This window comes from Humulus lupulus, chromosome 3, assembly GCF_963169125.1.
Source record: "Humulus lupulus chromosome 3, drHumLupu1.1, whole genome shotgun sequence".
NCBI lineage: Eukaryota > Viridiplantae > Streptophyta > Magnoliopsida > Rosales > Cannabaceae > Humulus > Humulus lupulus.
Window position 1 is genome coordinate 113,320,847 of NC_084795.1, and position 72,089 is coordinate 113,392,935.

Below are 72,089 nucleotides of genomic sequence, written 5' to 3' on the forward strand. Positions count from 1 at the left end.
GCGCCACCATCTTGCCTCGGCCATGCAAGGCCACGCCTCGCCCATGCCCAGGTGCAAGGCCCCATTTAGCTAGCTGCGCCTCACCATCTTGGAGGCACCCGTGTAACCCGTGAGGCCGTGTCTCGGCCATGCCTAGGCCCCACGCACCGTCTCGCAAGACACACCTCTATGGAATAAGCATGTGCCCCGCTGATGAGGCCCTTCTCTATTTTCTAAGGAAGGTGTCACCAGCAAGGCTCGACTCCCACACACTTATCTCGCTCATGGCTACACGAGAGCGACCTTTAGATACAAGGCACCCTTTTTCCTATATGTACGGAGTCCACTGACGAAATAAAAGGGAGTTAGAGTACAGACATCTTACCCACATCAGATAAGTAGTGGTGGTACGAGCGAAGTACCTTCCGTTTTCCTCACCCACCACTCCTCTGACACCCGTACCAGGCAGGTAGTGGAAGCACGATCAAGTACTAAAGTGGAGGTGCACCCACCAACCCTGACCATGTACTGGAGCAAACACCACTACCCCTGAGACCACTCACCTGACAGTGTACTGGCGTACTACCTGGTCCCCTAGACCACATTGTATCAGGGGCCATTAGAGCCCACTATAAAATAAACTCCACTACCATTTGGAAAAGGGTTGGAAAATTTACTGTAGCAAGTGCACCATAGTGAATGAAAACTGATTTCACCATTGTTCTTCTGCAATTGTTCTTGGAGTTGATACTTAAATTTCTAAGGCTTTTCTATTGATAATATTTATTTTGCAATTTTTTCCAACTTAACTTAGTTGACGAGTTCTCACCGTCAACAGTTCTGACCTCAAGAAAATTAAGGCCCTACTTCCACGCCCATGCAATAGAGGTACTCACTAATAACTCCTTGAGACAGGTCTTGCCCAAACCTGAAACCTCAGATAGAATGATGAAATAGTCAATTGAGTAAAGTCAATTCGACATCACATATACCCCAAGGGCCTCCATCAACGGGCAAGTGCTCGCGGACTTCATAGTCGAGTTCACATATTGGCCATATGAAGAATGAAATATAGGAGAGAGTGAATCAGTTTGTAAGGAAGAGGACAGAAAGTTTGAGGAATTGAGGCTCTACATGGATTGAGCATCCAACAAAGATAGAGCTAGAGCAGGTATGGTGATGAATGGACCCAAAGGGCACAAGATGTATTGTACGATAAGGTTTGGATTTGAAGTTTTGAACAACGAGGCGGAGTATGAAGCACTTCCAGTCAGATTTTTGTTGGCCAAGGAGATAAAGGTAACACATTTACACATTTTTAGCGACTCATAGTTGGTGGTATTCCAGGTGAAAGGCGAGTTTCAGGCAAGAGGTCCAAAGATGGCTGCATACCTAACAAGGGTAAAAGGCTATTTGGGGCAATTGGAGGGGTATAGCATAGAAAAAATCCCAAGAGAGAAGAATACCCATGCCGATGCCCTCGCAAAGCTAGCCTCAACAAAGGATGCAGATACACTCGAGTCAGTACATGTGGAGTACATATCCAAGCCAAGTATCACCGAAACAGAGGTTCACATGATCAACACCTCGAAAGAATCATTGGTCGACCCAATTATTAAATATCTGAAGGATAGAACTCTACCGACAGACAAGAGAGAAGCTTAGAGGCTGGCATATAAAGGTGCCTGGTACACCCTGGTAGACGGAGTCTTGTACAAGAGAGGATTTTCTATACTGCTCTTGCGATGTGTTGATGAAGAGGAAGCAATGAAAGTTTTGTATGAAATACACGAGGGCGAATGTGGGAACCATGCGAGCGGGCCATCTATGCCTAGGAAAGCCATGAGACATGGGTACTACTAGCCCTCTATGGAGAAGGATTGTAGTGACTTCGCAAGAAAGTGTGACAAATGTTAGAGACACGCAAACTACTCCCGAAAGCCCTCAAATGAGTTAACCAGCTTTACTAGCTCTTGGCCTTTAGCTATTTGGGGAATAGACCTAATTGGTGCCCTTCTCGTAGGTAGAGGAGGAGCCAAGTACGCAGTTGTAGAGGTAGATTACTTCGCCAAGTGGGTTGAAGCATAACCTTTAGTAAAAATAACGGTCAAGCAGATCACCACCTTTGTCAACATGTCCAATGTCTGCAGGTATGGAGTGCCTTACAAAATCGTTTCTGACAATGACACCCAGTTTAAGGGGGAAATGTTTGAGTACTGTAAGGAGAAGCTTCTCAGCTGTTGTACATTCGTAGGCAAATGGGCAAGTGCAGGCCAATAACAAAATCCTGAAGAAGAACCTAAAAACAAAGCTAGAAAAAATGAAGGGAGCCTGGGTCGATGAGCTACCCAGTGTACTTTGGGCCTATAGGACCACACCACAATCAACTACTGGGGAAACCCATTTTACCTTAGCATATGGATGCGAGGTTGTCCTCCCGATTGAGATGAAGGTTAAAGCTTTCATGATATAGGCATATGAGGACCAAGTCAACCATGCGGCAATGATGGAAAGGGTGCAACTAAGAATGGTGATATACCAGCAACGGGCAGAGAAGTACTAAAACTCCAGGGTATGAGAAAGAATGTTTAGAGTAGGAGACTTGGTGCTGAGAAAAGTAATCCCCAACATGCGAGACCTAGGGGCGGGGGTACTAGGGGCGAACTGGGAAGGATCTTACCAAGTCGCCCAGTGTATACCGCCGAACACTTACAAACTAGCGTGCATGGATGATACCGTAATACCTCGAGCATGGAATGCGGAACACCTCAAGAAATACTACCAGTAAGACTTTCATATCCAATTTAAAGAATATATGCATTTAGTTTGTTTATGTTATGCTAACTTCAGCAGATAAGAATCAAAGAGGTTACCCTGATAACCACACAGTAGATGTAATCATTTTATATATGTCTTTGTAATCTGCCTACTGTAAATCAAAGTATTTCCTACTTCGCATGCTACATCTCTTCTCTATGCAAACATTCACCAAAGTGCTCAATGGAATAAATTTCACCAAGCACTTGGGGGGCAAGATAGGAGGCACACATGTATATAAAAAAAATACAAACTCGGAAAGTTGTCTCATAGATTCAAAAGGATTAGCTACCCTTATGAATATCAAGAAAATTAAAAAAACTTCACAAAGATGACCTCCTACCAAAGGCTGACACCCCCATAGAAGGTGAGGCTTCAAGGAATGCATCCCCCAATAAGTCTAGAACGACCACCAAGCTGGCTAGCGAAAAAGGGTACATAATGTCGAGAAGGATGCTTCTCACACAAAATTAAAAGCACGCTCAAAGATTAGGGAACCCCATGGACACGTACAATCTCCCTCATGTATAACTCCGCGTACTAATCCATGGTATAGGTCATCCTCACTAGTAGAAAGTGAGCTGACTTGGTGTATTTATCTACTATCACCCACCCCGAGTCATGTAGCCCCACTGTCCTGGGTAAACCTCCCACAAAATCCATAGTAATGTTTTACCACTTCCACTCGGGAATACCCAAAGGTTGTAGCAACCCCGCTGGTCGCTGATGCTCAGCTTTCACCTGCTAACAGGTTAAACACTTGGCCACGTACTCCACTATGTCCTTCTTCATCCTAGGCCACCAATTTAAGGTGTGTAGATCCTGATACATCTTCGTGGTGCCTGGATGGAGCGAGTATGGTGTAGAATGGGATTCATCAAGTATCTCTCATCTAATACCCACATCTACCGGAACACAAATCTGACCCTTATATCGTAGTAATCATGCCTCTGAAATAGAATAATCCTTAGCTACCCCTGCTAGGACATTCCCTCTAACCTTCTGCAATTTTGCATCATCCATATGATCCTCTCATATCCTTTCTAGAAGGGTCGACTATAAAGTAATATTGGCTAGCTAGCCCATAACCAACTCTATCCCTGCTTTGGACATCTCTTCTGCCAACTTCTTTGACATCTGTTTAGAGTTAAATAACTGTCCTGGGCCCCTCCGGCTCAACGCATCTACAACCACATTGGCTTTCCTTGGGTGGTAAATAACTCCAGCCAATATCTCTATCTCATGTTCAAGTCCTTCTGGCTGTAGAAATACTTCAAACTCTTATGATCGGTGTATATCTCGCAATTCTCTCCATACAAGTAATGTCGCCAAACTTTTAGTGTGAATACCACTGCTGCCAACTCCAGATCATGGGTAGGGTATCGCTGCTCATAATCCTTCAGTTTTCGTGACGCATAAGCAATAACATTTACATTTTGCATTAACACGCATCCCAATCCCAACCTCAATGCCTCATAGTACACTACAAACTTCCCTCCCTCCGAAGGAAAACTCAACACACGAGCAGTACTCAGTCATCGCTTCAGTTCTTAGAAGCTATTCTCCCACTTATCTAACCAGATGAACTTTAGATTCTTCCATGTCAATTCTATCATTGGAGCAACAATCTTTGAAAACCCTTCCACAAACTATTTGTAATAGCGCACTAACCCAAGGAAGCTCCTAACCTCCGAGGCGTTCCTTGGCCTCGACCAATCTCTCACTGCCTCAACCATGGATGGATCTACCTTAATCCCATCTCCACCAACAATATGTCCAAGGTAACTTTTGGTAACCATAACTCACACTTCATAAATTTAGCATACAACCGATACTCTCTTAATCTCTGTAATACTTTTCGGAGATGTTGCTCATGCTCCGCCTCTAAACTCGAGTAAACCAAGAATTCGTCGACAAAGACAATCACAAAGTGATCCAAGAAGTCCTTGAACACCCTATTCATCAAATCCATAAATGCTGCTGGGGCATTGGTAAAACCAAATGACATGACCAAGAACTCGTAATGCCCATACCTTGTTCAGAAGGTCATCTTCAAAATATCCTCGTCCTTGATCCTCAACTCGTGATAACCAGATCGAAGATCAATCTTTGAGAATACCGTCTTTCCATGCAGTTGATCGAACAGGCCATCGATCCTTGGTAAGGGGTATTTGTTCTTGATGGTCAACTTGTTTAACTCTCTATAGTCTATACACATTCTCAGAGTCCCATCCTTCTTCTTCACAAATAGTATCAGAGCACCCCATGGCAAGAAGCTAGGTCTAATAAACCCCAAGCCTAGAAGCTCCTCCAACTATATGTTCAATTCCTTTAGCTCTATCGGATCCATTCAATATGGTGCCCTCGAAACTGGCTTTATACCAAGCGCTAACTCGATGACAAACAGAATCTCCTTGTGTGGCGGAAGTCCTAGTAAATCTTCAAGAAACACATCCAAGAACTCACATACCAATTTGGTCTCTCCCGGCCCCATTGGCATAACTCTGGTGATATCCACCACACTAGCTATAAAACCTATACAACCTCCCTGTAATAGATCCCTAGCCTTCAATGTCAATATCATGGGTATGCGAGGTCCATGCATGACACCAACAAAAACAAATGGGTCCTCACCCTCAGGCTCAAAGGTCACCATCTTCTTCCTGCAATCTATAGTAGCCTTATATCTGACAAGCACATCCATCACCAAAATCATATCAAAATCATCCATTCTCAACTCAATCAAATCTACTGATTGTTCCCTACTATCTACCATCATTGACAATGCTCTAATCCATCTCCTAGAAATTACCAGTTCCCATGTAGGCAGTATAGTCCCAAACCCCGCAGTATAATACTACCAAGGTCTACACAATCTATCAATTACCTTACTAGAAACAAACGAATGTGTAGCACCAGAGTCATCAATACAATATATGGAGAGCCAGCGCTAGAAAGCTGACCTGATACTACCGAGGGACTAATCAATAGATTTGATTAGTGTTCAGCTTGTCTATAAAATCGGGCAGTGTTTAACTGCTCAAATTTTTTCCATATATTCCCATATGTTTCATGAGTAATTAACCCTTGATCACTTAGGGGGAACATAGGGTGTATTGGTATATAAATTATATCGCTACAATTCCAGGGTTAAAGATCGAAAGTTCAAGGTCGATGATTTGATCCTGAGAAAGGTGTTGGTTAGAAACCCAACAGTTGGAGTGCTAGGACAAAATTTGGAGGGACCTTGACCAAATGAAGCAAGTTTTTCCTCGCACCACTTACAAACTTTCTCAGTTGAACGGAGAATTGATTAGGAACTACTAGAATGATGAGCATATGAAGATATATTATCAACATTCAGACTGGTAGCTTAGTTTCAAGTGTTCACCTTGTTATTTAAGTTTGTTAAGGTGTTGTTCATTAGCCGATCGGTCTCCTATTTTTTTACTTAAGACTCATTTTTAGACACGTTTTGTCACTTTTACATTATGAGTAATAAAAGAGACTACACGCAACATGGTCGATTCTTGCTACAAATATGCTTGTGTGTTAATTATTCAAACAGTGTTCAACTGATCGATAAAAGAGGACAATTTTCAACTGGTCGGGACGTTCAAGTAGTGTTCAACTACTTGGCTATTTTCCATATATTCTATGTGTTTCACGAGTAATTAACCACTTGAACAGATTTGGTCAAGTGGCAAGTGACTGAGGATCTTTCAACCCTAGATCACTTGGGGGAGACATGGGGTATATTGGAATATAATTTAACACAGCCAATAAAAGCACGAGTTAAGGTGTTTTTTTAGGCTCACTTGTATATTTTTTAAGTAAAAAAAATGGCCATTAAGCTAACTTGTATGACAAAGCTTACGTAGGTTGACTTGTAAATTTTTGAAGTAAAAAATGGCCATTAAGCTAACTCATATAACAAAACTTAAGTAACTTTGAATTTTTCTATGTTTTAGAAAACTTGAAGTTAGGAAAAAATATTCGTGTGAATAAAAGTATTCTGCTCACAAATATTTAGAGCAATAAGAGTGTGAGGAAGTATACTTTGTAAAATCTTGTGAAATGTATATAATTTCTAGATTAAAGAAAACTAAGTACTCATGCGAAAATATATAAGGCATAAATAAGAGTGACTTTACTATTAAAAAAAACTTATAATGTTTAAAGTCTAAAATGACTTAAATTCTTTTAAGTTAAAAAATAAAAGTAAATTATAAATTCCAACAGCTCAGTCGTACAAGCAAAATATAGAAGCTGCTGAGTAGCAATTTTCTTTACAAAATTCCCCGAAGAGCTAGATATAAACGTCACTGGTCAGGTATGTTAGTGGTTGGCTGGTCAACTTCGTCTTCAGCACTTGGATTCTTTTCTGGATGAAATGACAAGCCAGGAATAGAAAGATAGTTACTGGTCAGATATGTTAGCTAGCTAGCCAACTTCGTCTTCAGCACCTGGAACCTATTATGGACAGAATGACAGGGCAGGAGAAGATAGTACAACACCAGCAGAAAGAGTTGCCTCATCAGCGACCTTAGCATCGCACTTGGCGAGCTCCTCAATCTTTCCCTCCTCAGAAAGAAAGTCAAGATTGAGAGGCTTGTTCAATTTCCATATTTGATAGAAGGAGTTGAAGCAGATTTCTTCATAACGTGCCATATCAACATCTTTGTCTTGTTTCAACTCTTCAATCTCTTGATTCTTCTTCTCTAGTCGATCTGTTAAGGTCTTGATGACTTAGGTCTTTTTGCTATTCTCATTAGCCAAGTCCTTCAAAGATTTATCTAGGTCGACAACTGTCTTCTCTACCTGCTCAGCTTTTTCTCGAAGATCTCTTTCATACTTGACCAAGCCTTTATTCTCTGCCCAAGTCTACAACAACAAATCATTTAGCACTCTGACTAGCTCCTTATAATCCACTGCATGGTGTTTAGCATGATTGATTGTTATATGATCCCTGAAAATAAAAAATAAAAGGGGGTAGTTCGTATAAGGCCAATCCATAGGAAAATACACATGGTTATGGTAAAATACTTACGCTCTTCACTTTAGGAAGGCCTCTTTTGAGGACAACTTCAACACTCTACTGAGGAGTCATCCTCTCATGGTTAAGTATCTGGTCGAGAAGCTCCTTACCATACTCACCAGCAAGTTAAAGAGGTTCACTTAGGCCCCTGATGCCTGTTATTGGTCGAACAGTTTTCTTTGGAGCAGGAGGTAGAAAAGTTTGAGGAGTTGAGAAAGCTAATTTTCCATCCTGTTCGGATAATCTTTATTAGTTAGTTGGGACAATCTTAGCGAATTTTCTCGGTGGATTTACACTACTTTCCTCCCCAGCATTCCATTTTTGGGCATTAAGAGTATTAAATTGCCTGAACATATCTAAATTTGCAACAAAGTAAAACGACTTACTAATCAGAAAAATAGAGAAAAATAAGAAATAGGTTCAACACAAAAATTATGAACAAGCAAAGAAGATGATGAACTATGCTAATTATTTGTAAGGGAACCTGAATTGAGAATTTTGTCGAGGAAATTATCATCATCTTTCGAGGAAGAGCTGACTTCCCTGAGGAGTGCAATGATTTTTCCTTTTCCATGTCGAGTAGGAAGGATTGGACGATGGGTCTCCTTGGGAAGAGGTTCTCTAATAACGAGATCACCTAATCGGCGTAGTTGGGAAGATGGCTCAGGGAAGAACTGGTCAGTAATTACATAGGTATCTAGATTTTACTTGTCAGTCATATTAACCTCGTCAGTTGTAAATCCAACACCGACCTCCTGGCCTTCTTTCAACAACCCCGCTAGCCTAAGGTTGTCTAAGTTAAGCAACAATTCGAAATCTTTTTCATAAATTGGCATATTGACAAGAAACTCTGCTCGAGCATGCATTTCTCTAGTCGGGAGAGGTCGGTAGAAAGGTCCTGCATGAGTAAAGGCAAAGTAATTAGCTTCAATATCTGAAGTAAGAAAGTACTATGTGTAATACTTCCTATTGTTTGATTTAAAGGTGATACCATGAATGTAATTAATCCCCTTTTGCCTATGAAAAAAGTGGAAAGAACTTGTGTTCTTATGGCTGAGGTTTGTACTGAAATCAAACAAATAGTGCACCTCGGGAAGAGTAGGTGGACTCCATTTATAAATATGGTCAATTATGTACAGGGCAGACAAAGTGTTGGATTAGCTTATACAGGATCTTTATTTATTTTCATGTATATCTAATATTAAACAAATTAATACGAGATAGCCTAAAACATGTTTCTAAAATTGAATTCAAATAGAAACAAAGAATAGAATACTTACAGTATACGCAGCGGAATTAAAGAGTCATTCCTTCAGTTTCTCTAACACTTGTATCCTCTCTGCCGCAGAGTATTATCAAGAAACTGAACTGATCTTCTATTTTCTTCACAATCTTCCAGTGTATCCTTAGAACCACCTAGACTAGTGTGGGCGATTCTCAACACATGAGATAGATATAGAGAGAAGAAGAGAAAATAACAAAGAGGCTTAGAAAAGGACTTGTGTTTAGAGAGAATCTAAAACTATCAGAAAATCTGACTTGTGACTTATCAAACTTATGCTTTGACTTCTCTCTAAGCACTCCTTTTATAGACTCAATTAGGCCATTTAATTTAATTAAAAAATCAATAAAATAATAGCCATTTTGAAGCTCTAGGTCGAAATTATCATGGGCTATAGGCCCGTGAAATTTCCCATTTGATTATAAGCCCATTGGACTTAAAATCAATGCCTGTATTATTTTCCATTGATTTAATTAATTAAATAATTATTTAAATCCTTTATCAAATTAATTATTTATAATTTGAACCTTGATTTAAATTTATTTATTAATTTAGATACCAATTTATCTTAATTAATAAATCAGCCATAACTTTTCTTTTCTTCTAAAAATTACACAACTCTGTGAAACTATCCAAAATTGACCTCGTCAACTTTGATAACTCTAATTGATAATTAAATCAATTAATTGAGACTATCTAGATGATTTTATCCAAGGTACAATGGGGACCATGGGCCTATGAAATCAATCTCCAATAAGTTATCATAAATCTAACAAATAAATTTACTAACTTATTAATTCCTCGTGAGTCCACTATAGACTCGGAATTGCACTCTTGAATTCATAGAATACTCTATAAAAAATATAGATACACTATTAATTATCCATTGTTACAACCATAATTGTCACTCAATCCTCTATAGACGGTCTACAATGAGATAGGACTAAAATACCGTTTTACCCCTCATTGTATTTTATCCTTAAAACACTTAGTTCCTTGTAAATGATATTTCAGTAAACTAATTTAAATACTGAAATGAGATCTCTATCATTTAACACCTTGAATCAAACTAAAAAGAAACCATTGTTTTACTTCTTCATCAGAAGCTATAGATGTTCATATCTATGATTAACACTCCCACTCAATTATACTACCGAGTTCCCAAGATGTAAGTATGGGCTAGTCCGTAGGGTAAGCTGGTAACGAACAAGTCAAAGCACTCAAATAATACAATCAGTTAGAATACTAATCACTCAGAATTGAGATTGAATTGACCTATGGTCAACTATATGATATGACTAGAATAGATAATAACGGTATGTTTACTAATCTTATCAACTGTCAATATCGGTCCAGTCAGATGTAACAAATACATTGGATCTTATCTACTTTGCTAATGTTCTGGAAAGAACATAACATTGTAATGTGTAAGTTGATCATATCGTAGATTGGCAAGTCAGTGTAAATCCTGGGCACTGACTAATCTTAGGACTAACTTATTTTTAACATATAATCATATTTATATTCCACTGTGATTACGTCACTATAAATAAGATTAGCTATATGCTCGGGATTTAATAGATGTTTATATTAAAAAAATAATCATGAAAATAAAACATGTGAGCAAAGTGATTGACCAAGTCAAAAAATGATTTCTATTCTTTTATTGATAATGAAATAAGATTACAAAGAATTTGGGTTTTAATTAGGGAATAAAACCCCAACACAAAGCTCGTATCCTGTTTGGAGCAATCTGGAACGAAGAAATGTTGAAATAATAAGCCACCGATCGAAGGAAAGGATGCAGATGGATTGTAACTCCAACATGGATGTGATACCTTGACCAAGAACAATAAACTCCTCTGAGGTTGTTGGCTCTTTGGTCATGGCGTGGACATATTAAGTTCACTCCTTCAAGGCCCAAAGTCTGAGAGTATCTCTCAACAACTTTAGAGTTCAATTTGGAGGCTTTGGCTACAAACCAAGAGGGCACTTGGTCTTCTTCTTTTCTAAGTATGGGCACAACATACTAGGTGGGAATCTCTGCCACGAAATACTGGCCAATCTTTTTCATTGGTCTCTTAACTTTTCATACTGGGCGGGAAGTTCTTGAAGAAGCTTTAGTCTCAACCTCTTCTACTTGTTGTTCTTCCACGAATTGATCTTCGTAGAAGAAGTATAAGGTTGATCGGGGTAGAATCACTACTTGGACAAGTATCACTTGGCTCAGGGTGCGAGGAGTCAGAGTTTGTTTTGTTGTCAATCCCTAAACTCGTAATGATTCATATACAAAAAAAATGGAGGTGAGTTAACCAAATAGAGAGTGTGTGCAAATTGAAAAAAAAATTGTTGCCAGGAGAAAATTTTTAAGTTTTTCCTGGGCAATGTGTCTCTTTTCTTTCAAAAGAGAAAAGGGCATTTTCAAAGGTTTTGCAAAGCTTCTCAAAGAAGCTTCAGTGTTCTCCAAAGGCTCAAGAACCCAAAAAAACTTAAAATTGGGATTTCAGATAAATTTTTCACAAAATTACAACAAATCAAAGGCAAAATTGGCTAACCCAAAGCTTAGGCTACATCAAATCAACAACAAAATCATATTTTTACACAATTTTGTCAATGACTATTTTTAAATTTTTTGAAAAGGGGGTTTCGAATTTTAGAGGTATCTAGAAACTTTTCTCTAAAATTTTAAATTAAAAATGCTTGAAAATAAGTACAAAGTTTGAGAAACATACCCAAAAGGATGATGGAAGCCTCGATTTCGTGAGAGATGCATCGAAGAAGCTTGAAAAAATTATGGGCACCTTCGAATTTGGGAAGCTTCGGCAAAATGGAGAGGTTACTTTTTGGTTCTTGAAGAGAGAATGGAGTATAGATAGCAGTGGGAGGCCCTATTTATAAGATTAAAAATCATTACCCAAGCCTTTTCATCTTCTCTCTCACATTTTCCCATGATTAGGGAAACATGAAGCCACCATTTCCATGACCTAAAAATGCAACCATGGGTTTTTAAAAAAAGTCGGAGAATACTAAAATCCTTATTTTTTGGAATTTGGAACTCAAAAGGTACCAAAATTAATGGAGAATTACGACGTGGGTTTTTCATGGAGACTGTTGCTCGGATATCCAATGAAGAAATATAATGGCTGGTCGGACATTCACCCCTTTTGAAAGCTGCTGGTCGGAAATAGTGTTCTTGGACTACTCAGATATTTATTGCCCAAGGAAAAGTATATCACATATTCAATTCATATGATATACTTGGGGGCAAATGTTATACCCAAAAACTCAATGTAATGACGTGAAAATTTGAGGTGAAAAATGGCAATGCATTTATACTGGGTGGCACATTGATGATGAAAAAATATGTCGAGTAGAGGGAGTGTAAAGGATTTGGAAATGACCTACTAGGCAGAGCTTATATTGCATCACTGGTCAAAAAATCACTGACTAGTGATGGAAAGTATGGTTGTCTCTGGTGGGGAAAATCACTGACCAATGATGGCAAGTATGGTTGCCTCTGGTCGGAATATTCACTAACCAATGATTGCAAGTATGGTTGCCTTTGGTTGAGAAAATACCGACAAGAGACTTCGAAAGAGCATCTTAGAGAACAGGCCGACCAGAGACTTCAGAATCTCAGGGGCTTATTCACCAGTAGCCTCTTTAGCAAATGTAAAACACCCTAATCTAATACTTTGTAAAATATTTGCATGCTCATAAGTTTATAGAAGAAAAGTCGCTATTATAAAAATCCCAGTGGGGCCTTCATAAAACATACAAGTTGGGCCAATAGTTTAAAAAGAAAATAATGGTTTTTATGCAACGTTTTTAAAAATAATTAAAGTTCAAGTCCCACTAATAAGTTCTAAAAAGTTACATAAGCAAAACATTATTCTTTAGAAATTGGCGTTAAGCTGATCGTTTTCTCACCCATAGGGTACCCCATGCCATACACACCCTGATGTTGGAACTTCCCACATCACCACGCGTGCCAAGAGAAATCCTATTTGTCACCTGGAAGGGAAAGTAAGGGGGTGAGCTAAAAGCCGAGTAAGGAAGTACAAACAACACACAAGTAAACACAACAAAACACATTCACATTCATACATCGTTACACATCATACTTAACTTCATCGTCATACGTCATCATCATAAACATCAATATCATAAACATTATCATCATAAACATCATCACCATAAACATCATCATCATAAACATCATCATCATAAACATTATCATCCTAAACATTATCATCATAAACATTATCATCATAAGCATCATCATCATATCTTTGTGAACATGGCTCGCTATCTTGTCCATGTCATATCTTGAGGTAAATAGGATCTCTGGTCCTTGAATATCCTCAGCGCGTCTGCCCTATGAGTTACCTCTTTATATCCTTAGTAACTCGGGTTACTTCTTCACATCCATTGTAACCCCTTTGTTGTGTTGCGTTCATCACGCTAACAACCATTACATATCATACAACATTCAAATCACATACAATCCAGTCACATCATTACAAATGAAATTTCATGATTCATCAACATCAAAATGTATTACATACATAGCATTCTATTCATACAAGCCAATCTTACCGTTCACAACATAAATAAACAAAATTTTATCGAACTTCCTTACCTTAGGTCCAAGCAAAACAAAAATTGACAAACTTCAGAACGAGCCTATAACAATAATCAAATATCATTCTTTAGCATCACATAAGACTATCTTGTGCCGAACTCATAAATCCCATGTGTGCATGGGCCATGCACACATGGTGAAAACTAAACATATTTTCAAAACATGCATATTTATATATAAAATCACCAAAAGAATAATGCAACTTATACCTATTTTACATGCATGATTTTTAAGTAAAAATCGCATGGTTGAATATTAGACATATTTTTTAACGTAAAAGTGCATTTTCAGGCGACATGCATACGTGGGAACGTTGTTAAAAAGTGACGTTAAAAATGATAATTCCTATGCGCTTATTTCTATCATTTTCAAAATAAGGATTTAGTAACATACTTTCTTACCATTATTTATCTCTTTGAAATCACTAAGTTGATTAAACCTCTTAAAATATTATTTTTATTTCATAAAAATAATTCATTTAACATTTTTTCTTAGTTTCTCAAAAAATAATAATTCCATTTATTATTTTAAATAGCATAGAAAATAAAAAAACTTGTAGTCATTTAGAAATACTTAATAAATTTCTTCTTTCAATTAGAAATTAATTTTTTTGAAAATTAATAAAAATTATATGATTAAATGTGAGAATTTATAATTTAAAGTGTGGAAAATGTATTTTCACTTATAATATTTAAGACTTGAATTATTTAGCAGTCAGACTCTTAAATTTTAAACAAAACAATTATTTTAGCTTATTAACACAAACTTTCAGCAACTATTTATTTTGTCTAAAATTATAAGTGATTTTAAAACCAAAATATTTTCTCATTTAAATAAAAAATCTGCACCTAAATAAAATGTAAAACTTCATATTTACAATTTAGAAAATATCACTTTTACATATACATAACATAGGGTATAATTTATTTAATGCACTCATATAATTTATCTCATTTAAAAGACCATTCTTATTTTTAATCAAAAATTTGAGCAACTATTAATTCATTCAAAAATCACAACTTGGATTAAAAACCATATTTTCTTCATAAAATATACTAAAAAAAAATCTGCATGTATTAATTGAGTAAAAACGACATTTAAATGTGAAATAGAATGCTTTTTTATTTACTTAAAAATCAAATATCACTTGAGGCATCACATGTGCATTTTAAAACATTGTTTCACTAATATGCTCACAAATTTAAAAAAACAAGCATTATTTCACCAAATCATGTTTAAACAATGTTCATAAAATGCTCTTATCTATTTAACAATCCTACATTCACCTACACTTGAACACGACATTATTACATCTAGCATGAAATTTAATCAATCAAACACCAAATAAGACCTTATGCAAAAACCTTCATGATCAACATTTCATGTTTCTTTTGCCTTTTTTTACAAGAATATTTATAAGACAACATTATCATAACAACAAGCGAAATGTATGCCCTAGCATGTGTCTAATAGCATTCTTGAATATTTCCCAATAGATCATAAAAATCAAAATACCATGGTAACATAACATAGGATCCCTACAAAGTTCATGCGTCTAATATCAAGATGAATCCAAAAGAATCAACAATTAAAATCAACTATGCACACAACCCTTTTTAATCACCCTAGGCTGAACCCCTCATGCATCAAACAAAAATAACCCTTCAACCCAAAATCAAAAATAACAATCAACCAACAAATCAAAGGAAAACAAAACAAAAATCATTGCCAATCACCAAACCATAACCTTGCAAAGAAATCAAAACAAAACATAGGTTGAGGGAGGAATCTAATACCTCTCTTGAAAGTATTAAAGAACCCAAATATGGCCACCACCTAGGGATTTCGAATACACCACACAAAAGCAAAGATAAAAAAAAAACGATCTTAGATTCAAGAAGAGGTAAAAAAACTAACAACATGACTATGAACCCAAATACTTACCCTAGGGATTTTGAACCCTAGCCTCCAATCCTCTTGCAACAAAATCCAAACCTATCATCACCTTCATTTTGCCTTACTTATAATCAAGATGTAGAGAAAAAAATGAAATTCTTAACCCATACCTTAGGATCCCTAGCCTTGGCTTTTTCTTTCTCTTCTCCTTCTCTTCCTCTTTCTCTCCTCTCCCACGAGCTCATGCCCTTTCTCTCTCTATAGTTGGCAGCCAAGAGACCCAAATGAGCCTTGAAGCTCTTTCTTATTTTCTATTTAAATGCCGCATTCACTAAAACCTAGCTAAGGAAAAGATAATTATCATTTCCCTTTATTTTCCATAAATAAAAAATAAAATCAATTAATAATTATACTCAGCTAATCAATCCCTTTGATAATTGGAAGCACACTAATTCCTCTATTTCCTTCCTTGGCGGTCCATGTCTAATAAAGGAAATTATGTTATTCTCGTAACTCTAGGGTCTTGCACTTAGGGATGGGTTTTGACCCGTTTTCTTTGCGTTTTAGGAAAAATGCAATTTTCCAAAAAATGTAGATAATTTCATTAGCATTCTAACGGTACAATTGTGTCTAAATCGGATATCCACATCCCAAGTTATGCATTTCACTGAGGCTGGGTCCAGGATTATGGGAAATCAAAAAAAGGCAGCTCCTTTTTTCTACACTTGTTTCCCAATTCTGATTTGTGCGAACACAAGTCTTCTAGAGTCTTCTCTCTTTATTTCCCTTTCTTTTTATTTTCTTTTTAAATCCCTTAATTAAATAACAAAAATAAACCAATAAAAGAAATTAATGTGTAGAAAACTATTACATGCACACCATGCAACCATGCACATGCACACACTCAACTGCTAAGGTGCATCTCTACCTACCACGTACCTTGGTGCATTCAATCAAAACTCATTTTATTCACCAATTAAATTAATAAATAAATAAAACGATTAACAATTAAATTCACACAATTCTGACAATTAATTTAAACAAATAAATAAAATATTTCACAACACTTAATAATTAAATAAAAATAAAGCACAAAATTTGAATAAAAAAATTGGTGCACTACAGCAGAATCTCAGTAAAGTCTTCAGCAAAAAATGTTTGTAACTGTCGTGAGATCTTTAGGAGATATCTTAAAATAATAACCCATTTTGTTGTATTTGGAATTTGATTAATATCATGAATTATTTTATTAATTAAAGGTAGTTGGAACGACTGATGACTGAGTCAAGACTCAGGACCTTTTGTATACGGTCTATGAGCTTATAAATAGAGGACTCGTGACTTCATTTGGAGACTTATGGATTTTTAAAGGAGGTGTAATTTAATTCTCTAGTGACATTATGTCAAAATATGTCCTCTTTGCACTTGAGAAACTTAGTTGGCCAAGGTTCATTTGATCATAAGTGTAGGTTGGCATATATAAAAACATGAAGTGGATTAGGCTATTACTAATTCTCTAGGGCTGAACCACTATAAAACTTTTGTGTCGTTTATTTTCTACTTAGTGCAATTTTAGTTTCTGTCGTTTTTTGTGTCTACTCGTCATTGGCCAAAACGATGGTCAACAATCATCTATTTCATATTTTTACACTTAATTCAAAGACAAGAACCTACTTCACTTTGACACACAAGGTTGGAACCTTTCATTATCATCACAGCACAAAAATCGCATAACATGTGAATATTTGAGATATTCAAACTCTACTAAATTTATATGTTTTTTACTATAATTTTAAGAAACTAAATGAAGAAAATTGAATATAATAGACCTCTTGCAATTATCAAACTATGCAATTCTCCAATACCAATCAAAATTAAGATTAACATAATAAACCTAAATAATTAAAAAGGTGGATATTAGGCACCTAAATCAAATTAAGGAAATTTTTTTAATAGAATAATAATCTAAATTAGATTAATTATACATATCAATAGAAAATAATTAATATAAATTATTCTTAAAAAAATAATCTAAATAAACAAAATATTATTATATTCATAATATACAATTTAATTAAGAAAATTAAAATTAACCTGGCAATTAAAATTAAAAAAATACAAAGTATTATTTACATATTACTGATTTTTATAATACAATAAAAAAATATTTTCTTATTACTAGTTTTATGGAATAAAAAAAATTACAATTTCTTTTTATTTAACAAAAACAACTTAGCCATAATGTAACTTAAAGTGTACACCAAAAAATGCTTCAATGTGAAATATGAGGATTGAAAATTCTCAAAACCCTCTCAAATCTGGATCTTACTCAAAATCTTAAAAAATAACTAGCTTAAACTTCATAATATTCAATGCAGAACATTAACTTATTACTAAGAAATCAATTTTAGAGGTTAGATTTTACCTTGAATCCACCACAAATGATGAAGGAGTGATGTCGATGGTGCTCTCCTTCATGGAAAAGAAGGGGAAAAATGAGGGTTTCGGCCCTTTTTCGCCCAATTATATAAAGGTTATTATGTTGCTCCTCATGCAACATAAAGGTTAGTCGAGCTTAAGGGAAACATGTTTCACTAAAGTCCCGACATAGTAGTTATGTAATAAACCCTCAATCTTATACTAGGATGGGCGTCTGGTTGCACGTTATAATAGAGCGAGGTAAAAGCCTATAACTGTAGTAGTGGGTCCTTGTTGTACAAATTGCGAGCAAGGACTTAAGAGAAACTATTGTCCATCACTTTAACATGCACAAAATGACCCTTTGCATGGACCAAACTTTGAGGATAAGAAGGACAAGAAAAGCCCAACAACCAAAATATAAATATCAATCTACTCAAGGAAAGCTGTGACGAGGAAATAGGATTACTTTGGACAAGCACATATGTGGAGGAGATTCTAGGATAAAAGGCAGTACTTAAATAGGAAATGTTTGCAAGGATATGGATAAAAGTGATTTAATTGTATAATTTAAGGATATTTTCCTCATTTCCTCAATCATTTAAACTTGATCGGTCAAATCCTTTTGTTATTCCCTTTTTGGCACAATGGCGTAGCGAAGAACATGACAAAGCATATGGTGCGAGTAAGAATATTGGAAGCACCCTCCCCAACAGATACGGTCACCAACCTCAAAGGCAGGCACCCTCACCAACTTACGCACCCTATATCAAGTCAATATTAATGAAGCATCTCACCATTTAAGGAGCACATCGTCATTTTTGAAGCACATTTCCATTTATGGAGCACATTGTCATTCATAGAACAACTCGCTAATTCTAAAGACGCATACAGATGAGGTCACCATTTAACCGATGGGAGGTTTCTAATGACGGTTTCGCCTATTAAAGTCACCAATATCCAACTCGCCTACAATTGACATCACCATTCAACCAAGGCAAGTGTCCAAGCCAGTTTACTTTGCAAATGTAACCAGACTCCTCATTATAAATAAGAGGAAGAGAGGTTCGGGAAGAAGGATGGTAGAATAGCCAAATGTTAGAGGCATCTTTTAGTGCCAAACACTATAAGCTCCATACTCTAGAGTTTTTAACATTAAATGTAACCAAAGCTTGTAATCTCAGACATCGGTAAAAATGACTAAGTGACCATAGGTCTTATCAATGGCCAAATAATTATAAATCCTCTCTCTCAAAAAATTCATACTTAATCATTCTTTGGGTGTTTGATGAGTTTGTCCAAAAAAACGACCCAACATTTTGGTTCATTCATTAAGAGCCAAACTAAAGAAGAAGATATCCAATTCACAAGATTCGTCGTTTTGACAACCCCCATCAATGAAACAAGCCACCAGGATTATGGTGAGATCTTGTCTAGGAGATTCCAGTCAAACTAAGAGGATACCCTAAAGTAATTGGCGATGGCAAGGAGATGAATATATGGGGAAGGTGGCCGCAACGTTGAAGTGCCTCAGGCTCCAAGCTTTCCACCCTTCTAGAGGGTGATCAAATTACTCATTTGGACAAGAAAGTTTGAGCTTCGGCTGGTCATAAATGTTCTGGTGCTTAATCATGCACCACATGATGAGATCCATCATGTCCAAGGTGGGGATTTCAAAAGTGCCTTCCACCAAAGTAGAGGTAGGGTTGCTAATCACCTTGCATACCTTATTAAGATATGTACTGGCAGAAGAGCCAATGTCTTCTTTCTCCTCAAACACATAATCTTTATCCTTCTTCTTCCTCTGACTGGGAGTCTCGCAAAGACAACGAGGGGCCATCACAACTGGCAGGGGTTCTCCATCCTTGTTGTTCGATCGAGTAGTCAAGACGTCGAGAGTAGGAAGTTCACCCTCCCTAATTATCATCTCCACAAAAAGACGCCTTATAGGATAAAAAATGGGAGGTCAAAATCATGATTTCAATCTCAAAGGAAAGTGGAGACTATTGAGATTTGTTATAAAGGTTAAGTAGTATTACACAAGGTGGTGTAAGACACTCACCGATTTTCACTGAAGTTGGAGTGAAATATGACCTTTTGTTGTAAGCATTAATAAAAATAGTTTATGGGTCAAAAGTGATACAAGGAAGTATTTAAGCTTAACCTAAAGTTTGGAATCATTTGGAGGTTATTAAGGGTGATTTTGGGCACTCTACGCAAGGGGGAGGCGACATGTTGCAACCCAGGTGGTGACATGTAACCATAAGGGGTGAAACCTAATCCAAGACAGAGGAAAGGAAACATGTTGCCATTCTCAGGATTTGAATTATGTTTTTTGGCTCAAAAATGACGTGTTTAAACGCTCTAATTCTATTGGTTAGACTTAATGACAGTGCATACACTATAAAAAAAGTCTTTTAGACAATTATTGGAGAGGCTATAGGAAGACAATTATTCACAAGAATGAAAAAATCTCTTTGGAAGAGATTCTCATACACCTAATAATTTAGGAGGAACCTATTCTAGGGATAAATATGTAAGGATTGGTTAAAATACAAAGTCCAAGTGGTCTTACACAAGCTAGGTGTAAAACAATAAATGATTTCAAATAGTGAATATGTGAAATTTGACATTTTGTTGTAGGCATTTAAAAATTGTGTTCTTGGTTCCAAAGTGATACACTGACATATCTAAGGATTCTGATAAGCGAGTTTTTGACTCGCTTTATTGTGTTTGTTTTAGGGAAAACTTGGGGTAATTAAGTTTGTTTTGTACAAAATTACGCTAGTTTCTTGTTTTTTTTAGGTTTTATTAGTCTAACATATGAGATTTAGTGAAACAAGAAGAAAATTGTTCAAAAAAATGTTGAATTTGGTCATTTTGAGGTGATCGTGGCCTCGAGGCTTGTTGATGGGTTTTGTTGGACTTTTTTGGAGCTGTTTTTGGAAGTTTATTGACGATTAAAGTTAGTTGTTGAAGCGCACCAACACTATGTTGTAGCGCCTCTGCGCTACGAAATTACAGAAACGAGATTCATCCCAGGAAGAAGTGCAACAACACTGCTTCCCAAGTGCCCCTGCACTATGCCAAATTTTTCCAAGCATTCCTGCACCACAGTGAAGCTCCCCTATGCTGTAGAGTTCTAGAGAGCTTGTTTTTGCAATTTTCCAAGCGCCTCAGCTCCATCAAAGAAGCGCCCCTACGCTATTGTGCGTACAAACACCAAAAAAAGTATTTTTAGTGGGGTAAGAAGGTCTTTTCATAAAAAGTCATTAGGGTTGTTAATAGATGGGAGGCTGGGTGCGATTTTTGGCCTATTTTTGGATGAGGAGGAGTGAAGGAGAACATTTTGGGAGCAATTTCAGAGATTGAATCTACAATTCTTTTTCTTCTTCTTTAATTTTCTTTATGTTCAACTTTCGTATTATGGATTTCTTTGCTATGTTAATAAACTAATTTCAGTATTGGGGTTATCAATTCAATCACTAGAACCTCTACTATGAACTAATGCAAAGTTTGATTTTCTTCTTATTTTATTAATATCTTTTCAATTTATGCTTATTGTATGAGAATTGATTGGCCATCGGTTTTCATAATATTCACGAGTTTGAATCAAAATTTCAAAAGTGAAGTTTGGGCATGCTCTAATTGAATTGACATAAAGTCAATCTTGAAGAAGAGTATCACGATTATTTTGTTGATGAAAATGATCCTAAATGTTGAGTTTATCTTAGAAATATAGAAATTCTCACTTAGGTTCGATTTTATAATTTGTAAACTTGATTATAAAATATTTTTAACAACTTGCTATCTTAATATGGAGAAGAATTATCAATCTTGCATTAGCAAATGGTACAGTGGAAATATATGAGATTGAAATCCCTAATTGTCTTTATTCTAGATTTAATTCATGTGTTGTTTATATTTGTTTACTCTTGCATGTGTTTCTACTTTTAGATTTGACAAAGCAAAATTTTCATTAGCCAAATAGAAACTATTGATTAATTGTTTGGTGATTGATCATTCAGTCTTCGTGGGACGATATTAAGATTGACCAAAAATTTATTACATGTGTGATTATGTATACTTGCATACCTTAAAAATTGGCAAAAAGTTTTTGGCATCGTTTCCGAAGACTGAAATTTTATCAATATCAAAATAGTTAATTTTATTTCCAATTTGGTTTGTTATTTAATTATTTTACTAATTTGGTTGGTGTGCGCTTTGTGATTTCAATTTCAAGAACTATTGTTATATGCACAATAGAAGGGGAGCAAATAGTTTAGTTCCTATAAATCTTGAGATAGAGAAAACTTGCAAGCAGAATGAAGAAAGAAAAGGGAAAAAAATCAGTATGGGTGATGTTAGGGATGATGAGCCTAAGGTTAATGTAGGTGCTAATGCTGCTTAGGGCCAAAATGCACGAACACTTAGATACTATGTAGTCCCTGCAGTTATGAGAGTACATTTGTGTATTAGACTGCTGGTGGTTGCAGCAAACAACTTTGAGATCAAGCCAGAAATCTTACAAATTGTCCAATCCACAGTTCAGTTTGGTGGACTCTCCAAAGAAGATCCTCACATGGACATAGAAAATTTTCTTGAGCTGTGTGCAACGTTCAAATATAATGGGGTGAGCGATGATGCAATCAGATTGAGGCTATTCCCATTCTCGCAATGGGATCGAGCTAAAAGTTTGTTGAACTTCCTTCAATCCAATTCTATAACTACTTGGGATGAGTTGGCTCAGAAGTTCCTTGCCAAGCCTTTTTCTCCTTCAAAGGCCGCTAAATTGATGGGAGAGCTTAATAACTTCTATCAGTTAGATGGGGAATCTTTATATGTCTCTTGGGAATGTTTTAAGGAGTTGTCGAGAAAATGTCCTTATCACGGTATTGAAAAGTGGATGTTCGTCCACAACTTTTATAATGGATGGTGCGGTACTACTCGCATCATAATTGATCCTGCAGCTAGAAGGGCATTCATGAGCAACAGTGCCAATGAGGCCTATGATTTGTTGGAAGATATGGCAACATGTAATCCTCAATGGTCTGATGAGCGGGTTACTAATCATCCTGGGGTTGAGGAGGTAGATGCAATTACTGCTTTAACAGCTCAAGTTGCAACATTGACTAAGCAATTGCAGCAGAGTACTGTGACAACTAATGTCGTTCAGACACAGACGGGTTGTGAAATTTGTGGGGGTCCTAATTCTTTTAATCAGTGTCTAGCAGCTGACCCTCATAGTAATATTCCCATGGATCAAGCTCAGGTCCAAGTTTTTGGGAATTTTTAGAGGCCTTACAACAATCTTTTCTCTAACTCATATGATCTGGGTTGGAGAAATCATCCTAATTTCTCCTGGAGAAACAATCAAGGCCAGCAACCATAGTTTCAAGCTCAATATCAGCAGAATTTGCCACATCAGCCCATGCCTCAAGCTTCATCTTCTCAACGCCCTAGGTCACCAGCCCCTCAAGAGAAACCAAATGAATTACAAGTTGCTCTATTGAGTCTCACCAACACTCAGACTCAGTTTATGTATGAGACTAGATCCTCCTTTAGAAATTTGGAAACATAAGTGGGTCACTTGGCTAGTATAGGCCTTAAGGGAATTTGCCTAGTAATACTGTGGTGAATCCCAAGGAGCAACGTCACGCTATAACTCTGAAGAGTGGGAAACAAATTTATCAACTTGCATCACAATCATCCGCTAACAAGAATGAAGATGTGGGAGAGAAATCTAGTTCATTTTAGAAGGGGGTTATTGAAGACCAACTTGTTTTATAAAAGGCTTCACCAGCGGTTGTTCATTCTCAACTCAAAATTCCTTATCCTCAAAGACTTCGAAAAAGTGCTCTTGATAAATAATTTTTGAAGTTTTTGGAGGTCTTTAAATAGCTGCACATAAATATTCCCTTCGTTGAAGCTCTAGAACATATGCTCAGTTATGTAAAATTCATGAAGTAGATTTTGTTAAAGAAAATAAATATGGAAGACTATGAAAGTGTGGCTTTGACAGAACAGTGTAGTGCAATTTTTCAAAGGAAGCTGCCCCAGAAGCTGAGAGATCTGGGGAGCTTTACTATCCTACGCATTATAGGGAATTATGAGTGCAAACATGCATAATGGGATTTGGAGGCAAGTATTAATTTGATGCCTTTATCTGTTTTTCATCGGCTATGTTTGGATGAATATAGGCCAACAACAGTTACTTTACAGTTGGTAGATCGATCAGTGAAGCATCCCCGGGGTATTATTGAAGATGTCCTAGTGAAAGTGGACACGTTTATTTTTCATGCCGACTTCATTATTTTGGATATAGAGTAGGATGCTAATGTACTTATCATACTTGGAAGACCATTCTTAGCAAAGGGGAAAGTGCTCATCAATGTTAAAAAATGTGAGTTGAGGCTCTAGGTTCAAGGTGATGAAGTGGTTTTTAATGTGGTTAAAGCAATGTCTCATCCCAGAGCAAGTGATAGTTGTTTGTCTATTAATGTTATCGAGGGGGTTGTTTCTAAAAGAAAAATGTGAGCTCTGATGATCTTGAGGTGGCTTTGACACAGTTTGAAGAAGATGATAGTGATGACACTGAGGTCATGGATTATGCAAAGTGGGTAAATTCTTATGGGTCGTATTACCGTAAGAAATACGAAGAGTTGTCAAAAGGGGCTGGAAGACAATTACCTTCTATAGAAAAGCCACTAGTGCTAATTTGAAAACTTTACCAGACCATCTTCGCTATGTCTATTTTGGTGAGAAGGAGACTTTACCTATGATTGTGTCTTCTTTACTTTCTAATGTGGAGGTGGAGAAATTGTTGAGAGTGTTACGGGCTGATAGGTTGGCTATTGGGTGGGCAATGGCAGATGTTAAAGGGATAAGTCCTTCGATAGTGATGCATAAAATCCTGATGGAAGATGAGAGCAAGCCATCCATTGAAGCTCAAAGAAGATTGAACCCAACTATGAAAGACGTAGTGTGAAAATAAATACTTAAATGGTTAGATGTTGGTGTGATTTACCATATTTCGGACAGTGCATGGGTGAGCCCAGTGCAAGTGGTGCAAAAAAAAGATGGTACGACTGTGGTAACAAGAACTATAACTGGATGGAAAATTTAAATAGATTATTGCAAGGTGAATAAGGTGACAAGGAGAGATCATTTTCCTTTGCCGTTTCTATGTTAGATGCCTGACAGGCCATAGTTACTACTGCTTTTTGGAAGGTTATTCAGGGTACCATCAGACAGCCATTGCACTAGAAGATCAGGAGAAGACCACTTTTACTTGTCCCTATTGCACTTTTGATTTTTAGGGAATGCCATTTAGGCTTTGCAATGCCCCTGCTACCTTCCAACGATGTATGATATGGTTGAGAAGAGTATTGAGATATTTGTGGATGACTTCTTAGTTTTTGGGTCGTCATATGATGAATGTTTGAAGCATTTAGAAGCGGTGTTGCAGCGATGTGAGGAATCTAATCTAGTCTTGATTTAGGAAAAGTGCCACTTCATTGTGAAAGAGGGAATATTTCTTGGGCACAAAATTTCCAGTAGAGGTATTGAGGTGGACCGAGTAAAAATTTCAACTATTGAGAATTTACCACCTCGAGTTTCAGTCAAAGAGGTAAGAAGTTTCATTGGGCATGCTGGGTTTTATAGAAGATTTATCAAGGATTTTTCAAAAGTCTCAAAGCTCTCTCTACCTTGTTAATGAATGGTGTTACATTTGACTTCAATGATGAGTGCCTTAACGCATTCAAGGTAATTAAGGAGAAGTTAACTTAATTACCAATTGTTGTTAAACCTAACTGGGATCTCCCATTTAAGCTGATGAGAGATGCGAGTGATTATGTTGTGGGAGCAGTTTTGGGACAGCAAGCTGACAAGGTATTCTACTTTATATATTATGCTAGTAAGACTCTCATTGATGCACAACTGATTTATGCCACTGCAGAGAAAAATATTCTAGCCATTGTGTATGGATTTGACAAGTTTAGGCCGTATCTCATTAGTAACAAGGTGATTGTATACATTGACCATTCAGCCATTAAGTATTTGATGACTAAGAAAAATGTTGAGCCCCGTCTCATTAGATGGGTATTATTATTTCAAGAGTTTGACATGGAAATTCGTGATAAAAAGGGCATAGAAAATCTTGTTGCAAATCACTTGTCAAGGCTTGAAGTAGAGGAGAGAAAAAATGCCAAGGAAGTGCAAATAAATATGACTTCCCCGATGAGAAACTATTTGGGGCAAGTAATAGTTCCACAGTGCAATGATTTGATGATTATGTAAATATTTTAGTTGCAAATATTGTGCCTTCTGAGATGAATAGATAGCAGCTTAAGAAATTTTACTTAGAATTAAAACACTATTATTGGAAGGAGCCCATACTGTACAAGCACTCTGCAGACCAGATCATTCATTGTTGTGTACCTGAGGAGGAAATGATTTTTATCTTGACCCACTCTCATTCTCTCCAGTGTCGTTGTCATTTTGGATGGTTAAGAATAGCTGCGAATGTACTTCAAAGTGGTTTCTTTTGGCCTACACTTTTCAGAGAAGCTCAAGAGTTTGTTAAGAAATGTGAATGTTGCCAACGCACCAGAAATATTTCAAGAAGAAATGAGATGCCACTGACTTCTATTTTGGAGGTGGAATTGTTCAATGTTTGGGGGATAGACTTCATGGGACCATTTCCCCCATCCTACAATAATAAATATGTTTTGATTGAAGTAGATTATGTATCAAAGTGGGTTGAAGCAAATGCAACACCTACAAATGATAGGAAAATGATCTTAAATTTTCTTCAGAAGTACTTCTTCACTCGGTTTTGTACTCCCCGAGCTATCATAACCAATGAAAGGAGTCATTTTTGAAACAATCGGTTTGATGTGTTGCTGTCTAGATATGGAGTTCATCACCAAACTGCTTTGCCTTATCGTCCTCAGATTAATGGCCTAGCAAAAATTTTGAATAGGGAAGTGAAGACCATTTTAGAGAAAATGGTGCAAAGTTTGCAGAAGGACTGGTCTAAAAAGCTCGATGATGCACTTTGGGCCTATAAAACAGCTTTTAAAACACCCATTGGTATGTCACCTTACAGGTTGGTTTTTGGGAAGGGATGTCATCTACCAGTGGAACTAGAGCATCGAGCATACTGGCAATGAGAAAGTTAAACATTGATATGGTAGCTGCAGGTGAGAAGAGGTTGCTGCAGTTAAATGAGTTCGAGGAATTTCTAAATATGGCATATGAGAATGCCAAGATATACAAAGAAAGAAATAACAGTTGGCATGATAAGAACCTCGTTCGAAAGGAAATGCAACATGGAGAGGAAGTACTTCTTTTCAATTCACGGCTAAAGCTTTTTCTGGGAAAGCTAAAGTCAAGATGGTCTATACCTAATATTGTGGTAAGAGTATTTCCTTATGGAGCAGTGGAACTGAAAAAATAAAAATGGCAAAATGTTCAAAGTGAATGGGCAGTGTGTAAAGCCATACTTGGGGGATCCCATTGATCAAGCCAAGTCAATAATCCTCTTGAAGCCCATCTGAAGAGGAGTTCAACGTCAAGCTAAATGACGTTAAGGACAGCACCATTAGGAGGCATCCCAATCCTTTTAATTTTTTTGTAATTTTTTGTTTAAGTTTTGGACAATTTTCATGTTTTAGTTTTATTTTAATTTTTCTATTTTGACTATTTCTATTTTGAATTAATTTTTTTTAAGATTTTAGATTGTAATTTGAAATTGTTAAAACATAAAAAAGAAAAAGAAAAAAAAGAGAGATAGAAGAAGTGAAACATTTGCCACAAGGGACTAGCTTATAGGCGCCGTGATTAAGCGCCCATGCGTTGGCGAAGTCAGAGGAGAACCCACAATTTTGGGGCACTAGTGACCCTGCGCTCGACAACACAGAGAGCTACAAAAATGTCCCAGGACATAGCGCCCCTGCACTATGTTGGACGTGCCCCTGCTATGGCAAAGTGAGAGAAAAGAAAGAAAAAAAATTCCTAGCGCCCCTGCACTATACCAATTGCGCCCTTTCGCTATGTTAGACCAAGATCAGTAAAATGGGGTTTTAGCACATTTTTTTCTGACTTTTCTCACCCACTTTCTTCTTCACTCCTGCTCTCTCTCTCTCTCTCTGCTGGAACCATACCTATCTCGAAACCTCCATAATCACCATTCAATCGACCCCATTCCTCCATAAAAACTTCCAAATATTCCATCCAAATCCCATATCTTCAAACTTCTTCACCAAATCTTTCCCTTCATCCTCCTCACACTCTTTTTTCTCATTCAAAACCCTAAAATCCTAATTTGAGTTCTTGATATGAAATTCAAGATGGTGATTTTCTATTTCATGGGTATTGAAAGAAACTAAAAGCATTCATGCCATTTTCTACTCAAGTAAATATTTTTTCACCATTTATTAAAGGATTTTTTCATTATGCAATACATATATGCAATTTTGGGTGAGAAACAATGGTATTTTTTACGATATGGTGGTGAGTTGAAATTCTGGGTTGTGATTTTGGTTTTGATTATACTGTATTGAGAAAATTCAGGGGAGGCTGTTGCTAAATTTTTCTTAGGGGATTTTGTGTTTGGTTGTGGATCTTTGGTATTAATTAGTGTAATCAAATTGTGATTGGGGAAAATGGGGCCTAAAACGAGGAATCAAAATAAGGCCTCCAATTCTAGAGCACAGAGAGAACAAATACCACCTCCTTCAGATTATGATACAAACATATTTATTTGTAAAGAGACAGAGGAGATTTATGAAAGGTTGTGTTGCAAGTCTGTGATTTCTGAAAGGGATATGTAGTTTCTAGATGAGACATATTATGATCCGATATATGAGACTATTTGGGCTCATATTGCATGACGAGGATGGGATAATTTTTTTGGGGAATAGTGGACTGGAGTTAATACATTTCTATTCTATTAATTTTACGCTAATTTTTCAGAGGCAAGACACTATAAAGTTTTTGTTTGGGGAATTCAAGTACCATTCTCTCGTGAAGTGATTAATACTCTTTAGGGGACACCAACTTTGTCGAAAGAGGAGGATCAATATTATCAATTCAACAAACGATATATTGATTATGAGGATATGACTACTAAAGTCTATTCCCAAGGGTTCCATGGATTCTCTCAAATGGTATGCCCCGAGCCATGCCATTATGTCAACTGAACAAGGAAGCCCGTGCATGGACATACTTTTTTTATTGTCGTTTTCTTCAAGTGATGCACACTTCAGATATTACGCGTGATCGTATTCTCATTGTTTATGCCTTGATGAAAGGGTTGTCTATAGATATTGGGTGAGCCATTTTAAACAGTATCAAGTACACATCTCGTGGAAGTACCAGTGGTGGTTTGGGGCATGGCACCTTCATTACTGGTTTATGTCAAAAATATGATGGCTTCAGTATAATACTGGCATTCCCACCGATGTTGCCAATCCAATTACTAGGGGGATAGTGGCAAAATATCTTGATCCCGTTGTAGCACCTCTGCCTCGCCTTAGAGCTCAAAGAACAGGTAGAAGGGATAACAGAGTCCAAGAAGGTAATGCTGAAATACCATCGACTGATCCTATGCATATCGATCCTACCTTCCTAGCTATTGGAGGTCCAATTGATCCAAACATGCAGTACATGCATGATCGGCTAGACTTTCTTATGCAACAGAATCAATATCAGATTGACCAAAACTAGGGTTTGCAAAATTTCATGGCCCAGAGGAGTGAGTATGATATTACTCATGTGGATCAGCTGAATGCTATGGTCAATAGATAGTCGTTACATCACAATGAGGACTCTGTTCCTTTTACCCTACCATCTAAGTTTCATCCATACCTACCACCCCCACCACCCCCACCACTCCCACCCTTTTGACCCGCATTGGTTTCCCTGTAAGTTTCCTTCACCCTATTTTCATTTCAAACATTGTGGACAATGTTTATCTTAAGTTTGGGGGAGGAGATTTACTTTAGTTTTGTTAACATATTACATTGTTTGTATTAGTTGTGTTTGTGTTCTAGTTTTTTCTTGTATCTTGTTAAGTATTTTAATTATTATGTTGGGGTGTCTAGGATGTTTAGAGTGTTGTGTTTGTTGAATCAAGTTGACAATGATAAGTCAATGAGAATAATTGAATGGATTGTTTGTATAGTTGGATGAAAACAAAAGCCATTTAAATTCATGTGCTTCACTGGAATACTTTCTTAGTTTACTTAGGTCCTTATAAATATTTAAGAGCTTAATCATTATTTCTAAATAAATACCTTGTAGTTGAAAAGCATTTATGCTCGCTGAATTTTGTTTGTGAAAAGTTGCAAATATCTTAGAACTCGCTTGCTTACTATTTGAGGCGAAATCCTAGATGATGCGTGCTTAGGAAAATGATTTGGGCAATTTTCTTTGCAACATTTGAGCCTTTCAAGCCAACCTTTATTAAGTAAACCCTAGTTACCCATTTTTAGATTAATCAAATTCTTTTTATTGTTTGACACCAATGTTGAGCCTATTTGAACTATTGAAAATTACCTTTCCTTTGAATGTACCATAAGCATACACCAATGAATTGGGGGATTGGCTAGTAATGGGGTATGTATTTGAAAGGGTTGTCAATAGAAATATAAAAAGATTGAGAGAAAAAGAGAAGAAAAATATGGAAAATGAACTACAGTCCAATTTAAAATACAAAGAAATAATTTTGAGGGAGCGTAGTATCTTTATATAAAAAAAATAGAAAAATAAATAATAAAATTATGTGTATGAATTTTCTCTCAAAAAAAGAATGAATAGGAAAGTTGGGAATGTTTTTGGGCTTTGTAAGTTTATTATAAGATTGGTTTGTTTGGTTTGTATGCGTGTGGTAATTTTGTGCTTAAAATGACATTTCATCTACCTTTACCTAAGCCGTTCATTATAAGGTTTAAAAGTCCTCTTGATTCTTGAGCATGTATTGTCTACATTAGTGGAAAGTAGTAAGTAATGCAAGCATATGATTATGAAATTGGTTTTGTGATAAGAATTCAATGTGTATAAAGTAATTCAAATGCAAGATATTTATTCATCATGGCTAGGAGAGCTTTTCTCAGTTTGGACTTGAGTAAGTTGGGAAAATATTTTGGTTGAAAATCTGGATGGCAGTTATGGTTGAGTCTCTGAAAGCTATATGAACATGACATTTTCTTGATTTGTTGTTTTTAACTTGATGTGTTGTTGTTTGTTTGTTTGTGGTATGTTTTGAGCATTGTTTAGTTCTTCTTTACTAGAGGGTGAGTAAGTATTAAGTTTGGGGATGTTTGATAAAAGAGTTTTCGACTCGATTTATTGTGTTTATTTTAGGGAAATTTTGAGGAAATTAAGTTTATTTTGTACATAATTAAGCTAGTTTCTTTTTCTTTCAGGTTTTATTATTCTGACATATGAGATTGAGTGAAACAAGAAGAAAATTGTTCAATAGAATGTTGAATTTTGTCATTTTTAGGTGATTGTGGCCTCGAGGCTTGTTGATTGGTTGTGTTGGAGTTTTTTGGAGCAATTTTTGGAAGTTTATTGAATATTAAAGTTAGCTGTTGAAACGCACCAGCACTATGCGGTAGTGCCTCTGCGCTACGAAATTATAGAGAAGAGATTTCGCCTAGGAAGAAGCGCAACAATGCCGCTTCCCAAGCGCCCCTGCGATGTAGAGTTTCGAAGATCTTTTGCAATTTTCTAAGTGCCTTAGCACAATTAAAAAAGCGCTCTTGCGCTATTGTCCGTACGAACATCGAAAACAAGAATTTTCAGTGGGGTAAAAAGGTCTTTTCATAAAAAGTCATTAGTGTTGTTTATAGAGGGGAGGCTGAGTACAATTTTTGCTCTGTTTTTGGATGACGTGGAGGTAAGAAGAACATTTTGGGAGCAATTTCAAAGATTGAATGTACAATTCTTTTTCTTCTTCTTTAATTTTCTTTATGCTCAACTTTGGTATTAGGAATTTCTTTGCTATGTTGATGAACTAATTCTAGTATTAGGGTTTTCAATTGAATCACTTGAACCTTTGCTATGACCTAATGCGAAGTTTGGTTTTCTTCTTCCATTATCAAGGTCCTTTCAATTTATGCTTATTGTATGAGAATTGATTGACCATCATTTTTCATAATTTTCTTGAATTTGAATCAAAATCTGAAAAGTGAGGTTTGGACATGCTTTAATTGAATTCACATAAACTCAATCTTGAACGAGAGTATCATGATTGTTTTATTGATATTAATGCTTCGTAAATGTTGAGTTTATCATAGAAATATTGAAAATTCTCACTTAGGATGAATTTTATAATTCGTAACTTGACTATAAAATGTTTTTGACAACTTGCTATCTCAATATGGAGAACAATTGTTAATCTTGCATTAGTTAATGGTAGAGTGGAAAGTTGATGGGGTTGAAATCACAAATTGTCTTTATTCTTGATTTAATTTTTGTGTTGTTTTTATTTGTTTACTCTTGCATTTTACATTCGCTTATGTTTTTACTTTTAGATTTTACAAACTAGAAATTTCATTAGCCAAATAGACACTAAAGATTAATTGTTGGTAATTGATAATTATGTCTCCGTGGGACGATAATTGGAATTAGCAAATTTTATTACATCTGCGATTACGTATACTTGTGTAGCTAAAAAATTCGCAACAAATGCCTAAATTTATTTGGACTATTTGGAGGTGTTTAAGGTCACTTTTGATAAGTTGGACCTGCCTAAGTAGCATTGCATCGCCTCTTTGGAGGAGATGCATTGCCTAAAACCTTAGGGTTTTAGTGATTCACACCAAACGATGCATTTCCAAAAAGCTTAGGGTTTTGGCAATTCACAGCAGGTGATGCATTGCCTGCTAGTAAGGGATGAATCGCCTGGCAGGCGATGCATCACCTATCGACACGCGATGTGTCGCCTAATGTGTCCATACAAACATGTGTTTTAAGCTCAAAATTATGTGCTCAAAAGCTCTAACCCTATTGGTTGGAATTAATTATTGTGCCTACACTTTAAAATCATTCTCTTAGAGTTTTGATAGGCTTGATCACTCCTTCAATTCTCTCTCAAACCCCTCTCTCTCTCTCTCTCTCTAGCTCACAAGATTATATATTTTCTCAAAGAAATTCTCAAAGAAAGTGCATGTCTTTTATGAATTTCAAGGCTTGTTCAATCCCTATTCCCTTTCCTACTAGATAAAGACTCAAGCATCTGCTAAGGGCTAGGAAATAGATAATTTGGACAACGATACATCTCATGTATAAGTCTTGTGTTTGATTATCTCCATCAAAGGTCTCAAGTGGTCTTCTAATAAGGGTTTTGAAGATTACAAGAAGGACAAAGGTTTTGTTCTACTGCTAGGGTTTGTATATCTCTACCTCAATTATTTGTTGGACTCTATCAAGTGTTATTGTGTGTAGATTCTTATTATTATGGTGGTGTAATCTCCCTCTCTCTCAAAAATAAAACTCTATATTTTTTTAGATGCATCATCATGGAAGAATCATCTTCGATTTTGGCTTTTGAAATTAATGGACAAGATTGTGTTGGGTTGGATAGATTGGATGGAACTAACTTTGTGAGTTAGCAAGACCAGGTTAGGTTTTTGCTAACTACTCTCATGGTGCTCTACATCCTAAACAAGGATCTATTGGTCATAGAACCCACCAAAGAAGATGACACTAAAGAAGACATCAAAAGAAGGAATGAAAGTGAAGAAGATGAACTAATTTTTATGGGTCACATTCTCAATGTTCTCTCAGACTGGTTGTATAATCGCTACACCAACACAAAGACCGCTAAGGAGATTTGGGAGGCATTGAAGAATAAATACAAATCAGAAGAAGAAGGTACAAAGAAATTCCTTATTACTCAATATATGGAATTTAAGTTTTATGATGTGAAACCCCTTCTACCCCAAATACATGAATTGCAAATTACTTTAAATAAGTTATCTATGATTAATATTGTATTGTCAGAACAATTCTGTGTTGATGCTATCATAGTCAAGCTGCCTCCATCTTGGAGGGGCTATAAAAAGAAAATCATTCACAAAAATGGAGAGATTTCCTTCGAGGAAATTCTCAAACACTTGAGGATTGAGGAAGAATCTCGTTCTAGAGATAAGAATGTGAAATAGTCTAATGGAGAGACTTCTAAGACCAATGTGGTGGCTAAACATCCCAACAACAATAAGGTAAAGGAATTGGGAAGCCTAAAGGCAAGGATTACAAACCCTTGGGACCTAAGAGGAATGAAGGTCAATTTAAGAGTTCCAAAAGACCTTACTTTGTGTGTGGCAAGAATAGTCATTTTGCAAGGGATTGTAGGTTCAAGAGGAGCCACAGTAATGAGCCTAAGGTGAATTCAACCAAAGAAGAATTAGTGGCAACACTAAGTGAGATTAATGCCATACATGGAAAGGTAAAAGGTGGGTCATTACTGTGCTACTTATGATAGATCTATATTCAAGACCTTTAAAACTTCAAAGGAAGCGCATGAAATCCAAATGAGCAACGAGAAAAGGTCCAAGGTTAAAGGAAAGGGAACTACTAATTGATTCATCACTTCCGACAAGAAGGTTCTACTCAGAAATGTATTGTATTAACCAGAAATGAAAAGAAACCTTGTTAGTGGCAATTTTCTTGGTAAGTTGGGAATCAAGGTTGTGACAGATTTCAGCAAGCTTACTTTGACAAAGAGGAACATTTTTGTGGGGAAGGGATATGCTTGTGAATGCATGTTTAAACTCTGTACCTCAATTAGTGATTAGAACAATAAAATTTCTACTTCTTGTTATATGCTTGACTCAAATTCTATTACTTTATGACATGTTAGACTTGCACATATAGGTTTTAGCACAATTAAAAGGACTATTAAATATGGATTAATTAATTGTGATAATGTAGAGCATGATAAGTGTTAACGATGTGTAAAATCTAAAATGGTTAAGAAACATTTTCCAAGTGTTAATAGAAATTCTAACTTGGTAGATTTGATACATAGTGATTTATGTGAACTAAATGATATGTTAACTAGAGAAGGAAGTAGATATTTTATTACTTTTATAGATGACTGCTCTAGGTTCACATATGTTTATTTTCTTAAGAACAAAGATAAATCTTTTAATGTCTATAAAGCTTATAAAGTGGAAGTTGAAAATCAATTAGAAAGAAAAATAAAAGTATTTAGAATTGATAGGGGTGGTGAATATTTTACAAATGATTTCAACTTATTTTGGGAAGAGTATGGAATAATACATGAATGTACTACGTCATATACTCAACAAGAAAATGGTATAGTGGAAAGGAAAAATAGAACATCTGTTGATAAATGATTAATGCTATGCTATTACATTCAAAATTAATTTTTAATTTGTGGGGTAAGGTCTTGTTATGTGCATGTTATATTTTGAATTGTATTCCAATTACAAGTAACAATATATCTGCATGTCATATCATTGGTTATCTTAAAGTGTGCGGGTGTCTTGCTATAAGATGTGCATTTGTAGGCTATGCCTGAAATAACAAAGCGTATAGATTGTTAGACTTGGATTATAATATCATAATTGAATTGAGAGAGATTAAGTTATTCAACTTAGAGAGCCTAAAGATGAGACTTCTAAAATTGTTGGTGAGCAACCTTTATTGCCTTGAAAAAGATAGGCTTAAATACCTGGGATAAAGTGAAAAGTTCTCTCATGTAGAGACACTATATCTAGTAGAAGGAAATAATGAAGAAGTTACATGGAAATATCCGATAGTAGTTCAAATAGAAGATGGTTCCAATTCTTTCAAAGAAGCTATGTCCTCAAAGGGACATAAAAGTTGACGTTAAGATCTATTTTCCTGGGACATGCAAACGTGGCATCATATCAAACCCTAGACCAAAATTTACCTTCAATATTTCAATATATTCATTATCATTGTCTAGATTATAACATACATATCCCTTTCCCCATCATTCTATTTACAGCATTGAATACCCTTATTTTGTAACCTTAATCATGCATCTAACAACTTTGAATATCAAAGAGTCAAGAATCTTACCTCTCCTTGTAGTTGCCGAACCCTAACTATGATATCTCCCTTTGAACATGCTTTCCTAAACATAATCATATTCTACATTAGATGGAGATGTGAGAAGAATAAATCTAACATAAATCAATATACTCACAACCATTTTTCCTTGATTTCGTTCTCTTTCTCTTCCTCTTCCTCACACCACACTCTCCCTCTCTATCTCTCTTGATTTCAATAGACACACACAAAGATGACTATATGGTCTTATTTATAGGCTAGGTTTCCCTCAAGCAATTAATTCACCATTAATTTCCCAAATCATCATAATGATAATTTTCCAATCAGTCTTCAATCATACATAATGATAATTAAATCCATAAATGGAAAACATATCCTTAATTGATTTAGTTTCTGTTTCTGTTTCTCTCTACCTCTCTTGGGCATGTACCACCAAAAAGGAAGGTGGAAATTCCTTCATTAATTAATTTTAATGCTAATTGACCCTAAAATGACAAGTTTCTAATGATCCCCCTTTTCTTTATATTTATTCAAGGTTCGTTCTATTGCTTACCAATTTATTCACAAGACAAAATCTCAACAAAGAAGAAAATATTTGATGGTCAAACTTTCCTTTTCTATGCTTGGCCGAAATCACCTTTATTAATACCCCAGAATATCTTCAAAAGTTCCCTCTAATAATAAGTAATTAACTTATAAAACAAATAAAAAGTAAGTAACTAAACCACAATTCTATCCTTGAACTAAAATCTACATAATAAATGCATTACAGTCTTTATTTCTATGTAAAGACTAAGAAATATAATATCTCTAAATTATATTTGTTTAGCTAGCTAATTTATTTATTCAAAATAAATAAATTCTCTTTCTAAGAAATTTTCTCACCAATGAAAAATAAAATACAAAAATAATATAAAATAAACCAGGTATTACATAAAGTGTGGGGCTTCCTTGCTTACTACAAAAGCACATATCATAAAATGAACAAGTTGGGTCCTAGAGCTATAAGATTTGCTTTTTTTGGCTATGCCTCTAATAGCAAACCTTGTAGATTATTAGATTTGGAGTCTAATGTAATGATTAAATCAAGAGAAGTTGAGTTCTTTGAAGACATGTTATGTGATAACAATAACTCTAAAGAACTTATTTATCTAATAGAGTCTCAAGAGGAGACCTCTATAAAAGTTGATGAGCAACCTACAATTCCAAGAAGAAGAGACTTAAAGAGTTGGGATCAACTAAGAAATGTTCTCAAGTTGAGATGATCCCAAAACTTTGAAAGAAGCTATGTCTTCAAGAGACTCCACTTTTTGGAAGGATGCAATAAATGATGAGATGGATTCAATTATGTAAAACCACACATGAGAATTGGTAGACCTTCTAAAATGTTAAAAACTAATAGGGTGCAAATGGGTGTTTCGAAAGAAGTATCATAACGATGGCACCATGCAAACGTTTAGGGCAAGATTAGTAGGCAAAGATTTTTATAAAAGGAAGGAATTTATCATTTTGATACATATGCACTAGTAGCAAGGACATCTTCTATTAGATTGTTATATTCCTTATCATATATAGATAACCTTCATGTTCATTAAATCGATGCCGATACGACACTCTTAAATGGAGACCTTGAACATGAGGTCTATATGGAACAACCAAATGATTTTGTTCTCAAAAGAAATGAACATAAAGTGTGTAGATGTAACGTCCTGCGTTCCGGGTACCTTGAAACGACTCGGGTCAGGTTTTTTTCCCCGAGTTAAGAATATTATTTTAAATAATATTATATTTTTTTGGATTTTATTTCCATGAGTTATTGCTAGCCAAATTTTGAATTTTGTGTTTAAAAGTCAAGATAAGACTTTCGGTCTTGGACCGACACAAAAACCTTGATCGGGTAAAAATCTCAGAAAATAAAATGAAAAAGTATGGAAAACATATTTTGGGCATAAAATAAGTTCATAAAAATTAAAGTTTGATCAAATATAATAAACCAAGGGAAAATGGAAATTCTAGGGCATTTTGTGTTAAATGCTTAATTTTACCGAATGAGGGAATTTTATTCCATGAATGGACCCTAGGTTAAAATTTATTATGTGTTAATTAAATTAAATGTGAGAGATATTTAATTTAATTATCATGTGTTAAGTTTTTTAAACTTAATAAGAGTGAAAAATGTTATAGGAAGTGAAATTCAGTTTTTCTTCTTAGGAAATATTTATTAACCTTTATATATAAATATATATATATACATATATAATCACATATAAAAATAAAAGGGTGGCCGACCATGTGAGGGAAAAATACTGGGTAGACCAAATTAAATAATTTTAATCCCATTTCTTAAATATTAGGGTAAATAGGCAAGTGGATAGTAAAACACTCAAGTGTTTTTATGATATTTTAGAGAAGTCTAAACCCTTCTAACCCCCCAAACCGACCACTCTCTCTCACTTTCACTCTCATCTTTTTTTGAAAACTCTCTCTCAAGTTTTCTCTTCATCTTCAACCTTAAGAACACTAAGAAGGCTTGGAAGCATTATGCTTTGGTATAGGAAGGGTTTCCCTAAGGTAAAGTTTCAAAAAACTTGACTTTGTAAAGTTTTTAACCATAGGTCTTTCAATAGCTAACTATCTATATTGTTGGGGGGAGTTTGTTAAGGTGTGGAAAGAGTTTTTAAGGACTCAAAGCTAGTAGGAACATCAAAATCCTAGAGCAAGAACAACAAGAGGTAAAAAGTTTACATTTTATGGTTGTTATTGTATGGTTTTTATTTTTAAGCATTATTTTGTATAGTTAATGCTTAAAGTTTCTTATTGGTGATGTAATAAGGCCATGGTAGTTGCTCTATAATTTTTATGATGCTTGTGTGTTGATTTTTGAAAATAAGGACCAAAATCCCAAAGGGTTTTGGTGAGAACCCTAAAACAAAATAGAAGTCCAAGGGGTCAAGCATCCATTGTATATTGATTTTGTAAAATTTAATTGTACTGTGATGTTGTTGATATTGAGTACATAAAATTGAGTTTTTGAAACACTAAAAAATGTTTAAAAATAAGTGAGTTATGCTATTTCGAAGTTTAGGTAAAAAACTGTTTTTTCGTATTCTTAATTTCGGGACCAAGTTTGGACAGCCACTGTATAGGGCAAATGAATCAATTTTTTTTCTAAAATTTGGTGAAAATAATCTTGACATAACCTTGTATTCCACTGTAAAATTTGGTAACAAAATACAGAACGGTTTGAAAGTTATTAAGTGTCAAAGTTTGGAAAAAAAAATAAGGACTTGAAAATAAGATAATTTTTACCTCATTGTTTGGAAAATATTTTCACCAATAAAAAATGTTCCTTTTGACCTAAAATTTTACAATGACATAAATGGCATACCAAAAATGGAATTGGAAAATTTTAGTAATAATTGGGTAAGTAAATTTCAAGTTATGACCTAACAAATATGTAGTTAAAAATGTGAAAAATGAGGTTTTCACACTTAGTGTAAGAATGAGATTTTGGAACTTAAGGTAAAAAGTACAATTGTGCTTATTGTAAGATAAAAACTTGGTAAGTGTTAAAATAATTTTGACCTAAAATATCACTTTGAGATTAGCGAGAATTATTTTTATTAAATAATTTTTATTCTTTCTAAAAATAAAAGAATTAATTTATTATTGAGTTAATAAATTAAAAGAGGAGCCCTATATTTTGATAAAATAATTAAGTGAATTATTTCTCTAGTAAGTAAACTTGATTAATTGACTTCGGAAAAATTAACTAGTCAAGATGGGAAAATTTTAACAGTTTTTCTAATTAAGATAAATTAGGGAATTTTCTTAAAATGGTTTTTAGATATTAAAACCTTAAGAAAAATAAAAGAAAAATTAAGAATTTATTTTCTTGAAAAATAATTAAGGAATTTAATTAGTATTTTCGGGATATAATACCAGCTAAAATCTTTTATATATTTTACCGACTGTTGAAAGTACGGGTTAATAGCAGAACTTTTAAAGAATAAGATTTTTAGCGGATTGTGGGAAAATACTATTGTTATACCCGAGCCTAGGTATCGAGACCATTGGGTAGGTCTCCCCGAGACTTAGGGTTTAGTCTCAAATATATTTGTATGAATTTCCTTAATGGGTTTCAAACCAAATAAGGATCTTTGATCCTTACAAATGATTTTTAAAATGACCAAACTGCCCAAAATAATAATAATGAATTATGAAGTGCCATAATTAATCGGAGTACACTGTATGGATAATTACGATATTGGCTAAGCATATCAGGATTATACATTGGAGGGTGAAATCTTTCTGAGAGAAAAGGACTCCCAGTAAGTCAACTTCTATTGTGTGGCTGCAACATGAAACGACTGTTGCATTCTATGTTAGTCTAGAGACACATGCACATATATACATTTTCGTAGAAAGTTTGCTTAGAGACGTTAGTCTAGTGGATGCTGATTTAGAAAATATGAACGGTAGATATCCGTCATATCCTAGACGGCTGATCCCCGTCACATTGCTTGATTTTATTATGTTCTGTTCATTACCGCAAAAAGTGGCTAAGAGGTGAGGATTACTTGTTTAAACCTAGGGGCGCCAAAAATGAATGGGACCTAGGGGCCCTCATGCTTACTTAATCAGTGAATGGTTAGAACCTGAGCAAGTGCTCTGATAAGTTATTCCCGGATCGTAGCCGTGAATATTGGCCATTTAGTGAGAGTGCCTAGAGATACTAGGGGTTGCCAAGTTTGAGTGAGGCTGAACACCCTAGGGGAAACTGCTCACCAACACAACTTATTAACATAGAAGTCTATGTAAAACCGTGTTACTTTGATTATACTCTTTGATAAGTAGTGATGCCCTAGGTAACTTGATGGTTACCCTTGTGAGGGATTTACTCTTGGATAAGTAGCGATGCCCTAGGTAACGCGATAGTTACCCTTGATGGGGATATTTATTGGCTAGATCTTAGTGTTGAGACTCGGTTCTCTCTTATATATTAACATTTATGTTGGAGGGCGTGTTATATTTATGTTGGTCTCGAATTATATTGTTATATATATATATTTGCTTACTTTGGGATTTTTTGAGTGTAGGGATTTATCTGTTTATAAGAAATAGTTTTTTATTCGTTCTCAGGCATTACCATATGTTTGTTAGGATGCTTTTGCGTTCTTGAAATTGATTGCGTAGGGTCCGGATGGATCCGGAGCCCTAATTTTTGTGAGCTATTGTTATCTGTGGACAGTAACTTGGTCAATGACCACCTGTCTTCTCTACATGCTTTTGTTTTTAAAGTTGAACTTACTAAGCATTTTTGATTACCTAGTTGTTTCCTGCTGTAGGTAAGAATAAGGGCAAGGAAGAGAAGTGAGCGCTGGAGTCTACCTTGCAAGTGTACATGTGGACCAACATTTATGGGAAGCTGTTTTGTTTTGGAAATGTTATGTTGTTTTCTTAAACTAGGCTCATTTTACTATTCATAAAATATTTTTGTATTAAATGTTAAGTATGGTCATACGACTTTTTAAAAAGATTTTTTATACGGGTTTTTGAGACATTTTGTTAAATGAAAACATTTATATTTCTGCATTATTGAGTCTTCAAAATTTGAGTCGTTACAGTAGACTTGTTAAATCATTATATGGTTTAAAACAAGCACCAAAACAATGGTATGAGAAGTGTGATAAAGCCATTGTTTTGGATGGGTTTAGACACAATAATGCAGAAAAGTGTTTATATTCTAAAACTTGTGATGTCTATGTTATACTAGTGTGTCTTTATGTTGATGATATGTATATTTTGAGTAATGACATGAAAGGGATAGTATAGAAGCAAATAGGTTTCTATCTTCTACTTTCAAAATGGATGACCTTGGAGAGGTAGATGCCATTCCTGGTATCAAACTTAGAAGAAATAATGAGGGATATGTTTTGAGCCAAGCCCACAATGTTGAGAAAGTGCTTCACAAATTAAGTCATCTCAAAATCAAAGAGTCAAATACACCATTCGATTCAAACATAAAGCTTGAAAAGAATGAAGGATGACTAGTGGCTCAACTTAAATATGCAAGAGAAATATGAAGTATAATGTACATCACTCATTGTACCAGAGCGAACATTGCATATACAAATAGTAAACTTAGTAGATTTATTAGAAATCCATGTATTGAGCATTGGAAAGCTATTGAAAGAATCCTAGGGTATCTTAAGCATGCCAAATATGTTAGCCTCCATTAATCAAAATTTCCTAAAATTCTTTAGGGATATTTCGATGCAAGTTAGATATCAAGTGTAGGAGGCAATCACTCAACCACCAGTTGGTATTTTCTTTTGGTGGAGGTGTTATTTCTTAGGGTTATAAGAAACAAACTTGTATATCACACTATACTATGGACGCTGAATTTATAGCTCTAGCGGGAGCTGACGAAGAGGCCGAGTGGCCTAGGGATCTCATGTTGGAAATTTCTTTTACCACGGATATTGTATCGATGATCTCGATACATTGTGATAGTTAGAATACTCTTGCAAGAGCATACAGTAGTGTGTATAATGAGAGGTCTAGAAAAATAAGTCTAAGACATGAGTATGTGAGACAATTGATTCAAGTTGGAATCATATCTATCTAATATGTGAAGACTAATGAAAACTTTGCGAGTCCATTTACAAAACCTTTTGTGAGAAGGTTAATATATTCTAGATCTAGAGCGATGGGACTGAAACTCATAAAATAAGAGATTGACCAATGATGACTGCCCAACTCAAAACTTGTAAACCTCAAGGGGATGTGTTTAATGGGTAAGAACAATTCATTGATAAGTGGATAGTTTTCAACACTAAACAATTGAGAGTCCCATCCAAGATGGTTAGTGTTGGTCGCTACTGAGTGAGGGTTAAGCCTAAGGTTTTTAATGAAGTTCAGTTTAATGAAACAAGCATCTATAATTGTAGCAAATATTTTGTAAGAGCTTCACCTATATGAACTCAGAGATCTCCCTATAAAGTTCGTGTATGGATGAGCACATGGTCGGGCTAGTTCTAAGTGAGAAAAGTGAGAAAATGAACGATCAAATAAAGGTGTGTGACATAACACCAATGTTATCATGGGAATACTTGGTTCAAGCTTTTAAGCAACTAATGATTTCAATAAGGCTTTGTAATATTTTCACTAAGAAAAGGTTCTAATCAAAAGATACTCCGCCTTATGCACCAATTATGTTTGAGTTAAGAAGAGAGGATTATATTTAACTAAGTGGAGGAGTTTTGAGATTGGTTAAACATAAATGTTGAGTAGTATTACACTAGGTGGTGTAAAATACTTAATGATTTTCACTTAAGATGGAGTGAAAATATGAGTTTTTATTGTAGGTATTAATAATTAAAGTTTATAGGTCCATAGTGATACAATGAGGTAATTACACTTACCCTAAAAGTTTGGAATAATTTCAAGGTTATTAAAGGTGATTTTGGGAACCCTAGGCATGGGGAAGGTTAAATGTCGCAACCCAGGTGGCGACATGTCGTCACAAGGCGTAAAACCTAATCCAAGTGAGGGTTAAGCATAAGGATTTGAATTATGTTCTTTTGGTTCCAAAATGATGTATTTAAAAGCTTTAATCCTATTAGTTCGACTTAATGACAATGCCTACATTATAAAAACGGTATTTTAGAGTTGTAAAGCCTTGATGACACTTTTCAACACTCTCTAGCTCTCAAAGATCACAAGTTCTCTCCAAGAAATTCATTAAGAAAGTACCTTGAGAATTTCAAAGGCTTTTTCATTCCCAATTCTCTTTCCTCTTAGAAAAAGCTTCAAGCATCAATGGTGGGCTAGGAAATACAGAATTTTGACAGCGATACTTCTCGTGTATATGCCTTATGGAGTGTCTTCCCCATTATTGAATCTACAAGTGGTGTTTCTTTTCCCGTCCTGGATTGCATTTCAATCAACGGTTTGCACTTGCTTTCTTTTATGAATTTATATATTGGCAGTTTCATCCTGAATCTATCTAGATAGGTGGTGTAAGTTCACTCTCCCCCAAGTGTGACTCAACCACCTATCATGGGGAGAATTTGCAAAAATTAAAGCATAAGGTCTCGCCAGAGTGTCAAGAAATTAGTGATTCCACCTTAAAGAAATTGGTGAGGTCAATCAAAGCATTACAACTATATAATTAGTGACGCCACCCCAAATAAATTGGAGAGGACAATCAAAGTATTGCAACTAAATCAATGGTGATCCCACCCCAAATAAATTGGTGAAGCCAATAAATATGACACTTGAAATAGAGGGACTGGTCAATAGAATATGTATAAGGTCTCAAAGCCTATTTAAGTCAAAATAAGAGATGCAAATTCAATAATAAGAGTCACCCGCTTTGGTAAACTATAAGCATAGTTATGAAGGACAAAGTAGCCTATCAAAGGTCGCTTCCTAAAGCACCCCTCCGAAGATAACCTCTTAAAAGGGTCGCCAAAAAATATCGATTCTTAAAGCAACCACTCATTGATGAGTTGGTAGGATCTCTTTTCGAAAAGGTTGCTAATAAGATTTCCCTTTAAGTTGGTTGCCAACAAGATTACCTCTTATGGCGGTTGCCAATAATATCGTCTCTTTAGGTGGTCTCCAAGAAGATCTCCTCTTAAGGTGGTCACAACAAAGGTTGCCTCTTTAAGTGATTGCCCATGATGAGTTGGTAAGAACCCTTCTTAAAGGGATTGCTCACCTATGGGTCATGTAAGAAGATCACCTTTAAGGTGGTTACCATAAAGTTCGATTCTTAAAATGATCACTCATGACGAGTCAGTAAGATGCCTTCTTAAAGTGACCGTTCATCTATGGGTCGTGTAATAAGATCGACTCTTCAGATGGTCATTGTAAAGCTTGCTTCTTAAAGGCGTCGCTTGTGAAGAGTTAGTAAGAGAGTTTCTTAAAGGGAATGCTCATCTATGATTTTCATAATAAGATTGCTTCTAAAGGTGATCACTATCATAGATTTCTTTTTAGGTGACCGCTATCAGATATCGCTTCTTAAAGTGGTCGCTTATCACGATTCAATAAGATCTCTTTCTAAGGGGATTGCTCATCTATAAGGTAAAAAGAGATCACTTCTTAAAGTTCGTCTCTAAAATATCTCTTCATAATGCAATCTCTCATGATTATTTGGTAAAATCCCTCCTTAAAGGGATCACTCATCTTGGAGTTGTTAAAAAGATCCCCTCTTAAGGATGTCGCCAATAAAGATCGCTTCGTAAAATGGGCCCTCATTAATGAGTTTGTAAGACCTTTTCCTAAAGCGCTTGCCAATCTTTGAGTCACTAAAATATCACTTCTGAAATAGAGCATCGTTAAGATCACCTCTGAAATAATACATCATTAAGATCAGTTCTCAAAGAAAGGCATTGTTAGAATCAATATTGCTTCCCAAAGCCTTCACTGAAGAAAATGACGCCCATATCGTGAAGCTGGAGATGGACCATCACTAGCAGTGATAATGGTAAGACGGTGACGATAGGTCGCCGACCCCTCCAATGATCGTCTCAAACTAAGGACATGAAAGGGAGGTCAGAACCATACTTTTATTCTCAAAAGAAAGAGGTGATAAAGTCGCTAATCACGATATAAATCACCAAAGTAAAATGTAAGACCTTGCCAGTGCGTCAAAGGAATTGGTGAGATAACCCTTAAGAAATTGGTGAGGTCATGCCAAACTAGTGTTAAAAAATTAGCGAGCTCATGCCAAATTGGTGAAAAATGATTTGCAAGGTCACGCAAAATTAGTGATAAATGATTGGTGACATCATGCCAAATCGGTGCAAACGATTAGCAAGGTCACGCAAAACTAGTGCTAAATGATTAGTGAGGTCATGAGTGAGAAATAAAAACTTGGTTACGGGAACCGAAGGTTCCAAATTTCTACTGAACGATTGAGGAGGTTCTCTAAACAAGCAAGCAAGGGCAATCAAACTAAGGGGTGTGAAATTTGTGAGGCCTTTTCAAAGAAGCCAACTAGGCCAATCAAACTAGGAGATTAGTGATGTCTACCAAATTGGGCGATTATTTGAAATGCCCTAAATAAAGGGTAGAATATTTGTGAGGTCACCCCAAAAGGTGATCCTATCGGCGAGGCTCCCCCAAAGAAGCCAATTAACTATGTGGTTTGCGAGCCCAACATAAATTAGTGTGTGACTCCAAATTAAACCAATGAGGAATGATTGGTGAAGTCAACACACATAAGTGAGTGGTGGGGCAAGTTGAACTAGCATTGATTGGTGAGATTAACTTAAATCAATGTTGCAAGATAATTGACCAGGTGGTCATTAAGAGCTTGGCCAGACGCCAATCCAATCCAGTAGAGTAACTTGGAGGTGGTCCCTATGTAGCGTCTCGGAATTTAATTAGCTAGATAGTAGTAGTAGTAGTAGCAGCAGGAGCAGCAGCAGCAGCAGTAGTAGTAGTAGCTTGTAGTATATTAGTTTTCGTGGATATTGGTCCAAGCCAGGATTTAGTTGGAAACTCATAGAAATAGTTATGGATTGTATAAGTTTAACCTATAGTTTAGAAATATTAATTTTAACATATGGTTTGATAAATATAGCTGGTCCTAGAAATATTAGTTATTATAACCTAAGGTTTAGATAGAATAATTAAGATTGTGACACTTGTCACATGTATGTTTATTTAAGGATTTTAGATGAATAATTTAATAATGGATGAATGTAGAAGGTCTAGAACCTTCCAGCAGCTGTTAGGATCACATTTTACTCAGTCAAAGTTGTTTTAACAAACTTTAAGTGTGCTGAAAATGTGTAAAAACTTGTTTAAAATATCAGCATATGCCGATATATTGCAGCTATAGGGGCCGATATGTCACCTAACGTTGATACGGAAAGCACATTGACTTCGCACGAACGAAACCATGAAAGCTCGGGGAATAGGTTGGGGCGATATATTGCCTAGGGTAAGCGATATATCGGCTCTTGGAGCCATTTTTGAAACTTTGTGGATTTAAATTAGAAAAAGCCCTCAACCACTTGGACTATTTCTTGAATGTTTTTCACCGAGTTCGGGGCATATGTTGAACCGAAAATTCAAATTTATTCAATTTATATTCATTTTAAAAGGGGTTAGTTTCACTCCTTGAACTCTGTAAATAGGTCCTAGTACTCAGCCATTTCATTCATTATTCAAGCATTCTTTAGAGCCTCCAAGCTGCTAAGTTATTTTAGAGAGAAAACACTAGGGTTTTAAGATAAAAGCTTTTTCAATCTAAGCTTTTCTAAACATTTGGGAAGTAAGATAGAGTGTTATTTCGGTATCGAGGTGTAGATCGAAGTTCTAGTCTATCAAGGTATTCTTATCCTCAGATTTAGTTCATCATAGTTCTTTTATTTTCTTTCAGATCCTAACTTATTATTATGGCTTTTGGTTAGGTGTTTAAAATTCTTAGAACTTATGGTTTTCGGTAAGTTTCTATCTTGATGGTTTAGATCTCTTTTGAATCTACCATTTCTTTAGAACTCATGATTCTTACTGTTTGGTTTTAGGAGTTTTCCAATACCATTCTTGTCTCCAATATCCCAATTTTTGGTAAGGAAAACAGGTTAGATTATATATGTTATGATATGTTTACATGCTATGATATGTTATGTGCTATGTATATATGTAATAAATATGTTTTGTAGTCACTTGGGGCTTATAGTTGCTTAGATAGAAAACCCCAAGATTTTTATCATTATCGTGGAGTAGAGTTATGATTTACCCTACCTAGATTAGTAGACAGAAGACGTAGATGGGTTATCATATACTACATTGTGATCTAACCTACCTCGATTAGTATTGAGGACCTAGATGGTTTTATCACATGCTACGTTAATGAGTTAATGACCATTAATATTGTAGCCCTATATGATATACATTTTTACGTAATATGTTTTATGATATAGTCTTATGATGTATGATATATGTTTTTAGTAAATTTTCCTTGCTGGACATTAGGCTCGTTCCTTTTATTTTAGATGGTGCAGGAAAATGAGCTTGGAAGGCGAGATGGATTCGTGGCAGCTTGGCATGTGTATTGGGGATGGATTGATTGAATGGACTGCTGGAAGATCGAGGATGACATTTTTTCAAGTCTTTAAATTTATTATCTTATGTATTTCTGAACATAGTTTTTAAACAATTAATTATAGTCTATGTTTACACTTTTATGTAAATAACGATGGGATCCCATATTTGTATTCCGTATCGTATTTTGGATTCTTAATAAATTTGTACTATTTTATGTATATATGTATTCCAAAATAGTAGCTATGTCTTAGTAGATTTAATTGTCTGAGGTCTTAGAATTAGTCGTGGCATTATAGTTGGTATCAGAGCCCACAGTTCATATGCATGAAGTTCTCCTTGATACACACACAAAAGCTCCAGATATAACCGCCAATGTAAGTGTTTATGTTAATAGCTAATGTTTTAGTCATTATGTTTTTAGTCAAAATGAATGGAGCTTTGACCTATCATGATATCCGAGCCATTAACGCATTGAAATGGATTAGAGAGACGAGGAATATAATAGGCGTGCTAGAAAGAATCACTCAAAGATTTCCTATTTCACAAGGGGATAGTTCACCTTCTAACCACTAAGCAAATTATGATGAGAGCCATGGAACAATATGTTCTAGTAATTAGGCTTTTTAAAGATTTTCCTTCTCTAGTTTCAAAATTAGAAGAATTATGGGAGACTATAGATGATGAAGATGATTTACCTGTAGCCATGAGATATTATTTCCTTATACTAAGGTTCACCTCGAAGTTTGAATTTCAATTCACTGATGAACAAAAGCATAATATCTTAACGAATATTCCCTGAGGTAATTTTGAGGCTCATGATAATGATGATTATAAAGAAATAGATGATGATATGTTAGATGAAGGGTCAGATGTAGAGGATCTTGATTTTTAGATTTACCCTAGTCATTTTTAGTTTAGTTTATTAATTTATTTATTTATTTTGAATTTATGATTGTACTTAGTGAAAATATTTTTCAAAATGAATAAAGTTGTTATTTTTTAATGACACGTATAAGTTTGATTTTTTTTTCTACAAACATAATAAATAATAAATTCAATAAATAATGACTGAGTTCAGTGAGGGTGGATACAAATCAATGGACCGGGTTTTTTATTGAGAGCTTAGGGGGCCATAGTAGTGGGAATGATTTTACTGATCACAACCCTCCCTTAATATGGTTAACTTTGGAACAACAATGAGTTTCGAGCCTGAGAATTAAGTCATATAGGATGATTAGAAACAGACTTAGAAAATAATAAAGATGACTAATTTTCTAAGTATAGAAACACACCCTAATTATAAAGAACGCTTACATAATTGTTCATAAGAAATCAAAACTGATAGGTCCGAGACTAACGAAGCCCCTTCAGTATGAAGAAGGGGAACGCGTGCTACTACTACTGCTGCTGACAATAGAAATGCACAACCTATAATGACCCAACTATTCTATGACCTTGGACCATTAGAACTACTAAACATAGCTATTACTTTGAAGAACATATACTTAAGAAATAATAACAACTTTATTAAAACTTTAACATAATATTGTGAAAATTAAAAAGTAAAATAGAATTTTGTTATGGGTACCCATTGTTTAAAACATAAAACATAATTTTAAACTAAATAAAATTGTTTACAAAACTAAATGAAAAAAAATACATAGAACATGATTTAAAAAAAAAAACTAAAAGAACGTCATCCTCGATCGAGTCGCAGCCCATTCATTTCTTTCGTCCTCGATACACAAGTCAAGCCACCAAGAATCCTCCCGCTTCCGTATCTAGTTTCCTGCATCACACTCAAAGAAAAGGAGTGACCCTAATGCCCAGCAAGGAAAATCTACCAACATATATATAACATAAAACATAAACATAAGATCATAACAAAACATACATTATAAAACATATATCTCAACTATAACCCATGTACATGGTAAACATTGGGGTTTGCTAGCTAAGCAACTATAAGCCCCAATAACATAAAAGTGTTGGGGTTTGTTATTTAAGCAACTATGAGCCCCAAAAACATATATATCATAACGCATAATAACATATCATAACATAACATATTATAGCATAATCATAACATATAAGCATATAATAACTATCCTATTTTCCTTACCAAAACTGGGATATTTGAGAACAAATGCGGAACTTGGAACACTCCTAAAACCAACAATAAGAATGGTGAGTATTCCTAAAGAGTAAGGAATAAATGTGGAAACTGAACCTTCAAAAGAAACTTACCAAGAAAGATCTTTAAGTTTCAAGAACCTAATCAGAAACCAATATCAAAAGTTAGGATCTGAATAAAAGGAACTAAAGAAAACTAAAGAGTTTTAAAGAACTGGACTTAAAGAATACGAGTAACTTAGTTGACCTTAACAATTGGTCTAACTTCAATGCCGAAATACACTAATCCTCACTTCCCAAGTATTTTATAAAGCTTAAGAATGGCAAAGCTTTTTCCCAACCCAAGTGTTTATCAGTCTATGGTAGCACTAGCACCTTGGAGTCTCTGATCACAGCTTGAAGAGTGAGAGGAAGGGTTGGGTACTAGGTCCTATTTATAGAGGTAAGGAGTGAAACTAACCCCATTTTGATTTGAATAAAAATAATGAATAATAATTGAAAATATTTTAATATTCATCAATCAGAGGCTGAAGACTTGGTCAAAACTATTCAGGGGCAGGTCTAAGTAGTCAAGGTTTATTTTAAAATTAAAAAAAAGTTAAGTTTAAGAAATCATATCACTCAAGGCTATATATCGCCCCTATGTGGCGATATATTGGCTCTGGCCTAGTCGTGAGCCTCCGTTCATACAATCGTGCAACGTCAACGAGTTTTTCGTATCCTTCGTTAGGCGATATATCGGCTCCAATGCTGTGATATATCGGCATACGTGAATATTTTACACACGTAATTGAACTTTTTCAGCATAATTGAAGTTGGATAACTGCTATGACTGAGTCAAACTACGACCCTAGCAGTTTCTGGTGAATACTAAAGCTTATATTTCCTTATTTTATCATTAAAATACTTAATTCCTTAATAATCATGCTTATGACAAGTGTCATATTCCTATTGGCTCTATGTAAACCATATGTTATAATAAATATCATATTTATGACCAGCAATATTAATCAAACCTTATGTTATAATTAATATTCATAAATTATAGGTTAAACTTATAAAATCCATAATTGTTGCTATGAGTTTCTAACTAAGTCCCGGTTTGAACCAAAATCCACGAAATCTAAAATACTACAACTACTACTAACTAGCTAACTAAGTAAACATTATGTGACTCTACAATTCTCCCCTACTGCAAAGAATTTCATCCCCGAAATTTACTTACCAAACCATTCTGGATACAGAGCTTGATTATTTAGGCTCTCAAGATGTTCTCAACACATGAGACCTACAAGGTTTGGAAAAAAGAAGGCTTAGACAGTTTTTCAATTTTTCAGGCTTAAAAATACTATCGACTTATGCATCTGACAAAATTTTTATCTATTTTAAAATTAATTCAAAACTAATAAGTTAAAGATATATTATTTAATTATTTGATTTTAATTAAATTACAAAAATAATTCAATAAACAAATAATATTTGAATTTAAACAATTCAAAATCAAATCCCAGCGACAAGTGGTAGTGTTGTGTGGAGCAATTCAGTGTGCATACAATGAGTGGCGTGTGGAACACTCACTTGTCCTAATTTTTTAGTTTGTTTGTATAATTAAAATTAAGAAAATATATATTTAAAATACTATAAATAATGTTTGAAAATAAATATCAATTAATTCAATATCAACACTATTGTCTCTGTTTTCAACACTGGACACGTTGCAGTCATTAGAAAAGTAAATTACTTTCTCGAGCACTAATGAGGTTTCATAGAGGTCCTTAGAGTGTAAACCGCCTCTGAGTACTATGATCCGACCAAACGTGGATGTCTCCAAGTCAGGCCACGCTCCAAGGTCCATCCTCGAGGGCCAGATATCTCTAAGTGAGGCCACGTCTCGTGGAATGTTTCCAAGAGATTAATGTCTCCAAGGCCATGCCCCGAGGACCTTTTAGTTGGTCCTCTTGCTTTCTTCATTCACCAATCCTTAAGATTTAGGATATTGTCATCGGGACCTGGACTGACTGCCAGGTGTCAATCACTATAGTTGTGGCCCCCCCAGAAGATTGTTTGAAATCTTTTAGTGAGCCTCGAGTAGTGGTGAGTTCGTACACTAGATAATCGGCATTTCCCACAACATCGCTTGGTATGGTAGGCAACTTTCTAGAATTGGGCCCTGTACAATCCTCCCGGGCCCATGGCATCTATTAGTGCATTCAATGTAATTAATTAGCATTTACACCATTGAGGCTTTGCTAAAATAAGCTTCAAACTCACTAATACCAAAGATTCGTGGGCTAGGGCTCATTTATAGATTGAACCACATAAAACTTCTATGTTATTTTCTTCTATTTCTTGTCAAGTTCATAGATTATGTTGATAGTGGAAAAGGCAGTCAATATTTTGGTGCTTTCATTGAGAGCTTGAGAAAATCTTGAGGAAGAAGACCATGATGACCACTAGATGGAATGCACCACATGATGTAGCTCCTCCCACCGGAGCTAAGGGGGGAGAAACCAGTCGTCCACCTCCACAAGACATCCAGGAGATGGTCCAGGAGGATAACAATGAAAATACCATAGACGACGGCGTAAACCACGGTGGCGATGATGAATACTATGAGGAGGATTATCCTCAGACGATGGATGCGGAGGACCCACTAGAGGTGGTGGTGCTTCGCCATAAGGTTGCTACCCCAACAGCCAAAAATTGATGCCCAAGAAGAAAATTTTCTACACAGGTGGCCCAAGGGCTACTAGTGGACCCACATGGCAAAGTACCATCTAGGAAGCCTGCTGGTGTGTCACCCATGCATCCAGTTAGAGTGCCACCTGTTAAGATGGCATGTGTGCCTCCTCAAGAACAATGCCGATGTGGTAGAATATGCACTAACTGTTGTGCCGCCTGCGCACCCAGCTAGAGCTGGAGCCCCACCTGCGTCATAAGATCATGGCAAGGGGAAAAATCCATGACAACCCTACTTCGGGGCAAAAGAAGGCTTGTCAAGCCCCCAAACACAACAAGGCCCCAAGGCTAGCAAAGAGGAATAAAAGTTTAGGTGTCGGAGGACATCGCCACACTACCAGCACCCGTGGAGGCCAAGGCGTTCCACCTAGGTGCGCCCAGAAAAATCTTGCTAGGCCTCGTGGTGTCTCCCTGGCACCTTTCCAGCCTTGCAGAAACCCCAGTCAAGGGGAAAACTTGAGGAATGTCTCTATTAACAGAGAACAAGGCCTCATCATCTCGGTTAATAATGAAAACATCGAGTCCGACGGGGACACTGAAGTAGGATATCTTGATGATAGTGGTTGCCAACTAGGTCAACCCGACCTACGAGATTACTTAAATGCTTGTAGGGGTATAGCAGCTCCCAGGGGAAACCCCGAGAGAAAAGATCAGCTAGATCTCTGGGACAATCTTAATGCCAGACCAGAGAACACTCAACACAGAGTACCAAGGAAGACCGCGATTGTCTTTGCGAAGAATTGGAAAGCCTGGAAAGGATTATGCTAAGGATAGCCCGAAGGCAAGGCCATGACTCTGACTCGTAGGATGAGGATGGGGAGTCGTGTGCTCCCCGAATTATGGAAGTCTCGTTACCATGAGGCTTCAAGATTCCATCCATCACATCTTATGATAGCACCACATATCCAACTGACCATCAGTCGAAGTTCAACTGATTAATGTCGGTGCATCATGTCGCCAAGGACGCAAAGTGCCATGTGTTCCTATTGACCTTGATGGGACTGGCAGATGACTGGATAAGGAAGCAAAAACTAGGGTCCATTCATTCCTTGCACCAATTCTCGTGCTCATTTTGAAGACAATTTATAGTTGAGGTCAACTCCTTGGCCAACATTAAGCAAGGACCCATCGAGACCATTAAGGCTTACGTCAAGCGCATCAACTAGGAAGCCGCTAGGACCAAGAGGGTCAATGACAGCTAATAGCTAATGGCCTTGCAGGTAGGCATCTGTGCAGGGGCCCTTCTATGAGACGACATCCAATGGAGGGGATGCCATAGGCTCGATGACTTCATTCATCGAGCATAGGAATACATTAATTAGGAGATTGCCCAGATTGGACCGTTTGGCGAACCCGTCATTTTCCCCGCTCCATTGACTCTAAGCCTCATGGGTCAGGGGACTAAGTACTCACTTTACACTTCTGTCCAATGGAGTGTGGTGAGTGCCCCGTAGTTGAGCCCAGCTGTCCAATCAATTGGCCTTAGTACAGTGCCTCTTGCTGGTTTCAGTGATGCTCCGATGGGATATGGAGTCGGGCCCACTAGATACAATGCTTTTTAGCCTAAATTTAGTGCTAGAACTACACCTCCAGCACAACCTGTAGCACCCAGTAGGACCCCCAGCAGAAATAGGCGCGGGGGCAAAGGCAAGGGTAAGAAGCCCAAAAGAACTGGGGCTGCTCCGATAGGACAAGGAGCTGCCCTCGACCAGAAGTATGTCTCAATGTAATCTGAGTACACAAACCTAGTAGACTATTGGGAGAACATCTACTTGGACACGGGGCAGCACGTCCACTACCGAAAATCGTAGCCCATCCAGAGGGACAGGGAGAAAAAAAATCCCAGTAAATTTTGTCGATTCCATAATGATATGGGATACCACACATACGAGTGCTGAAAACTCAAGGATGGGGTTAAGAATTTCATCAAGTTAGGGCATTTACACCAGTATGCTTGAGGTGGAGCACGCCCGGCTCAGGCCCGTGCCGCAGGAGAGCCTCTACGGCAGGCAGCTCCCCAGGATCTAGGCGTAGTGCCCACACCAGTAGGTAGTCCATCGACCTCCCCCAGTGACTGGGAGAGTGGAGACTATCTACAGAGGACCCCACTTGGGAGGCACCTCCCAGGGTTCGCAGAATAGATATGCATGAGCCCTGAATCACCTGTTGTAGCACAGATGACGTACTGACAATAAATCAGCTTCTAGCACAGATGCCTAGGATGGCTGACCATGTCATCACATTCTTCGAGGATGATGCTCGAAGAGTGGATTTTCCCCACCACGATTCTTTAGTGGTCGAGAGCCAGATTTCCAACATGATGGTGGCTTGGATCCTGGTGGACAATAGGAGTTCTGTGAACCTCCTGTTTAAGTCAGCCTACGAGACAATTAGGCTGACCATAATAGGCATGTCCCCATGCACTTCGACTCTATATGGGTTCTAAGGGGAAGGTCACATTTCGATGGGGAAAATCAAGCTGCTCGTGACACTTGTAGAAGTGCCTCGTCAGGCCTTCAAGTACTACACCTTCGTTTCAGTGGACTACTCCTTTGTGTATAACACCATCTTGGGGTGTCCAGCCCTGGTAGAATTTGGAGCGGTCACTTAAATTTGCCACCTATTCATTCCCCAAAAAGGTGGGAATGGGCACAGTTTGTGGAGACCAGAAGGAGTCCAGGCAGTGCTAGGACATGTCCGTCAAGCAACAAGTAATGGTGATCGAGGAGCAGCCTCTGAGTAGCCTTCTCTAACGGAGATGGAAGAGTAGGTTGATCAAGAAGTGGAGTCCAATGAGTTGGATCCCAAAGTTCAAGAAGAGAGAATTGTCGAGCCCATGGAGGAGGCTGAGATGGTAACCCTAGATGCATCCTCTCTGACTAAAAGCCAAGGTGGGAAGGACCTCAAGGCGGAGGTTTGATAAGCACTGGTGAGCTTTCTCTGAGACAACCAAGATGTCTTTGCATGGTGTGAGTCTAACATGAAAAGCATCGAACCAAATATAATATGCACTACCTTGAACATCGACCCCAACGTTGTTCCAATTAAGCAGAAGCAGAAGACAATCGACCCAACTCGAGCTCTGGCTTTGAAGGCTGAGGAGGACAAGATTCTCGAGAATGGTTTCATATTGGAAGCTCAGAACCCAAAAGGGTTATATAATCTATTCCTAGTGCCCAAGCCAAATGGTACTTGAAGGATTTGTATAGACTTCTCCGATCTTAACAAGGCCTACCCAAAGGATTGTTTTCCTTTACTGAAGATAGATCACATGGTCGACACCACCACTAGGTACGAGCTCTTGTCCTTTATGGACGTGTACTTGGGTTCCAACTAGATTTCCATGCATGTCGTGGACCAAGACCACACCAGCTTCCGAACTGATAAGCGTGTGTTCTACTATAAAGTGATGTTCTTCAAGCTCAATAATTCTTATGCCACCTATTAGGGGCTGGTAAACTCTATGTCCAAAAACTATTTGGGTCAGAACATGGAGGTTTATGTGGATGGCATGTTGGTCAAATCTAGGACAACCCCTAACCACATGAAAGTCCTGGCGAAAGTATTTTTGGTACTTCGCGGGTTCGAGATGAAGTTGAATCCCCAAAAATGCACTTTTGAAGTTGCCTCCGGGATGTTCCTGGGTTTCATTGTCAACGCTCGAGGTATAGAGGCAAACCCCGAGAAGAACAAAGCTCTAGTCGAGACGCCATCGCCTCACAAGCATAAATATGTTCAGAGCCTTACCAAGAGGATAACAGCCCTAAGTCGCTTTGTCTCCAAGCAACCTAATAAGTGCATAACATTCTTCAACATACTCTGAGGAGGTCAGAGGAGTACAAATAGGCATTCTAGCAGTTAAAGGGGCACATGGCTAACCCACCAATAGTCTCGAAGCTCGTAGATGGAGAGGCCCTCCTCCTCTATATCGTTGTCTCAGAGAATTCCATTAGTGCCACCTTGGTGCAAGAGGGAGGTCGCGTCCAATTCCCCACATAATATACAAGAAAGAGCCTCTTCATAGTGTACTCCAGATACTTGCTTATGGAGAAGTTAACCTTTCTCCTAATGGTGGCTTCTCAGAAGTTAAGACCTTATTTCGAGGAGCATCCCATCAAGGTCCTCACTAACTATCCATTGTGGCAAGTCTTTCAGGCACTGACATAATGGGCGGGTGAAATAAGTCAGTTCGACATCACGTATCACCTGAGGACTACCATAGTGGGACAGGCACTGGAAGATTTCATCACTGAGTGCACGGGAAACCATGAGAGACATGGGGATGCTCCAGTGGTCAGGCCTACATGGAAGTTGTACATAGACGGGTTTTCCAATTAAAACGGACCCGAAGTGGGCCTTATCTTGGTATCCTAGTGCCCTGAGGTTTGGATTGGATGCCTCCAAGAATGAGGCTGAGTACGACGAAGTTCTTGTTGGACTCTGAGTAGCACTTAAGCTCCATGCCAAGGACCTCGAGATCTTCATTGAGTCACAACACATAGTCAATCAGGTACTCGGAGAAAACCAAGCTCAGGGGACAAAGATGGCTGCTTATCTGGCAAAAAGCCAAGAAATGCTACACAGGTTTAAGAGATTTACCATACGAAAAGTGCCACGAAATCAAAATTCTAATGCTGACGCCCTGGCCAAGCTGTCTACCACCAAGGATGCTGAGTTAATCAACATAGTCCCCATTGACTACTTGGCTGTTCCAAGCATCTGAATCCCCGAGGAAGTAGAAGTGGTCCAGCCACATGATGGTTGGATGAATCCCATTGTGAACTACCTTGTCTGTGGGGAGTTATTGCAAGATAAAAAAGAGTAGCTCGAAAGCTTCTTGATCAGGCACCTCGGTATGTGATCATGGACAGTAAGTTGTACAGGCGGGGATATTCATTGCCCTTACTCTGATGTGTGTCCAAGCAAGAAGCCAGTCTTATACTCCAGTAAGTGCATGATGGCTTTTGCGAGGACTATGATGGGGGGCAGAGCCTCGCCAAGAAAATCTTGAGACAAGGGTACTTCTTGCCCACTATGAATGCAGATGCGTTGGATTTCATCAAAAAGTGTGACAAGTGCCAACGATTCTCCAACATAACCTGAGCTCCTCCAAATGAGCTCACTCAAATGACAAGTCCTTTGCCCTTCGTAGGCTTGGGCATTGACCATATTGAGTCCTTACCCACGGGAAAGGGGAGAGGGAAATATGGAATTGTGGTGGTCGACTACTTCACGAAGTGGGATGAGGCTGATCCTCTCACTACCATCACTTCTAAGACAGTACTGGACTTCGTCATAAAGAACATCATTTCCGCTACGGGCTCTAGAGGTAGATTGTCTCCGACAATGGCCTATTGTTCGATAGTGAGTTGTTCATAGATTTCTGTCAAGGGCATAGAAATGTAAAGAGCTTCTCCACCATAGATCACCTGTAGGAAAATGGGCAAGTAGAAGCAGTCAATAAGACGCTTAAAGCCACCTTGAAGAAAGGCTAGAAAAGGCGAAAGGCCCGTGGCCCGAGGAGCTACCTGAGGTATTGTGGAGTTACTGCACCAATGTCAGGACTTCCACCGGTGACTCACCATTCCCCATGGCCTACTGTAGCACACTATTTTTTTTTTTATTTGCTTAACTATTTATTTGTTTTGTGTATGTTATTTTGAATTGATTCTTTAATTGGATTCCTTTAATTTTTTTGAAATGTTTGAAATTAGTTGCTTTGTGAATGATTTATTTACTAGAAAGTTTAAAATAGAAATTAAGTGTGACATAACATGAGAAAGAATGTTGAGACTTTTTCTAGATGTGTGTGCACGTGTAGTAATGACGAAGACACCCAAATTTTCTTTCTTGAGAATCATTTTAATATTAGATGCAATAATTTGATTATATTGCAATCAAGGTAAAATGAATAATTATGTTGTTTTTATTTTTTAAATTATTTTCCTTGATTCAAAGTGTTTACCGAGTTTTTCGGAAACGAATACAAACAGAATAATAAAAAGATAAGAACTGTAGAAATGCTGAAATATAGTTAAACAAACAGTGTTTTTAGGTGGTTCAGGCGTTAACAAGCCCTAGTCCACGAGTCGATGTTATTATACTTGGAAAAGGTTACAGTAAGATGGCTGGTGCACAAGAACTTCACACACTCACAGTGTTTCTCTCGGGTTCTCTTGAAGAAGATGAAGCTAGAGAGATTTTTGTAGAGTTTTTGCTATATGATCTCTTGGTCCCTCTTCTTGTAAAATGAAGGGGTCTTTATAGCTAGGGTTTCGGATTAGGGTTTTTCTCTACGTCCATGAGTCTTAATTACACCAGCCATAAATAGGGGATACAATTACTGTAGTAGCATGGCTACAGGACTCTATGTGGGTATATTTACGTGAAAGTATGGGGAACACACAAAGTCAGCCGTCTTTTCCAAGTTGTCAGCGGAACAGTAGGCGAAAAGGTACCCTTAGGCGTGCTGGGATGTGTGCGGCGTTGACCTGACGGGCGTGTCAGGCGGGATCCTGTGTCAGACGGATATCGTTCCAAATATGCCTTCTCCCGGACTCGACCGTTCAATTTTGTTTTGTGCGAGGCACGGAACTGTTTCCGCGGAGACCACTCGAAGAGCCTCTCCTGGAAGGGGCCTCCCCGAGGGGTATCCTTCGGGAGTCCGGGAGAGTCGACGAGTTTCCGTGTTGTGCTTGCTTGGAAGAGTAATCCGGATACTAAACAGGAGAGGCGAAGCCTTCCTGTCCATCCGCAAACTCTGGTCACCTACCGTGAAAGACATCGATAATTCTGCTTCCCCGAGGACATCAATCTAAACGCTATCCGGAAATCTGGATAACATTTACCCCCCAAGGTCACGGAGCTTCGAGAGATCCGGGAGCTTGTACAGTCCTCCGGGTATTTCGGTCTCTTAGATTAGGCGAGGGGCCACCTTCTGTGTTCCCGGAAGAGTTCCTTTTTCCCGCCTGAGTGTTAGTATGAAAAAGAAAGGGAATTTCTTCTGTTTGAACTCAAGTACTCAAGTGCGGCAAGGACCACATGTCATTCTGGGAATGGTTCTGCGACCAAGACGTGTGCGTGAGACGACTGGTTGAGTATGCGTGCGTCAGTCATCTGAGTAATGATTTGACGATTTTTAATGGTACTCCAGGCCCGAGGTGGTGTAATGATGGGAAATAAATACTTTATTCCCATCCGAGGAGTCATAAATAGGATCGTCGCATCATCTCCAGCCGTTGGATCCGATGCACACGGAATGGGAAGATCGGGACCGTCCATTTGAGGAATTCGAAACGACTTCTTCCCTGCTATAAAAACGAGGGAAAGGACCTTTCTTCCTCTTTACGCTTTCAAATTCTCTATCTTTCGGATTTTCAGATTTCCAAACCTTCGAACTCTCAGGCTTCCCAGCTTCCGTTCCTCCGAACTTGCCACTTCTTTTGGTAAGGATCTGGAAACTTTTTCTTTTGATTTGGCAGTGGGTTTATTCGCCGAAGTTCCTGGTTTGAATCATCGTTCGTCTTTGCAGCTTTTACTTCTCGCGATCGTGCTGGGCAGTGATCCAGTTACTCCTTCAACCTCCAACTACCCGAATATCAGTAAGTATTTCTACTTTGCTCTTTCCTCCCAGACCTTAGGTTGTTGGTAGTTGTTAGAGTAGAGGTTTCTGCCATTATCGCTTATGTGCATGCGTGAATAGGGATTTGGTAGGCATGTGATTGATGTGAGTCGATAAGTAGCCTTTTCTGCATGCTTTGGCGACTTGCGTTTGGAAAGTCGTCCCTTGTTTTGCTGTTTTAGGGCATAAGCATGAACGCCTTTAGGGTGTCTTTCTCTGGAAAAGCACTTCTTTTGGTGGGCTTAGGCTCGGAGTCTGAGTCTGGTTCCTTGCTGCCCTTCGGGTGGCATGGTGCCAATCCCTCGGTAAGCTCGGTGGGAGCCTCTCCAAGCAGTTTTCGGGGAGGGTCTCCCCGACGCCTTTGATACCACTAGGGTATGAAAAGGGTGCTGACTGCTTAGAGTGTTTTCTTCTTTCTTTCTTTTGTCCAGTGACGAACATCTCAAAGGAACAACTCCTTGCTGTGGGGGAGGCTGATTCTGCCCAAGAGAAGGGCTCTCCTGTCGCTGGTGGAAAGGGGAAAGGAAAGGCGAAAGTGGTCGCGGCTAGCCCACCGACCTCCAATAGTTCCATCTGGGAGATGGACCAAAAGCCGAACCTTTTCAGGAATTATGGCATGCTGGAGCTGTATTCCTCTGAGGCAGGCCTGAAGAACATCCCAGGTCTGATGTGGCACCGTCTGTCGGTGCTGGGCGAGTCAGCTAGCCAGAGTCACGAGGGCTTTGGTGCCTGGAGCTGGGCACACATAGTGTGTGGGGCGCACTTGCCCCTAAGGAGTTACTTCGCCAATTTCTGTGTGAAGGCGTGGATTGCCCCCTTCCAGTTGATTCCTCCCAGCTACAAGCTCCTAGCGGGGTGGTTCATCTTTTGCAAGTCCTGGAGACTAGAAGCTCCTACCCCAGAGGAGGTGCTGTACTTTTACGGGTTGAAGTCTCAGCCTATGAGGGGTCATTCAGACAAGGTGGGGTTTTACAGGCTAGAAAGACACCCGGACGTGATGTGCCCCACTTGTCATACCGCGAGGGTTCCAGACCTCTGGGAATACTGGTTCCTGACGACTGGCTTCCCGCTGAAGAGGGTGCCAGCCCTATCTTTGGACTTCAAAATCCCTGGTAAGCGCTCCTTCCTCTCCTTTTCAACTTTGTTTCTTGGCGTTTGATTTGCCTTTTGGGAGGATCTCTAACGCTTGTATTTGATTTTTGCAGAAGTCGTTCCGCGGACACCTCGCTGCGCGGAGATGATAAGGAGGTCCAAGTTCTACGAAGGGCTTTCTGAGGAAGAGTTGAAAGTGGAGGGACTTGTGACCTCCGAATCGTTGAGGGAGTATGGGTTACTTGCCTCCTTCCAAAACATCGAGCCAGTGAGTGGCAGGGGGAAAACTCAGGTGTCAGCTGACATCCAGGAGCAGATTGCCCTGAAGCTGTCTAAGGTGATCACCCAAGCAGCTCGGGACGAAAATACTTTATCTCCTAGTTGGGCGGAGAGGTTCCCCGACCCCCAGCCGGAGGAAGAGGAGATCGAGGCTCACCACGCCGCGGCTTACCCTAACGAAGGAGCTCCGGGGGCTAGTACCTCCGGGAGAGGTAAGACTAGTTTTCGATTGATCCACACCCCTAGCCTGTCTGAGGTTTCCCGGACCTCTCAGATGGGGTTTGATCCCCATTTCCTTAGGCTAGATCCGCGCAGGATACCCTTCGACTGGTATTGCGATAGGGTAGATGAGCTCCTCTGGTGTCTGAGTGACGGTAGTCTGCCAGAAGGTGTCATCATGGTTGACCCTTCTTCTCTCAGCATGTCATTCCCGGACTTCAAGGAGTACGGGAGCTTCCTGGAGCAGGAAGCGATGTTTTGTTTTGCTCGGGGAATGCCATCCATGTTTCTCGTGCATGGTCGTCCCTTTCAAACTTTTCTTTTTCTTGTTTCTTGTTCCCTGCTGGCGGGCTTGCTTGTGCTTTTATGTTGTTGATTGTCTTGTCTTCCGCTTATCTTCTTTCTCATTTCTTGTTGGTTCGTTAACCTTGCTTTGTACGTTTCTTGCAGAGTATCCAGAAGCCAAGATGTTGGGGAGGGTTACTTTGCTCATTAAGAAGGCTGCCACCAGCCAAGACCCATCCACGGGGAAAGGACGGAAGACCAAGGCTGGTAGGGGAAAGGACGCTTGCGCCTCCCCCAAGAAGACAAGTGGCGAGGCGCAAGCGTCTCCGAGGGTAGAGAAGTCTCCTGCTGACGGGCCTTCCGAGACTATGATGGTCTCGAGTAGCAGCAGCGACGGGGAAGGGCTTGTGTTCCCCGTGAGGACAACTGGGGTGAGCAAGCGTCCCGGAGAAGATGCTGAGGGCGCTAAGAACAAACGCCTTAGACACTCTTCTCCCGGTCGAAGGCAACAACAGCAGCAACGACAGCAACCACAACTACAACAACAGCAGCAACAAGAACAAGAGAGACAATCACCAACGCCGCAGCAGCAGCAACAACAACATCCAAACCAGCAGCAGCAACAAGGGCAATTACTTCTGCTGCCGCAGCAGCAAAAGCAACAGACCGGGGCCTTAATACCCCGTCTGCCTCCTCCTCCGGCCCAAAGGGGGTCCACCCTTCCGGGGTCTCCTTCTTCTCAGACAACCAATCTTCCCCTGCCTGGCCTGAAGTTCCACTTTCCGCGGAAGCCAACCAGTTTCCCCGCTGCTCTCCTGGAGGGTGTAAGACGGGCCGATAGTTTTTTTAAGAGGCGGTTAGAGGCGGAGAAGGCTGTTACTCAGGGAAGGGCAGATAACTTGTCTGCCGTGAAGAGAGCTGAGCTGGCCGAGGGGGTGAGATCCCTTCACCCGGCCGGAGCGGTTTTGGATGGTCCAGCCTTGGAGAAGAGGCTGGTGCCTAGGCTCGGACGTGCATTGGCGCCGTTCGGAGCTGAGGTGATGGAGGACATGGCCCTCAGCTTATGCGAGCTTAATTCTGAGAAATGGGCCATCAGTAGCAGTAAGGATCCGCTGTTACTGACACACGCTGTGAAGCAGCAACTATCCGGGGTAAGCCGTCAGTTGTTATTTTTTTGGGATCATCTGTCTTTTTGTCCGGCTTTAGCTCATTCTGTTGTCTTTCCTTGCAGGCCTCTATGATCGCGGAACGCTCGTTCCGGGAGGTTGGTGCAGTTCTGGTTCAACTGGAGGAGAGCCAGCTGGCTCGCCAGGCCTTGGAGGTGGAGAAGCAGAAACTGACCCAACAGGCCTTGGAGGCCTCAGAGAAGATTGATCAGGCCCGGCGCACAACTGAGGAAGAGGCGGACAAGAAATATCTTGCCAAATATCAAGAGTACCGGGCCAAGGAAGAGAATGAGTTTAGACAGCGGTCGGATGGGATGGAGGCCGAAAACTCGAAGCTTCGGGAAGAGCTGTCCCAAGCCAAGGTGGAGAAGGATACCCTGGAAGCTCACTTACAATCAAAAAATGATCTCCTCCTTAAGCGGCAAGAGGAATATTCCACTCTTCAGAGTAAGCTGCACGAGGAGGAGCAACTCCATAAGAGGAGCAGGGATCTCGTGTCTATGCTGTAGTTGGGGCTCGCCGAGAAGGATAAAGAGATCGGGGCCTTGCAATTCACTGCCAGGGGGCATGTGACCGAGAAGCACTCCGTGCTGAACCAAAATAGGGAGCAGCGCAAGGAGATTGATTCTCTTAAGGGGGAGCGGGATGCCTCCAAGACCGAAATGGAAAAATTGAGGGCTCAACTAACTGTCGCGGAGGCACAGCTGGCAACCTCCGAGGCGGAGCGCTTGAAGGAGAAGGAGGATGCTGAGGTGATACTGAACAGGACGATTAATATATCGCATGTGGTCCTCATGCATCAACTCTGGAAAGTGAACCCGGAGGTATTAGGCTATCTGGGAGATGATGCCGAAGCCATGAGGGAGAAGCTACTCGTGTGGGATCAGGGCCCAGAGGCGTACGTCCAAACTTACAACATTGACGAACGTGCTAGAGCTCCTAAGGTGGGAGATCCCGGAGAGGCGGGGACCTCTGAACCTTCTCATGACAAAGTTCCGCCTTCCAATGAGCCGACTCCGCCAGCCTCAGTTGAAACCGATGCCCCCGAAGCTGCGGTCGTGGAAATTGTAGTTACCCCCAATGCTTGAAGGGGTTTTATCTTTAATTATTTGTTATTTTGAGTTTTTCATTGCGGACATTTTTGCCATAATCATAGCATTCTCCTTTCTTTTCTTCCGAGTTCTTTATTTATCTTTGCGCTTAGGGTAGACATTTATACGGTAGAAACTGTTGTAGGGGCGTATGGGGTTTTGGTTCCAACGGCCAAAACCTATGCACTTCCCACTTGAAGCTTTAACGGATGATGTCTTTTCCCACGTAGTTTCTAGGTTACGAAGGTTTCCTGGTTCCAACGGCCAGGCTCCTTTCACCGTATTTCAGCTTTCCTGAGGCAAATAGCCAATCCCGGGACTTGTAGTTATACTGTTCGCTGGGATTGCTAAGGTGAGTCATTCCATTGTTTGGAACGGGAGTTCTTTTGGTGAGCGTCGCTAGACTTAAGGTTAGATCTTTGCGAAGCAAAACTAACTGTTGTTGCGAACCTCATGGTGGCTGACTTCAGGGACCTGGCATGGAGCCCTGCGAGGCAAGGCTCATTGCTGTCGGGGAAATCGCCACGCCCACCAGGTGTGATCCTGGAGCAGGGGCTTTGCGAAGCAAGGCCGGCTGTGAGTGGGGGATCGAGCATGTCTGCTTCTGGAGCTGAAACTTGCAATGGCCATGGAGCTTGCCATGCATTATTTTGTGAGATCCGGAGTTGGAGCCTGCGAAGCAAGGCTTACAACGGTCGCGGATCTTGCCATCTTTCGCCTCGCGGGACCCGGAGCTGGAGCTTGCGATGCAGAGCTTTACAGCGATCACGGGTCTTGCCATATTTCGCCTTGCGGGACCCGGAGCTGGAGCTTGCGAAGCGAAGCTCTACAGCGCTCGCGGATCTTGCCATCTTTCGCCTTGCGGGACCCAGAGCTGGAGCTTGCGAAGAAAAGCTCTACAGCGCTCGCGGATCTTGCCATCTTTCGCCTTCCGAGACCCGGAGCTGGAGCTTGCGAAGCAAAGCTCTACAGCGCTCGCGGATCTTGCTATCTTTCGCCTTCCGAGACCCGGAGCTGGAGCTTGCGAAGCAAAGCTCTACAGCGATCGCGGAGAATTCTGCAAAGGACTTGTCAGGGAGTTGGGGGTGTTTTGGCGTAGCTCTATGAACGTGCCTCAACCCCCAGTCCCGTCCATCGCTGGGCTACACAGGAGATAATTTTCATGATACATAATGGCAGGCATTTCCATGGCAATTTTCACATAAGCACATAATGCACATAATGCACATATGACACGTAATGCAAGCATGTTCATGGCAACAAATAAACCTACGCTTAAAAATTTAAACATTTCAAACAATTAAAAAATTTCAAACACAATGCTAGCACATAAGTGGTGTTCTGTGTACGTTTTGTTCAAGGGGCGTATGGCTATGCCTTAGCCATGTATACCCCCCAAGTGAGCGTGGGGTCCGGACGTCTCCGGACCGCGTGGTCACTTGTTAAAACGCAGCTTTGAACACAGGGATAAAAAGTGCAGTAAAAGCGGAGTGAATCTTTCCGTGTTTCATTAAATTAGCCTGCTAGGCGTGAGTTTTACAACAGGGAGGATTATTTCCACATTTTTCACTTTTGCTAATTTCACCAAGGACTTCCGACTGGATGGTCCGGGGCCTACTGGTACCAAGGATTCTATGAACTAGGTTCTTTGTCGTGGTACTAGCAAGAGGTTGTAGGCTCTCGAAAATTGGAAGTTGTATGATGGTAATCCTTGTTTTTATTTTATACTCGAAGAGCTTGGGGTGGAAGCAACTCCACCCCATAGATTACCTACGACCTAGGCACTAGAGAGTAATCTTACGGTCAAGATTCAAAACGTGTGGATCATGTTCATTAGCATGAGAAAAGGACACCTCGGGCAAGGGGGTGAACGGATTAGATGTTTTGGGTCATGGAGTGGACTCCTCGTTAATGGCAAAGATGTATGGGCCAGCAATATGGAGTTGACACGTGGCACTACCTTTCTAAGAGTGCCTCATGAAGAGCGCAAGCGTCTCCTCTCGAAGACCTTTCGAATCACTCCTCTCATTCTAAGTCTCCACTGTCCGAGGACAAGTGAAGACTTTGGGGGAAAATTTTGTCCGTGTTTTGACTAGTGGACATGTGGAAGTCATCAGAGAAGTAATTAAGATCCTCGAGCACTAATGAGTTTTCATAGAGCTCCTCGAAGTGTAAAAGTCGTCCGAGTACTATGATCCGACCAAACGTGGATGTCTCTAAGTGACGCAATGCCCCGCGGTCTGTCCTCGAGGCGCGAATATCTATAAGCGAGGCCATGCCGCGAGGTCCTATGGTCTGTTTCGAAGGCCACGCCCTTTGGACCGTTGAGGTGGTCCTTTTTGCTTTCTTCTTTCACCAATCCTCTACGTCTACGATTTTTTCTTCAGGACCTGGAGTGACTACCACGTGTCATTCAAAACAGTCATGGCCCTTTAGAAGATCATTTCAAAACTTTTAATGAGCCTCGAGTAGCACTGTCTGGTTTGTATGCTCCACAATCGACATTTCCCACAAGGCCGCCTGACATGGGCAAACGTGCATCCTGATTCTCGCACTATTAGTTACCATTCGTGCAATCCTCCTGGACCCATGCTTTTTATTAGTGCATCCCAATTGTTGGTGTAGTTTCTCGCCAAAAGTGGATTAAGAAATCTGACAATAGATATATTAGGCTTTTGTTAAACTGTAATTGATCAAATGAAAAAAAAAAATATCACAAGCACCCACATTTTTACGTGGTTCAGTGGTTAAGATCCACCTAGTCCATGAGACAATCTTACTGATCTATTTAAAGCTTTGGGAGAAATTGTTCATGACAATTTCATTAGAGTTTCAGCATATAAATTATCGATCCCTTTTTCTATCAATTCCCCTAGTATTTATGGGGCATTTTTTTGGACAGCTTTGGGCCATCGTGTAGATAAGTAATGTAAATAATAAATTTGGATAACCTCCCATTTACATAAGGATATTGTTGCCTATAGAATATACATTTGTTATCTCGGATAACAAATGTGTCATAAAATCTGGGCATTAATGAGCGTATAAGGAATCTTTGAGTCTTTTGGGATCCTTCATTGTGCGTCAATACCAGGCTTCTGCAAGTTGGTCACTTCCTTGAGTTGGATGCATTATAACTAACCAATACTAACACGAGCTAAGTTCAGAGTTTCAAAAAGGAGATCTAGCAATCACACATCTCAAACTAGGTTTTTGGGACAAGAGGCGATCTGAAGATTATCTAGTTATCGTAATCTGTCAAGTTCAACTCGAGCTGCTCACTCCAGGATTAACGAAATATTCTATCTATACACTTTCTTCATGTGCTTGTCTGCCAGCTGTACCCCTTGCTGAGTGATTATGTTCGTATTTATTTTGGGGTACAACATTTGCCCCCAAGCTCCTGCTCGTGCATGACGTCACCTCTGACATGCACAGTAGGGGCTTTTAGGCTTCTGTTATGTGAAATAGTGCCCACCATCTTACTCGAGTGAAAGAAATGTATCAATTTGTAATAGATGCCTGTTTGGGTTTCTAGTATTGTAACAACTGCCTTGTCAACATTTTGCCACTGCAGTGTTTATTTAACCTATGCCCTTGGATCTCGAACTGACTTAATCGAGTGGCCTAGACTGGTTCTTGAAGTTTACGTATAAATAGGAGAACCATACCTGAACCTCACCTCGTTTGCATTCAAAAAAAAAATTATTTTCATTCTAAAACACCTTCAAAACCTTCGACGTTCTCTCATTCTCCAAAATCTTTCATGCTACTATCTTTGGGGCTGTCATCACTTCCCTCGAGCAGTTTAAATTTCATCTTCTTATTTTTTAATACGTTTTATGAAATTTTCCAGTATATTTCCTTACTTCGATTATGTTTGAATTTAGTAAGGGTTTTTGTTAGGCCAAAAATAATAACACTAGGACTGAATAGAAATAGTTTACAATAAGAAACGGGTGATTGTCTAGGTTTTGAAATAGTATTTTCTAAGTGTGTGTGTAAAAACTTTTAGGTTTTTTAGGTTCAGTTCTGGGTAGCTTTAGTGTTATGATTTCTCGTGTGGTTTTGCATTAAACCGCTATCCAAAAAAGTATTGGGTCTGGCATGCGAATCCCAAAGTATCAGAGGATTTCCCAAGTTTACAACACGTGGTTACTGAACGTGCATGAACACATGCGTTGTTACTAGAGGAAATCTTAGTTCATATATATCTTAGGTCGAATAGATCAAGTTCCAACACTTGGGTTGCCAAACCTTGAAAACCGTAGCAAGGTTTTATCCTACGTCGCCTCTAATAGGCCGCTTTGTCGCCAGGCGAGCTAAATCATGACCCACCAGAAGAAGTCAAACATGAGCTTTTCTTCTCAAAGTAAGAGTAAGGGTAAGAAAATTGCATTTGAGACTCGTATTACCCACTTCTACATAGTAGTTGATATGGAAATCGTAGTTGACCCCAACCCCTTTTTTGAGGTCGAACACATAGAATCTCGAATAAAAACTCAGGGCAAGGTGAATAAGATTTTTCTGAGTCACGGGATCGAGTTAGGGTTCGAGGATCCTATTGCCCGCCCTCTGCTTGAGGGAGAGTGGAGCTGCACTCCACTTCAGGATGACTTCGAGGCCTGGAGTGACGAGCACCTGAAGGATGGTGCCTTTCTCCATTTGGACCAGTATTTCATAGATTTTTTTAACTACGTCAAAGTGGTACCATTCCAACTCCCCCCTAATTCGTATCAAATTTTGGCAGGGCGGAATATCTATTCTTAATGCATGAGTAAGAGGTTCCTACCCCCACCGACATCATGTACTTCTTTTGTCTCAAAGCCAATCCCCAATTAAAGGGGCGAGGTGATGGCTTCTACTTCCTCACCAGATTTCCCAATACAGCCTCGGTCGTCGTCCTCCCCAACTACCCGAATGACTACAAGGATCAATTCTTCTTGTCAAACAGGTTCAAGAACTACACCCATCGGTATTTCAACGACTTCCTAAGTTTCTCAGCTCCTTGAAATTTATACTTGAATTACTTTTCATTCAAGTTTAAGCATATTCTGGTTGAATTGTCACTTTGTGCAACTATATATAAGAGAACAGGGCGATCAGAGACCCTTAGAGGTCAATATGAGACGTTGGCTCGTATTCCTGCCAAGGAGAAGGAGCTCAGAATGGTAGTTAATGGCGCTACCATGGTGGCTTGTTGTAATGCCCCAAATTTGCTAACAAGGCTTGGTGCCTTGATTAGCGTGTCGTGAGGGCAATAGTTGATTTAATTGTATTATTACATGATTAATTGTGATATATGTGTATCAACACTTAATTACTTAAGTTATATTCTAATGTGAATATATATGCATGTGGGCCCATTCTTGTTAATAAATGCATAGTTGTAATTTTGGCCCATTAAGGGCATAAATGTAATTATGTGTGTTATGACTGAGACCACATTGTTATGTGGGTGTATTTGCGATATTGGGTTCGAGGTGGTCCAAGTGAGCAGATTAGCAAAATAGTCACAACGGGGTCAAATGCCCGGCTCAGGGTGAGCCTAGTATGTACTCGAGGTTGATCGAATAAGGGACTCAGGAAGGATCCTACTACCTAGTTTAGTAGAATTTGAGGTCCAAGAGGCTAGTATATTATTCTAAAAGCTTATAATCGATTTAGATTATGATGGTTATATATTATTACATTGTGACTAGGGTTTACCGCTAAAGCTCGGGATTATGGATCATTCTTGGGATTGGTCTATTTAGTCGGGTCGAGACTCAGGTAAGAAAACTGTTTGTGTCCATAGAGCAAGGCATGACCCGATTATCTGTGTTTAGTTTCATGTTTGTAATTGTTATGTCATGTATATGTGTTTGTGACTAATTAACGAAGATCGGGATTGGAAAAGGCCAGGATCGGCAAGGGTCGGGATCAGCATGAGCCAGAAACGACAATAAGATTTCTGCATGCAGACTACAATGGCATGGCCTTCTAGGGTGTTGTGTTCACCCACTCGGTTAGAACCGTAAACCTGGTGCCTAGTAACGCACCTTGGTTGGCTTAGGTCGTTGATGTGTATTTTATGTTGTGTTTGTTTAGTTATGCATTTAATGAAATGAATTTCCATATTCTATGTTTGTGGACTTTTCTTTGTTGGGCCTAGGCTCATGAGTTCTCTATAGTGCAGGTAAGGGCAAGGGAAAGGCCGACCAAGCATGAGTTAGATGGCATGGAGCGGCGCATACATGTTTGGCCTACCCGGCCGCCATGAATGGGGTAGTCTTGAGGAACGTTTTGTAAATCTCTGATTTTTCCACCTAGGTCGACCGTATACTGACTTTTGAGTTGTAAATATGTTCAAAAAAATTTTGGGATCCCAATTTAACTACTTTTATGACTTTAATGAATGTCCAAACATTTTATAGTAAAGTTTCATTAAATAAGTCTTCACCTTAATTTAATCATGCTTTTTGGTCTAAAACCTCGATTAGCTAGTTAATTGCACATTTTAAAATCACATGGTAATGACTCTAGGGTAGTACGAATTTACATCTGCAAACTGATCTGAAAAGATTAGACATTATCTATCAAAGCTCGAGGTCCTCTCCTCGAGCTCCCTCCTCCCTAGAAATTCATCCATGTCATTGAAGAGGTTGATGAAGAGGAGGAGGCCACGCAGCTGGTGCGCAAAAGAAAGGTCTCTAATGATAGGCAACATCCTAACCAAGGCCTAGCCGAATCGGGGGCAGCAGCCAGCACCTCCGGCCAAGGTAACCCATATAGGGAATTGAACCAAGCTGCTGTAAGTTTTAGGCTAGTTCGTTCAACCCACGGCAGCTCATGAGTAGACACTCAGTTGATCCGGACCTGAAAGTGACCCTACTTCAGTGCATGGATCACTTGGTTGTATGCTACGACCATAGCTACCCTCGATGTACCGTAGTTGTAGGTAGTACCCTTCATTTTAGGTCCACTATTTTTTAGGAATATAGTACAAACCTCTTGTCATGGCCTTCCCTTAGTCAAGGTGATTTCACCTTGGGTATTAGGCAGGCTGTGCATGAGTCCAGTTCAGATGAGGAGCCCGAACCATGTAGGTCCTATAATGTAATAATATTAAAGTCCCCCCGCCCTCTTCTATTAGTCCAAGAGTTAAAGGTTTTATCCAGCCAAGTTCGTAATCCAGAACCGATCATAGTAGTTTATGCCTCTAGCTTGGAGGGTAGGGTTCTTGCTCTATTCTTTGAC

The 72,089-nt window shown here is 38.4% G+C and overlaps 1 non-coding gene across 1 annotated transcript; it reads right to left on the reverse strand.

Moving 5' to 3' along the window:
- Window positions 1-22,864: 22,864 nt before the first annotated feature.
- LOC133828309 (small nucleolar RNA R71) lies at window positions 22,865-22,971 on the reverse strand. Its single transcript, XR_009890936.1, has one exon. It is a non-coding gene; the product is annotated as a small nucleolar RNA R71 (small nucleolar RNA).
- Window positions 22,972-72,089: the final 49,118 nt, after the last annotated feature.